At 41.0% G+C, this 71,943-nt stretch overlaps 5 protein-coding genes across 5 annotated transcripts; 3 read left to right on the forward strand and 2 right to left on the reverse strand.

The window, feature by feature from the left end:
* The first annotated feature begins 4,633 nt into the window (after positions 1–4,633).
* Positions 4,634–20,862, forward strand: LOC137197024 (metal transporter CNNM1). The gene is made up of 10 exons (XM_067610086.1): positions 4,634–6,251; positions 10,434–10,577; positions 11,740–11,880; positions 12,075–12,244; positions 12,537–12,636; positions 14,195–14,340; positions 14,835–15,078; positions 16,977–17,081; positions 17,718–17,819; positions 18,262–20,862. Exons 1-10 carry the CDS (start codon positions 4,781–4,783, stop codon positions 18,339–18,341), a joined length of 2,703 nt encoding a protein of 900 aa, XP_067466187.1. The 5' UTR covers positions 4,634–4,780; the 3' UTR covers positions 18,342–20,862.
* Positions 20,863–21,003: 141 nt separating this feature from the next.
* On the reverse strand, positions 21,004–27,382 carry got1 (glutamic-oxaloacetic transaminase 1, soluble). Its single transcript, XM_067610087.1, has 9 exons — positions 27,157–27,382; positions 25,221–25,402; positions 24,986–25,109; positions 24,547–24,659; positions 24,367–24,471; positions 24,061–24,211; positions 22,934–23,099; positions 22,697–22,839; positions 21,004–22,314 (listed from the first exon to the last, which is right to left on the reverse strand). The coding sequence occupies exons 1-9, from the start codon at positions 27,263–27,265 to the stop codon at positions 22,175–22,177; spliced, it is 1,233 nt and encodes a 410-aa protein (XP_067466188.1). The 5' UTR covers positions 27,266–27,382; the 3' UTR covers positions 21,004–22,174.
* A 143-nt stretch (positions 27,383–27,525) lies between these two features.
* Positions 27,526–39,143, forward strand: nkx2.3 (NK2 homeobox 3). Its single transcript, XM_067610088.1, has 3 exons — positions 27,526–28,092; positions 29,368–36,378; positions 37,589–39,143. The coding sequence occupies exons 2-3, from the start codon at positions 35,994–35,996 to the stop codon at positions 38,230–38,232; spliced, it is 1,029 nt and encodes a 342-aa protein (XP_067466189.1). The 5' UTR covers positions 27,526–28,092; positions 29,368–35,993; the 3' UTR covers positions 38,233–39,143.
* Positions 39,144–41,682: 2,539 nt separating this feature from the next.
* nkx3.3 (NK3 homeobox 3) lies at positions 41,683–43,985 on the forward strand. Its single transcript, XM_067610090.1, has 2 exons — positions 41,683–42,198; positions 42,895–43,985. Exons 1-2 carry the CDS (start codon positions 41,910–41,912, stop codon positions 43,413–43,415), a joined length of 810 nt encoding a protein of 269 aa, XP_067466191.1. The 5' UTR covers positions 41,683–41,909; the 3' UTR covers positions 43,416–43,985.
* Positions 43,986–61,972: 17,987 nt separating this feature from the next.
* On the reverse strand, positions 61,973–68,637 carry slc25a28 (solute carrier family 25 member 28). Its single transcript, XM_067610091.1, has 4 exons — positions 68,128–68,637; positions 65,366–65,594; positions 64,432–64,488; positions 61,973–63,987 (listed from the first exon to the last, which is right to left on the reverse strand). Exons 1-4 carry the CDS (start codon positions 68,467–68,469, stop codon positions 63,413–63,415), a joined length of 1,203 nt encoding a protein of 400 aa, XP_067466192.1. The 5' UTR covers positions 68,470–68,637; the 3' UTR covers positions 61,973–63,412.
* Positions 68,638–71,943: the final 3,306 nt, after the last annotated feature.

Genomic DNA, 71,943 nt, shown 5'->3' on the forward strand with positions numbered 1-71,943 from the left:
ATAGAGGTAATTTAAAAAATCTAAAAAGTAAGAATCTTTCAGACAGCATCAGGGATGTTCGGTGGCTGATATCTGTGGGACGATGTCCCCATAGAGCTGTTGTGTCATAGAGCTGTTGTGTTACTACAAAAAAAAATGTCCAGTCATTTTCTGCAATGATGATAAGATACAGCAGCATCTTTTAATGGACAGTTACAGAGCTCAGGAAGCCTGGGATAAACTGACAACTCACTAATTTATGTTACAATTCTGTCATGTTTATTATTATTTATGATAAATTGCCATCTAAACATACATAACTGATAAAACCTCATTTTCACCAAAACGAGCCGCCCTCCGAGCTGGACAAATAACACCGGTGTCTATATACAGTCGGCTGTGAGACGAGTACGCAGGGACCGTCTAAAAAGTGCAACACTGAAAAGAGATACTACAAAAATATTCAATAACTTCACTTATACACTTATACAGTGCAGTGCCCCCATCGTTGCTGGTCACTCCTGACATGCACCTGCTGTCAACATCAAACTGAAACATGTGCTTTCTCTCTAAATGGACTTAAATGCACTGTGCTGCTGTTTGTTTCTCTTAGGATCTATGTTTTTATCATTTTTAAGGGGATTTTTAGACACATATCTTCATCCTTTCTGTTGTTCTTGCACTACTGTGGGCTGGAAGAAACCGAATTTTTATATACACACACACATATATATATATATATATATGTGTGTGTATGTATATATATATATATATATATATATATATATATATATATATATATATATATATATATATATATACACACACACACACAAGTAAACAAGAAAATGACAGACTATATGTTCTTAAATTTGCATAATTTGGGGGGACATTTATTGGGAAAAATAATCAATAGAATATTCATTGAATATTTTGGTGACACTGCACTTTATAAGAATGAAGTTATTTAATATTTTTCAAAAGAAAAAATCCCCCAAATTATGCAAAAGCACATTTTTCCAAACTATGTTCTCACTCCCAACTCGTCACTTTGTCATGCCCCTTAGCATCAATTTTTAAAACACTGGGTACCCATTAGAGTAATTTTTCATCATGCAGGATATTCCAATAGACTTCTACACAACTAGCATAATGTCTGAAATAGATGCCATGACACAGACAACCTCTATTTAAGATGACATATGTCCTTTTTCAGAGGTGGCACGTTGGGTGGATGCCTAGAAAAATAAGTGGACTTAGCTGAACTTTGCTGCAGGAGACCACTGTTTGCTTCCTGCTTCCAACCATGTTTCAAGTGATCATTTTATAACCCAAACCATGTTCTTTTCTTAACCCTAACCATGTGGTTTTTGTGCCTAAACTTAACCAGACCTTAACCACAGTGCTGCCACACCATAAAACATAATTATGTTTTAACAGTGATTTATAACAGCTGGTACAGGCACGAAAGATACTTCCAATTGAAATACATTATATAGACTAAATTTCATGAACTGCTGTGATACTGCACGTTGAAACATAATAATGAGGCAGATGGGTTCACATTGGAGTGAGTTGAAAGCCCTGTGTGTCTCGTGGTGCAATCACACCGAATCCGTTGACGGATGTCAAGTCGACGGATCCCATTCATTTTCTATGGAGAGCAGGCACGGTGAGTTGACGGACCAACCGTTGTATCTGAATATGCAAAATCATGACTCAACCTCAACCCTGTGCAAATGAAGTCTGTCCAGTGTAAGGTGGCCAGCTCATGAAACTCAGATTAAACTGTCAAACCAGGTCATGCTGATCAAATATGAATCAATATTCTGTTACTGCATCACCTAAATCTTACCTCAAATGTTTTCAGAAACATACTTTAGTGTACTGTTCAGCTGCAAAATGAGATCATTCATAACATGGCCGCCATGTTGAAAACGGCAGAGCAAAAACCTACCGCCCAACTCACAGTACATCATCCAGCATGTCACCCACCCCCAGCCGGAGCACTCAGTGGTCTGGTGTGTCCGGATCCGTTGTTGCCGGAGTCTGTGTGTCTGCACCCTCATACAGATGTTGAAGGATGCCTTGTGGGGCATCACAAAGCATCTGTATTTGATGACCTGTGAATGAGAACAGGTTAAGTTTACCCAGCAGGATGTGTGAAGTGATTTTGGTGACACTACACTGTAACAGTATAAGAGTGAAGTTATTGAATATTTTTCAACAAAAAAAAAATCCTCAAAATTATGCAAAAGCACATTTTTCCAAATTAAGTGTTGTAGTATAACCAACAGGAGACCACTGATGTGTGAAGTGATTTTGGGGACACTGCACTGTATAAGAGTGTTGCACTTTTTAGACGGTCCCTGCACACTCAGCCGGCTGTGCATAGAGACCAGTGTTGTCTGTCCAGCTCTGAGGACGGCTCGTTTTGGTGAAAATTAAGTTGTCTACTTTGCTACAAGCGGCGTGTTGTTGATGTCCAATTATGAATTATGAGTTATTGATCCCGGAAGTTCGAATCTTTGAATATATTTCCAACTTTAAGCCTACCGAACTGGATATTTTAATTGTTTACATAGAAAAATGTTTTCCAATAAGAACTTTTTAAACTTAAAACTGTGGCTTACAGGAATGTTTTACTTCACTGGCATTTTTTAAAGACTACAAAAATCATCGATTTAACGAAAATCTTTCTTTAACTGCTCATTGGGAGAACAATCAGGTACTAAATCCAATGGTCTTAATAAACTAGTTCTTCTAACAAGCACAATGAGACACATTTAAATTTACAGGTTAATTTGAGGGTTGAACAGACATCGATCAATAACTATTGAATCTATAAGTGAACTTTTGGGCCCATTGCTTGTAGGTAAAATTCAAAAATATTTTGTTTATTAAAAGATGATTGTTGCAATTTCGGTAGGCCTATACCTGCGTTTTTTATTGATTTATTTTTATATCTGGATATTATATATGCTGCCTATAATAATTACAGGCTACCAACATGAACAGATTGTATTTGGGAAAATTCATTAATTGGCTTACAAATATTGATCAACTAGCGATAAGAGAAGATGAGCTCGAGCTGTGAATAATATGTAATTAATTTTAAAAGTTACTTACTTGGTCATAGAAATTCAAATCCTGAAGAGTTTTTTTAATAATAAAAAAACAACAACAACAACTCCCTGAACAGAAATAAGTTTCACCAGACACATAGAAATGTTCTAGAGAGCATCTTGGACTGTAGTGATTTTTGTTGGGAAATCACTTTTTCTTTAAATAAGTTTTACGAGCCCATTGTCTATGTGTTTCTGTTAATGTTATTATTATTATTATATCGAGACAGTATTTGCCATCGAAAAAGTTCCTATGTTGACAGAAAGAACAGCCTATTAAAATACGAAATAAAGTGCAGATTTTATAAGAATAAAGTTGGATTCTCGGGCGAAATATTTTAAAAATTGGATTTCTTAAACATTTCCACAAGATTGACAACCAGGTTTATTAGGACATAATGTATTTCGCCCGAATTAAATTGAGCTAAGAAGTTAAAGCCCGATGACAGCGACGTGGTGGGGAGGTATTATCACTGATTATCTGCTGATTAGCGGACAAATACGGGAGAGGTTGAACAGATTTAGATTCATCTTGATTTCACTGGTGGCCCTCAGACTCCAGTCTGGGAGCCAATATTGCATGTAACACACTTTTTTTGTGCGTGCAAAGTATTTTTTCTCTAAAGGTCGTGGTGTATGTGTGACTGATGAAGAGCAGAGAGAGTGTTCAAGTGTTTAAGATTTGGCGAGACGCTGTTATCACCTTCAGTTAATTCCTGCCTCCTAAATCCGACACTGATCATCACATTTATCATGTAGGAAGTTTTCACTGTACATTCCATAGCAGCTGATCAATTTACGACAAATACGATTAAAAAATCATAATTATTCTAATTAATAATTGTTGTCTTTATACATATTATATTATTTATGATTCGATTTCAGCCAGGGATTGTTGAATGTCGTCTCTCTCCCCTTATTTCCTGCTGCTACGACACTGCTGACTGTCTAATAAAAGACGAAAATGCCAATAAAAAATCTTTTTAAAAAAAAACAAACCCAAAAATAGTTATTTTGTTTAGGGATACAAGTTCTGGAAACAACGCTGTTTTCTGTAGGCCTATAACAGAAAAACAAAATCCTCGCACATTATCCTGTCTATGGCTTTCAAAATATACTGTACTTTTCAGAGAACGGTGTACTGAAATAGGTGATAATACTGCCATCTGGTGGATATTCAAAACAACGACGAGGACTCAATTTAGCTGTGTAATATTTATGACTCCCTAACATAGACACGCACACTGACGAAGACGTTGTGCCCTAAAACACGACAATGTCAAATTATGCTTAAAGAGAGCCTCCAAATAGTGCACGTGTATGTATTTTTGTACCTGTCTAAAATTATGCCTATGTAAGGTTTTCTACAGTTGTAAGTGTTGTATGATCCCGTGTGTATCACATTAATCATTCATGATTGGGCATTTCCTGCCTTCTATTTTTAGAAAGTGGCAGAAAGCAAATAAGACAGGCCTACGTCACGGTGTGTCATTAAGGACTCTGGTGCCCCCTCCTCTCTCTCTCACACACACACACACACACATACCCTCACACTCTCTCTGTCCTCCTGAAATTTTCTTTCACCCTAACATATCCTACCCATCCTCGTCTTCATGGATATGGCCATCCAGCTGCTCCATCCATCCCATCCGCAAACCACGTGACCCAGTTCTCCCATGTCCTTCAGTAGTTCATTCAGCATGATGGCTGCGGATGCTGCGGATGCTCTCTGCTGCATCCTGCATCCGCGCCGACTCTCTCTACTCTTTCTGACCGTCACCCTCTCCTCTCTGCCGGCCCCGACAGCAGCGCTGCTCGGCGTCCGGCCAGAGGACACGCAGAGCGGAGAGCTGTCCGTTCAGGACGGCATACTGAGGGCGACCGAGGGGACCCGCTTCATGCTGCGGGTTTACTACTCCGCATCTCCAGCTACGGAGCATCCAAACAACCTGAACATCAGCGGCAGACCTGACGCTGCTCCCGCCGCCCCATGGATCGCGTTCATAGAGGAAACAGGAGGGGACAGCGGGGACTCAGATAGGTGGCTCCGGTCCACAGGGAACCCATGTGAAGAGGAGAATGCCCGGAGCTCTGACATCGAGCTGCTGGGCTCTTTCAAATCCACCTCAAGTCACAACTCAGTTTTGGTGGAGCTGCTTGCCAAAGACCTGCGCAGAGGCGAGGTGATCAAATACTACTCCATGTGCGCTTTTGATGGAGTGAAATGGGAGCATTTCAGCACCAGAGACTTTTGGTTGGCAGTGGTGGAGAGACCTCCAGAGGCAGACGTTTGGCTCCAGGCGGGGGTCTCCGTGTTGCTGTTGGGGCTGTCGGCGCTGTGCAGCGGTCTAAACATCAGCATGTTGGCCCTGGACCCCGTGGAGCTCCGGGTCCTGCAGAACAGTGGCACAGAGAAGGAGCAGAAATACGCACGGAAAATAGAGTCTGTGCGTAAACATGGAAACTACATCCTTTGCACCGTGGTGCTGGGCAACGTGCTCACTAACACATGCTTTGTGGTCTGGATGTGCCAGATTTTAGGGATGACTGCTCTCTCAACTGCCTCTTGTACTTTGGGGATATTCTTTATTGGCGAGATCTTACCTCACTCCGTGGCGTCCAGGCACAGTCTCGCCATCGCCTCCAAGACCCTCTGCGCGACCCGCCTCCTGATGCTGGTGTTTTTCCCCATCGCCTACCCAGTCTCCAAAATTTTGGACATCATGCTACACCAAGAGATCAGCAACTTTTACACCAGGGAGAAGCTGGTAGCCATGCTGCGCGTCACAGACCCGTACCACGACCTGGTCAAAGAGGAGCTCAATATTATCCAGGGAGCCCTGGAGCTGAGGACCAAGACCGTGGAGGACGTGCTGACACCGCTGTCCGACTGCTACATGCTGTCGTCGGATGCCGTGCTGGACTTCTGCACCATGTCCGACGTGATGCAGAGCGGCTTCACCCGAATCCCGGTCTACGAGAACGAGAGATCCAACATCGTGGACATCCTGTTTGTCAAAGACTTGGCCTTCGTGGATCCTGACGACTGCACTCCGCTGAAGACAATTACTCAGTTTTACAAGCATCCCATGCACTGCGTGTTCAATGACACCAAGCTGGATGTGATGTTGGAGGAATTTAAGAGAGGTAAATCCACTTTAAATCATATCAGAAGTCACGTCCGATATATCCCGAAGGAAGAAGGTTTATCTTCTGTTTTTACATGTCCAGAACTTATAGTGACTTATGAGCAGCCTATATGAAGTCAGTGTTGAGTGTATGGGGCCCACATGTTTTGGAGCAGAAAGCTGCTTCCTGCCACCTAGGAGTTAAATGGCCTTTGATGTGACTGTGGACTTAAAACCAAGTTTTCAGAGCAGAAGTCAGTGTATATATCAGTCCATTGGCTCACAGTGGGCCTGCCAGTAAAGCCCTTTGATCCCCAGACCAGTGAGAGCCATATGTGAAATCTGATACAGTGTCACACAGTGAGTGTGGTTCAACCAGAGGTGAGAGGCTACCAAGGACCAGAATGGGATTATCTTAAGAGTTTATGCAGTAAAAGTCATTTTCCCATGACAACAACCCCTTGAGCTTTATCTGCCCCTGAAACCCCCTGTTTCCTCTTTCTATATTATGCCATGCATCAGTTGTACACTGTACTGTAATGTGGAACTGTATTTTTTGCGCCATCAAAAAGCAATTTATCAAGAGGCATTTGCCCACACTTTAATGGCTGTAGAGTCAATGAATATTATCCCTCTTTCTCTCTCTCTCTGCCTCACACATTCATTGTCTGATAAGCATCTTTGCTGATAAGTGAGTTCACAGTATTACTGCACTCAGTCTCTCATACAGCTCAGATAGCATCTGTTCACTACCAAGAAAAAGTGTGTCGCCTCTCTCCAGGGACCCCATTCAGTCTTGATGATAACATTGAGTATGATTCTGAATCGATGCTCTGCAGTGTACAGCTCAAACTGTTCCCCTGACAGCGTCATACGATAAAATGGAGACATATGAGAGGCAACTGGAATGACTGTTATGTAAGGATTTCATTGACATTGGTTGTGGGGATTAAGATGTTTCATTGACAAAAGGGGCTCAATAGATGTCAGTCAGAGGTTGCGGTTGTCCAATCAGACTGTGAAAGGAGACTCAGCGGTGACCTTGGGAGGGTTATAAATTAGACGTACACATCCCGCTTACAGGTCAAGAGGTCTACTGCTTCATCATGCTCAGGATTATAAAAGATGGCTTTGGTCTGTTACAAGTGATCCGTGAGCTCAGGTCTGACCCTGTGTTTGTGTGTGTGTGTGTGCGCAATTTATAAATAAGGTGGAAAGGTGAGGTCAGGCTTCACCTTTCCGCTGTTTGTGTGCACCTAATTGTCAGCCTGTGGTGACTTTGAAGCTTCTTCCACTCAGTAGGCCATCGCCATCCAAGCCTGCAGAGAAACCATGAAAAATTCAGATCCAACCTTTCCCTTCCCCTCTCACCTCCTTCCAACTTTGCTCTCATGGATTGAAAGACTCCCGCTGTTCAGGAGGCCTGGCTGGAAGCTGTGAAGATGTCTATTTGAGAAGGGTAATGGGCAGGAGGGAGGCCTGTGTCAGGGGAGGGGATGGAAATGTCAAAACCAATGTAATTTTTATTATATGCCAAGCCATGCTCTTTACTCAATGCAAAGGGATGCTTTCATGGCACTGAAGGTTTATGGACAACACAAAATCTGCTATAAATATTTTGATTGATTGGGTTGAGACACTTCATCCTATGAAAGCAACTACTATGTAGTAAACACATGACAAATCATAGAAGTTTGTTCTGTGTTCATGCATGTAAAACCGAAGGTTAAAAAATTACAAAAAAAAATAGACTGCTGCAGAGATATAAACAATGCATTATTTCCTTCCTCGTTCTGTAGTGCTGTATGAATGTTATGTTTGCAGAAAACACAGACAGCAAATATTCATATAATGCATAGTCATATGAAAACATATGCATAATATAAAACAGTACACATAGTTGAAATATAGACTGGAGGAGCCTGGGAAACTGGCGGAGCAGAAACATTTGCAAAAGGGACATCCATGTTAGACCTAGTTTTGCCCCGGGCATGTGTGTCTGCGTGTGTGAGTCTGGTGAGTGTGTGTCGTTCTGCAAGGGTATTATGTAACATACGAATGATGTAATGCAGTTCCCTGGCACATCAGCAGCTGAGGGCAAATCCAACTCTGACTCACCTGAGCTCTTCAGACAAACTGGTCACCTGATCATCTCGTCATCTCAATACAATCGCCTGTATGCAGCCAGAGATATGTTTGGAGATGTCAGTCAATCAGCATTTTTTTTTTCTGCAGTGGATTAAAGCATTTGATCCATTTTATCCCCTGGCAGTGATCTCCTAAACCGTTCCAACTCATATGAGCCACTGATTTTGTTCGAAGTCAGTTCATCAGGAATTTGGTTAGATAACTTCCTTGGTCACCAAATATACTTGCGCGTTGATGTAAGCAGAACCATGACAGTGAATAATGGCAAAGCAAAGAATTGCACTGAATTAGCATAAAAATATCTGTTTTTAGTGACAATTAAACCTGTTTTTTGAGCTACTGAAAATGAAAAAAAATCTTTACATAACAACTAGTTAGCCTTAAATAGTGCAATAATATATTTTTAATTACATTATTATGGCAAGTTTTCCTGCTCTTCTCTCCTTGCGATGCTTGAGTTTGGTGGCAACGTTGACTTCTTGTCACATTTGCTTTATCAACTCGCTCCAGAGATGCTGTTGGCGAGCTGTATAATTGTATCTGGCAGGCTTGTCGTGTTCAGCCAAACTCTTACTGAGTAGGAGTGCTGGGTCTGCTCACAGATGTGTAAAGTTGTGGTTGTGTTTGTGTGTATATGTGCAGTAGGTGATTTGTTAATTTCTGACAGGGGGGATGGCCCAATGGGAAGGTTAAGGTTAAGGTTAGTTCTAGTCTTAGGGTTAAGGTTAGGGTAACCTAACTTTATAGTAACCTGGGGTTAGGGTAATCTTGGACTGCAGGATTATCATATAGGCCTAGCCTAATTCTTGATATTATAATTGCGTTTATAATTTTGATTTAACCGAACTGCTAATAGGCTAAATACATATTTTGTGTAGGCCTATTTTCTTCTAGATGTGCACATTAAGCATTTTAAAGATGCACACTTTTCAAAACACACTGTAGTTTTGACAGTATAAACATTATCTCAAATTATGTAACTGTAGCAGAGCATGGTACGGTCAGTGCAGGTTAATTTTCTCAGTCACATTACACCAAACACCTATCGTAAAAACTGTAGGAAAGAAATATTATAGAAATACTACAGGCAGCAGTGTGACTCTATGACTCTCTCACTCTTCTGTGACTACACGTTGCTTCTTGTCACTTGATCATGACGGTGACACTACTCTATAGAGTACATAGGCTACAATTAAGTATAGAAATGAGTATTTATAGTATATAGTTTAGAGAATATTGTAGATCCAAGACGAAACTGACAGAAGGGTGGGACTGAGAGAAAAAGGCACAATTACAAATCCGTCTGCTACTTCAGCACCACAGACAGCGCCATGGATTTATCAATACACAGCACAGTTAGGCTACTGATATTTCAGAGCCATGGTCAGGGCCATAGATTCTAACTTGTACAAACCTCAGTCAGATAAAGGTCAATGAATCAGGCAGACTAGACTAACATATTCAATTAAACAATCCCTCTGCCCCTGCACTCTCTCTGCTACTAGGGATGGACAGGGGGGATGGCGGGTTAACAAGGGGGATGCATTTTGGTCATTTTGCTAACAAGGAGGATAGCATCCCTCCTCAAATTGCCTGCTGCATATGTGTGTTTACACAGAGGTGGCAGCCGCAATGGGCAGTTTAGTCGGCAGATGCAGGCGTCACCCGACTGATTGCATAACCATAGTGTTTATATAAGGACCAAGTCTTCCAAACTGTCAAAGTGTCTCCAGAATAACCCCCCAATGTCCACTTACTTCTCATCTGAGTCATACACATACAAGAGAGCAGTCCTGACATTGCAAGGATGTGTGTAGAATATGTGTGACTGTGATTTTGTGTACAAGAATATATATACAGATCTCTCCTGTATTTATGGTCGCTCAGCTCCAGTTGGTGTATTAATGCTGATTTTTCATCTTGAGTGCACAGATCCAGTTGGAGGCTGTTGACTCGTGTTATTTTTATCCGGTGACGTTGACTCTCAACTCATTGCATGTGCAGTTTTTGGCATGAACTCACATTTATAATCTCTCTTTTCTGATGAGTGCAGGTAAGTCCCACCTGGCTGTGGTGCAGAGGGTGAACAGTGAGGGGGAGGGAGATCCCTTCTACGAGGTGATGGGCATCGTCACCCTGGAGGATGTCATAGAGGAGATCATCAAGTCCGAGATTGTGGATGAGACAGATCTGTATAGTACGTATGACAAATAAACACACTGATTATGAAGGTCTAAATTTTCAAAGTCACTGTTGCATTAGCTGTGAATCAATTTTATCATGTTTCCAGCTCCCATACTGAATAGATTTTCTCAGTTTGCTTCCGCAGCTGACAGATTGTTCAGCCCTGTGGTCCTAAACATCACTGGAAAATGCTCAATTCAGCAACGTACAATATTTAGGGATGCTAGCAGCTGGATTTTTGTGTGAATAGTACATCGTAACATTCTCTCTTCCTTCACCTCCTTTTCTGTTTTCCAATTAAACTATTGATCCCACATTCTCTCCCCTGTTGTTCCCAGCTCCTTGCTGATGCATAATTAAATAATGTGGATAAATGCCCCAGTCTCCCAGATAATCACCATAATCCGCTCATCTTTAATTGGCTGGGAAAGCTCTCCACAGAGAGGATGTCAAATGCCAAACTCCTTTTGTTTCATATCTAATTTGGTCTCTTCTTTTCACTCACTGATTTCCTTACTATCTACAAGCCACAATTGGGAAAAAAACTTTTTATTGTATATTTTCACAAAAACTCCAGCAGCCTGGAACATTACATTTTGAAGCATGTTACAATTTTAATTACATGCAGAGTGTGTGAAGCAGCCTCTATCATGGGTGCACTTGCGTGGGTGTTCTTACTCACTGGGTCTTTTTTGTGTGTCTGCGTGCGCATAATTATGTGTGTGTATATAAAGCACAGGGGAGCTAATCTCTCCAGACTGTGCACTGCAGGCATTTATAGCACCAGCTGTTTCTGCTGCAGCCATGATGTATTTATACGGATATAATAAGTTTAATACTCCTCGCATATGCAGAGGATAAATCCATTTATCAATCAGAAGTATGTTGACGTAGCATTGGATAATCTACTGCAATCTGCGGATGCAAATAAACTAACTATGCATGGCAGAGAAATTGTGAATAGAAATCCATCTCTAGTATTTGTTAGCATGAAGTAAAGATGCATCAACTAACGAGGTCAGTGGCACCTCAGAGTAGTTGCTATATCCTGGTAGCGTGTATAAGAATACTGTATTTATGTGGCAAATCTAATAAGCCAAACCTAAGCTTTCCCTCCATCAGCTATTATCAGTGTATGAAGGTGAAATATGCTGTCTGTTTTTGTGTGTTTCCAGCTGATAATCGGACCAAAAGGCGAGTGTCCAACCATGAGAGGAAACAGCAGGATTTTTCTATATTCAAACTGGCAGAAAATGAGCTGAAGGTGAAGATCTCACCCCAGCTGTTGCTCGCAACACATCGCTTCTTGGCTACAGGTAGAGCTGTATGTGTGTTTATCCCTGTGTGTATGTATGCCGTGTCCATGCGTGCACACAGGCAATTGCACAATAAAATGAGGATGAGGACATGTGACAGGGAATGTAGAGTTCTTTCTTTGATTCTTTCTTTGGTTCTTCCGATGTGTTCTTGTCCTTGTGTGTCTGCATGTCTACATGCATCTATCTTGTAGAGGTTGAACCGTTCCGGCCGTGTCACCTGTCAGAGAAGATCTTGCTGCGTCTCATCAAACATCCCAGTGTTGTGCAGGAACTCAAGTTCAACCCCAAGAAGAAACACACTCCTCAACACTACCTCTTCCAGAGAAACAAACCTGTCGACTACTTTGTCCTCATTCTGCAGGTGAATCCCAAACTCTGCTGCTGCTTTTTGATTACAAGGGTTAAGTTACGTTAAACTGGATGCTTTGTGCAAACAACGCTGCATGACAAAAAGAATGACAAAAAGGCTGTGGCGGATGAACCATGAAACCCAAGTGATAGTCATGTCTGTGCTTGAAATTATTATAATTACAGTGCTTTTCTGTTTATGTCCTGTGTGGGTGGCTCCATTAGATGAGTAATCAATGCAGTAGTCACACCATAAGTGTAGAGCTGAAACCTTGTGCATGTAAATGGATGTGTTGATGTTGCAGGGACGGGTGGAGGTAGAGATAGGAAAGGAGGCTCTTCGCTTTGAAAATGGAGCATTTTCCTACTATGGCATGCCAGCACTCATCCCACCCCTGCCTATCGGTAAGTATACACATGAAAAGATATAGATCGATATTTCTGGGGGACACACAGTGAGGATGATGGTGATGTTGACGACAACGGCAGTAATAATCATAAAACTAATGCTTTGCTGGTGGCGGAAGTGTTTTTTATTGGCTAAATCCCACTCAGTATCTGTGTAGCATCAGCCTGCAGGAGCAGCAGCAGCCGTGGGAAGTAAGTAATTAAAAGACGTGATTTCAGAGAATTTCCCAGTGGAAGGACATGACCTGCACAGGATTATATGAAAGACAGCAGAGCGCGCAGAAAGACTGTCTCTCTCCCTCGCTCTCTCTCCCTTTCTCTTTCTGTCTTGAAGTGGTTGTGTGCATGTTTTGCATGTGTGGTAAGCTTAAAGCAATTTGGAAGACTCCATGAAGTATTTCTAAATCCCTGCTTTGGACATTACCGAATCCAGAATTTCTCTTAAGCAGCTGCAGAAGTGTCACATCTCAAAAGAGCCAGTGCAGTTTCCTTCTCTCTCTCTCTCTCTCTCTCTCTCTCTCTCTCTCTCTCTCTCTCTCTCTCTCTCTCTCTCTCTCTCGCTGGAGTTGACAAGAGCAGCACTTTATGCCACCCAGTTAAGAGGAGCTCAAATGCATGCAGGACACGGCAGAGAGGGGACCTAAAAACTAAATATACACATAAAATGCTTCTGTGTCCAACACTGTCAATCATCTTTTAAAAGCTGCTGACATTATTTCATCTGCCTCTTTTATACCTTTAATTGTAAAGCATTAAAATATAAAACATCTTTATAGGTATGACACCATGCAGAATTAAATGACATTATACAGTTATAGTTAGAAGTGTAAGTAGCTGCTCTATGACACACTATGCCACTTATATTCTAAATCAAATGAAGCAAGTAGTGGCAACTTCAACTACCTCGAGTGAGCAGGCTGACACTCATTCACATGAAATCCCACACTATCAAGCAACACATTTCTCAATGATTTTTAAAAAAATGTTATGACTTGTGGGCTTTTACATCATGTTCAGTCTCATTTTGTGAACTCAAAAATACTTTCTTATCCTGAGTACACACACAGCGGAGTGCAGACTACTGTGAGCTGTGATACAAGTCCATCCACATTAATAAACCATTGTATATTTGAGAAGAGTCATGCAATTTGTATAGAATTCAAAAATACAACAACAAGGCTGTTTTCGATTGTTCCTGAAACTTAGGCAGTTACAACAAATAACAAATTTCAAAGGTAGAATAAAAAATATTTCACTCAACAAAATACAAAAAGAGTGTACAGTGTACTGGGTACAGTCAAAGTCCCAAGAAGTACAAAATTAGTTTGCAATAACACACAATGAAGAAGGTATACTGAAAAAACATGAGTGCAGTTGACTATTTTAATTTTCTGTGCCAAACACAGAAACTGAAAAATTAGAATTAAAATAGCGTCTTGATAGATTTGAGTGTGTGAACTCTTTTTGTACTTGCTGCTAATTGATTTCAACCCAACAGCGATGAATGTATGAATTATGCTACCAAACCTGTGTTTTCTTGTTCTTCTCTATGCAGGTCACAGGTATAATTCACGAGGCAGTGGTCTGAACCAATCAGATTCATTACTGAGTGGAGGCAGCGTGGGTCAGCTCACAACAGGAGGAGGGGTCTACTTACCAGACTACTCAGTCCGACAGCTCACAGACCTGCAGATCATCAAGGTTTCATACAAAAATGCAAGCACACAACGCAGAAACAGCAAAAATAAATTAACATTAACCACTGTTATTATGAGCTAAATTAAATACTATAATTTCCTGCATACTGGGGGAAAAGCTTTGGAGCACAAGCGAGCAACTGCAGTTTTAAGCTCCATTTAATCTTCAAAATTCCCGAAAACGCAAACTCTTCCTCTACCGCAGCATGCCTTTGATATGTCCTAATCCCTGATTCTGACTGAACACAGACATCCTGTCTCTCGCTCTCCCCTCCATGCACCCTTATTGCTTTAATCACTGGGGATAATTGAGCTCCATTTCAACCATGAATATTTTAGTCTTAAATGATGAATGTGCCCTCTCGCTTTACCTCTCCTCCCCCTTCTCCAGTCCAGTCCATGTTTCCTCCTGTCCACATGTGTCAGATATAGCAGCCATTTCAAACACAGATCCTATACTGATGATAACACTTATTACACATTTGACGTTCCCTTTAGATTTCCAGGAACCACTACCAGAATGCTCTGACTGCCACAAGGATGGACAGCTCCCCTCAGACACCAGACCCGGTGGACCCTGACGCTAAAGGGAGGCCTCCAGTTCCAGAGGCCCGCTCACACAGCATCGCCCTCCCCCTCACACACACACACACTCGGCTGGGACTGGCACGCCTCGCACACCTCCATCCCCATGGTGGCCTTTGCAACACCTCCCAGCTCAATGAAAGAAACCGTATCGTTCGTAAGTATTTGAAACTCATTTTAATATGTTGACTAAGAGTCTTTACTTACTTTACTTAGGTGGGTTAGTTTTAGTGCTGAATCAATCGATTAGGCAATTAACAGAAGTTGATTGATAATAAGTTTAGTCATTTATCAAATAAAAGTTCAACAGGTTCCAGCTTCTCAAATGTGAGGATTTGCTGCTTTTTTTCTCTTTTATGTCATTGAAAATAAAGTATATTCAGGTTTTTGAAGAAATCACGTTGAACTCTGACAAATTATGAAGGACAATTTCCCAGTTTTCTCACATTTTATATAATAATTGATTGGAAAAATAAAAGACAGATTGATCAAGGTTTTGTAGGCTTTGTACCACCCTCAACGGCTACTGCTAACCCTGAAATTACATCACCTCTATAAATCACACTGAGTAAGAGTTTCAAGGTCTCTCTGAGGCATTTTCCAATGTCCAATACTTAAGTTCTGAAGGAAAGAATAAAAACTACCAGCAGCCTCAGTCCAGTTATAACTATTGACATAAGCCTTCAAAAAGACATTTCTGTCCTCACTCAATGATTCCTTCTTGCCTCCTTTCCCTCTGCCTACCTACCTCCCTTTATTTCCCTTCTTAGCTTTAATTTTTACTTTCTTCTCTAAGCCCCTCACTCTGACAGACGACTGACAGAGGTCTGACTACATCATGTCTCCAGCTCTCTGTTACATCTAACCGCTTTTGCATTCACTGTTAGTCTCAATAGATAAGAGCAACACAAAATCCATGATCAAGCTCCGTGTAGCTGAATTTGAATTTTATGACTCGCTTGATTGGCAGAGGTTTCTTTTGAAGGGGAAGAAAGAGAGGGTTCAAAGGATCAAACACACTGATCAGAGTGCTTTGTGGGCTACAGGCCCAAAACCTGTCTGACTGCATAGATACGACCTCAAAACATGATGATATGATAACTGGCAGATTCAGTGATGATAAATTCTGTAACCCCCCGCCCCCCAGGACATTCATACCAGCACTGTGAATAACAGAATTGAAAATGCAGTGTGTGTAGTTAATTAGAAAACCAAAATAAGTTTGAAAAGGTAATGGAGCTGCAGACAGTATAATTTCCCCAAGGCTGCTGTTGGAAAATAAGCTATTGTGTAAAAATAATAATGGAATAATAGAGACATTAATTGAAATAACTCAGGGTGTTTTAGAAATTATAATCTGAAAAAAGCCCCAAACTGAATATTACGTTATCCTAACTGTAAGTGTGCATGTTTGAGAACAAAAGGCAAATATAGCACAAGTCACAAATGTGTTTTATTTTAATATTAAAACATAGTTTCATATATTTTATTAAAAATATTTTTTTAAATATATTTACAGCATCAGTAAAGAGTGAATCCAATGAAGCCAACCACCTAGAATGACTCACTCATACATACACTCAGAAACCTCATGCAAACATGGCATCAACCAATCTGTACTGGTTTCAAGGCTTAAAGGATTTCCCACATGCCATCTGTCTTATGTTGTGTGTAACACGCCACCCAGTTTGTGTGTGTGTACGTGTCAATAAGAAAAATCGGGAGACAGATGGTTCTGTTGGTTGTCAATAAAAGTGTAGTGTCCAGTTATGCACCACTCAGCTACAAGTCAGCAGCTTTAAGACTAATTAAAACACTACTGATTTAATAATTATGTCCTCTCTGACTTGTTGCTAATCTTAAAATTGACATTTAAATTCTATACTCTTCACCCTTAATCGGTGACCGCTGCAGTGTCTAACCTCATACTGGATTTTGAAAACTATTAATTGATAAATAGCATGTTCCCTACCTCCCTCTACAGGCAGAGATGCAAAGCAGCTGCTGTTTTGCAGCAACTTGCGGTTGGATTGGTGTAATTATTTCTCTCTACAGGCAGTAAGTCTGATGGCCAGAGGAGTCCAAATGATACTGTGTTCCTCCGCATGGATGAGATTCCCTACATCAACGAGGACCGACCAGAAAATTATGGGGAGAATGGTGAGTACAGAGAAGAGAGCAGGCTCATGCATCATAGACTCTTACATCAGTTAAAAAGTTAAAAGTAAATAATTAAAGGCATTTATGTTTTGTTCCATAAGATTTTAATCATAAGTACTTAAGATATTAAGAACCATATTGTCTGACAAAAACACACACTTGCTTAATTTAATACACTCAGGGGTTTTGCTGCTACAGCCTTACTTTGTCTGGTATGACCAGTAGCTTACAGTGGCTAATGTCAGCTAACTTTATATAGGTATCGATGTGTAACTGACATCACTGAGTCTGTTTGCTAACTCCTCTCTACTTGTCGTTCTCTTATTCCACTCACTCTCACTCAAGTTTCCTAATGATGATGACGTCTTTAAAGCAACTGACAATCTGGAAAATTAAATGTTAACAGTCATTTGAGGCCACTTTGCAGCAAAAGTTACATGGTCTTGCTTTTAAAACTCTATAAAAGTGACAGTTTAAGATTAACAAAAGTCCTCTACGGAAGATTTTATCTTGTAGGCAGCATATCAACACATCACTGTAAGTGGGGTGGTTATTTCCCTTCATCTATTCTGCCTGTCATTTCTGCTGTTACCCCATCTATCTCACTCTCTAACTTCTTTGAACTTTCTCTTTCAGATGTGCCTACAGAGTCTCAGCCATCCACCTCTCCCTTGATCAGCTCTCTGTCTCTATCCAGCTCTGAGGAGAACATTGGAAAGAAGCTATTGCGTAAATTGAGTGAGTGAGCCATTTGTCTCGAACATCGATGCAACAGCACGCCCACACATACTGTCAGATGTGCCCAAACTTTTTCTGTCAGGCATAGCAACAGTGCCGGGTGTATCTTAGCAACAGGTGATGTGTCGTATCCCTCTCTGTATCCTACTCTTTCCTGTTGAGCAGATTCTCCAGATACTACTGTCCTTGTTGGCTCAGATACAATATGACTCAGTTATTTTTATTTATTCATTTGAGTTGGTGTCTGTGCTGCGTAGTACAGCTGACATTCTTGCATTTAATGGCAAATGTGAGGTACAAAACCTAAAGTCATTTGTTTTTGTTCACTTGTAAGGATGAGAAAAGCAAGAGAAAGCTGATGCAGCCACAGTTTCAGTGTTTTTTCATGCAGGTATTTATCTGGTAATTACCTAAATCCCAGCATGTTCTTCTCTGTTTCTAGGTAACAAGAGGAGGAAAAAGTCTCGGGAAGGAGATAAGAGTTTGGAGGAAGGTTCAGAGCAACCACCAGTGACGAGCTAGCACAGTGACACTGAGGAAGAGGGATGACGCAGACGCCTTCTTCTTCTTTATCATTTGCTAGTTTTCCTCACTTAACAACCGCCCCTTCATAGACTCCCTCAATGATCCGACAACTTTCACAGGAGACTGAGCCATCCTATCTGCTGTAGCCACCAGTAATACTCAGGTCCCCACTGACACAGTCTGTCCCACTTCTGCCTGACTTCACACCCTTAGTGATTGCTGATCGTAAGAGGGACAGATCAAGATTGGAAAGTTGATTGGAAAAATCTAAATAACATAGTATTGGATTTATCCAGCCTTACACTGGACTGTTTGGATCTCAGCAGGTTTTCATTACGTTTTGTAGAATATTGGGCCAATTCATGTCCATGTTACCTTTTTCTGGTAGCTTTACCCATAATGTTAATATCTAAATCATCTCATTTAAGCCATAATGTGTCAATCAAGTGGCAGAATAGTCCGGAATTTAATAACCGGCTACCTGTTCATTAGCTGCAATCACTTTATCTAAACTCTGAGATCTGTCAATATGGAGGAACTCAGCAAAGTTCTTCAATAATATCTGAGCCATTTTTGACCTTTTCCATAGTCAAAAAAACAGTATTAATTATTTATGTGTTATTATGAAGCAGTTCCCACATACTGAAAATGCTGTTTGCACAGGGAACTGTCCTATTGTTGCCATAACGGTGCCACCTACTGCCAACATAATCCACCACAGAAGAAAAAGCCACGAGACCACAGCACAATTTTTACACCAGAGTAAAAAAAAAGCGCAACTGTATTTTTAAAAAAATTCATAAATTATCCTCAGCATGAATGACTAATTTTACAAACTGGCCTCTATACAGTTTAGAGGGGTGCGCACAATTTTGAAAATATCTGTGCTAGAAACAACACAATTTCTTACCTGATTTTTATATGAAAGTGTCAGAATTACCAAATGTAATTTAAAGATAGCAATATCAATCATCTTATATAAATGGCTTGAATTTATCACTAGACAACCACATACATGCGCACCTTCAGTAAATGCATCTGTCCTACAGAAATGCATGTTTTCTACACACGGTCTGTTTTGTATATGTTTTCCCATTACAACACATTTCAGTGTCTCTATTAAACACACACCTTCATTTATTGACCTTTTCTCTTGACCACCTTTTAAAAAATCATTAGCCTGTCACACTGAAGACACAAAAGACACACTAGTGTGGAATTCTTCAACTTCATAACATCATATTAGCCACTTTTCTGTGCACAGTTAATCTCTCACAAGGTCGTTAACTAAAGCTGCATACACCAATTAACAATAAGCTAGGGGTTTGAGGGGTTTCTTTGAGTGAAGGGGTTCAATGGATTTTGAGTATTCTTGAGGGAGAGTAGTTGCTAATTGCATGTTTGTTTATGCTGCTTTTACTGTAGAATTATCCCCTGTAGAAAGTCCTGCTGTCCATATGCATGCTTAGGCAAAGGGATGCATGAATAGGATTATGCCAATCTGCAGTAACTTCTTCCCGCAGAAATGCAGTGTGCGATTTACTGAAATCTTGTGCCACTGTCGATCCTATGTGAACCTCACAAAGAGAGGAGCCACTGCAAGCGCTGAGGAGAAACGATAGCTACGCTTTTCTGCGGGATAACAGGGAAACACAAAACAAAGCTGCATTTTCATAAAAGGCAGTTTTTTTAAATAAATGTTTCAGCTGTTGCTAAAATGAAATAAGGGGGGTGGGGACTTCAGGGAGATCAGAGGTCACTGATGTACTGAGGAGGGTGTGGTAGGCCAGAGAATGCTGCTCACTTTTAAGCCATTGTTCTAAAGATTATCTAGTACTGTAGTTATGAAATGATCCTTTTTCAAATGTGAGCGACAGCTGCAAGCTCAGTTTCGACTAAGCTGGTCTGCGTTGTGAAATCTTGGCAGGTACACTGCTAAACAGAACAGAGAGAGAGAAAGAGATATGACAGGAAAGCAATGTGACGCACACATGACGTCAAGCCACCACCTCTCTTTTAAACGCACATCACACACACCCACACACACACACACACACACATAGGTGATGTTTGGGGACACTCAGTGATGATTCTGCCTGGTAAGGTTATGGAAGTACAAAGGATACTGCACTGCTAAGCTATTCACATTGACCCCTCTATATACACAGACTGCGCAAGGGGAAGTCTTTTGATCTGACAACTGACAGGGTGAGAGGATTTGTGTGAATCAGAAAGGTCTCTCAGCAAAATGCTTTCAGAGATTTTGCAGTTGGTTTTGTGCTTATTTATATTTTTGAGGATTGATACAGAAATGCAAAGTTACATTTTGTATTTCAGATGATTCTATAAGTTACCCAAAGATATCGATATCTAGAAACAGACCGTATGTTCTACATAAGGGATAATGAAATTAATAATAAATTGACTGAAGTACTACTATGTCTGCTTTCTTGTTTCCACCATTTATATTTGTCCAATATTTAAACTATTATAATAGTGTAAAGATCACTAAATCTTTTTTTTTCTATAGTCACTCACTTGAGTTTCTCCCCATTTCACATAATTTGTTGCAGTGCCTTGTAATAGCTGTTGTATGAATACAAACCTTGTCATTTAACCCAAAATCAACTCCAGCATGAATGACAACTGTACAAACATACTATTTATAGTCATTTATTAGAGTAGTTCATTCATCTCATCGGCTTGCATTCATTTGCAACACAGTAAGACTGCTTTATTGCTGTGAGCAGTGATATGATAGCCAACTGGTTGATCATTAGTGTGTTTGTGCCACTGACATGAGTGTCTTGCATAATAGTGCGCAAGTGCTTCGAACAGACAATCACTGTGCAAACTCAACATTAACTTGGCAGGTGCCGGACAGAACCAGAAGTACCAGAACATTAGTCTGGCAGCAGAAAACACTGAGGTTGCTCTTGAGTCATGGAAGCTGTGAGAACAGTTGAGCAGCGTTTGTGCTCACAGAATGAAAAACAGTCCACAAATAGAGATTAAAAGTGAGGTAATTAATATAACCCCCATGGGCAGAAGACATTATCATTAATAAATTACATAGTTCAAGTTAAAAATATCTTCCTGAGAACACTCTGTTTTACATTGCATCAAGAAAATGATGTAATACTACTACTTAATTCATGATAGAGGTGGTTCTTCACCCTTTAATACGACAGTGTACACTAAATAAAGCTACATACAATGAATTTGGTCATGGTAAATGCAAGTTCTATTTTTCAAGTGTTCTTAAAACTGTTAATCATAACATGCTAATTACTGCAGGCTAATTAAAACTGGAAATGTGTCATCAACACTTGGAATGGATGAATAATAACAGTGGAGGATCACAGAGTCAGCACTGCTGAGGTAATTGTAACACAGTCACAGACATACTTAACCCTCTCAAAGGTCCGAGTAATGACACACAACAGCAAACTAATAATACATGACATTTAAAAAATAAGTGATGTCATACTCTTAAGTACACACTACAAGTAAGAGACCAACACAGAAAAAACAGAGACAAATTATAAACAATTACTTAAGGGAATAATTCCCATATTTTGGGAAATGAATTTGCTGTCTTATGGTGGTTAGGTGAGAAGATGAATATCTACACTAGTCTTGTGCGTTCATTAGAGAAACAGGTCCAGAATGTGTTTAGCCTAGCTTAGCACAAACACTCAAAGCAGGGGAAATGGGGCCAGGGGGCTTAAGAGTGTTTGCCCCAGAAACTCTGTTGGATACAAACACTGTCCCTGGGATCAGGGTGGCTCAGGGCTGGGCGGGAGGAACTGTGGATATAGTGCAGTCTTCTACTGGACCTTAGTGACAGCCTCATGAATGGACTCGGCCACGTAGTCGATGTTCTTGGTGGTCAAACCGCACATGTTGATACGACCACTGGCCATTAAGTAGATGTGTTTCTCCTTCACCATATATTCCACTTGTTTGGCTGCAATAAATAAAACAGAATCGGGTTTAATTAATCAGTATGTGTAATATTATGAACAAATGTTTAAATTCCTGCAGTAACTAGATACATCCAGGATTGGTTGCTACATCTTTATGTGTTTAGTCTAGGATGTGTATATTTGAGTCATGACATTATAGCACATTTGTAAGTTTCTGAAAACATTTTAACTTCCATGAGAAGTCAAACAATGTTTACAGACACCAGAATATTTTCCCCCCCAAGAGATACAGTTAAGTCATGAATTTTTGTGTAACTGTAGCAACTTATGGTGCTAAATATAATCATTTCTGTGTGTGTGTGTGTGTGTGGTAATTATGTCCACAGTATATGTGTGCTTTCTGTGCATGGTCTGTGCACTTACTGTTGAGGCCTGTGAAGCTGAACATGCCAATCTGCTCTGTGATGTGGTCCCAGGTCCCCGGTGTCCCCTGAGCCTGCAGCTTAGCTTTCAGCTGAGCCCTCATCAACAAGACCCTGTCAGCCATGGTCTTCACGTTTGCCTTCCTGAAGTCAAAGAAAAAGAAGAAGAGTGACTCTACATTAGAAAATACATTATTTCGATGACTGACACACTTTACATAGTGCTTTGAATGCTGACCATTCAGCAAAGAGTTCAGGTGAGTTAAGGGTGACGGCGACAATGCGAGCTCCCTGTGACGGTGGGTTGGACCAGGTCGTCCTGACAATCTTCTCCATCTGGGACAGAATTCGCTTCAGGTTGTCTGCATCACGAGCCACAACGGTCAGGTTGCCCACACGCTCATCTGATGGGACAAACACATGTCACATGTGAAACGATATTGCCGCTGTTGCTCTTTTTCCTGCAGGTGGCATAATTGACATATCTGCATCGACTGCAGGTCTAAACTGCTGCTACCATTAGGTCCAGACACTCAAGGCAGGTTTGAAACACCCTGAAGAAGGCGCAAGCCGAGACGCGTTGGTTTGTTTTTAATGACTCTAACCCACTGAAATAAAGGCCTTTTATTTTTCAAACCTACTTTGAGTGCCTGGACCTGGATTTTTTATGCCATTTTTTTGGTCATAATTCTTCCGCTCTTTTTGAATATTATTCCCCTCCATGAGCACCAGTGGTTCGAGGGACACCAGCAGCACTCCCGATACTTCTCTTTTTCGCTGATACTATTACTTTTCTTCCCCACGGATGGCACAAGTTTGCATGTGTAGAACAAACCGCTGTCTCCTGTTGAGAATCTGCAGCTTGCTGAACGTAAGTTTGTGAGTGAATTACAAGCCTGTTTTTATTTTTTCATGGTAGCACAGTTTCAACAATATGCTATATTGAGCATACAGTTAATCATGTTTTCAAATATCCAAGTAAACCAGATTCTGATTTCCTTTCACCTATTCAGCAAGAACATGTGCATCTGGTTGAAACTTGCTTTGCTAAATATATATTGTAGTTGCACTGCAATCCAAGCTCAACCATTTAAATAATTAATCGCTAGCTTGTGAGCTTTTCACTGCACTTAACAAGACTCTAAGGATGATGCTTATCCTTTACTTAATGTTCAAATGTGGCCATATAAAGCATTTTGTCACTGCGATTAGTATAAAAAATGAATTTTACTCTGGACAATTAGTCACTCTCTTGCACAGCAACTGGATATTGGCTGGTAATATTTGCCCAGCCTATTATTATTTATCGGTCTGGTACTACGATCCATGTAAGTGAGTGCGTTAGTGTACCCAGGGGTCACTCACTGTAGAGGCCAAAGTTCTTGGAGAACGACTGAGCACAGAACATCTCAAAGCCCATGGAGACAAAGTAGCGGACCGCCCAGGCATCTTTCTCCAGACTGCCTGAGGCGAATCCCTGATAAGCCGAGTCAAAGAACACAAACAGCTTCCTCCTCTGGCAAAGAACAGGATAAAAAGATCAAACAATCACCACACTGCGATAAACATTAAGTATGCAAAACATGTCCCTGTTTAAACTGACGCCTCTTTCTTGTGGTTGAAACAAAAGTACAGACATCGTGTCTCTGTGTGAATGTATGTTTACAGTACCATCATAACTTCAGCAATCTTCTTCCATTGCTCCTGTGTGGGGTCTGTGCCAGTTGGATTATGGGCACAGGCATGCAGGACAAAGATGGAGTGCTCCGGACAACTCTGGGGGAAAGAAGAAGCGGTATTGTAAATTAAGTCGTTTACAATTAACTAGAGTCTGTATCGCACACTGCTTACCTCCAAGTCACCAAGGAAACCAGCCAAATCAAGGCCCCTCTTCTGTGCATCCCAGTACTTGTATGGACGGACATCCTCAAAGCCCGCATTGGCAAATACAGCATTGTGATTTTCTGGAACAAACAGATACCAGCGTGCTTATTTTATTGTTTATATTTCCTCTGGACACACAGGTGAATACTGCTTTATTACTGCTCATATCCTAACAAAAGATAACAAAAGAATATTTCTGATAAGATGTTACAGTCACATACAGTACATGTATTAACTGAACACTCTACTGACACCCTAACTCTTTAAGACTTATCTGGAAAGGTTCCAAAGATCAAAGTCCTTAAATGAGGAGGCAATTTCTAACCAGCATGTTCATTTTAACTTTGTGTGTGTGTGTGTGTGTGTGTGTGTGTGTGTGTGTGTGTGTCTGTGTGTGTGTGTGTACCCCAGGTAGGTGCGGACACATAGACAGGCGTCTTGGTGTTGTTGGTTCCGTTGTAGAAACGTCTGAGGAACTCTGCCCCCATCTTCAGAGCACCTGTGCCACCTAGACACTGAACGGCTCCCACCTGACAATGACAGAGACAGAAAGTTATTCTAAATGTAAACAAATCAAAGCTGAAACATAGTATAGCACTACACTACTGCACCAACCCAGTTCTTCTGTTATCCGTACACACCCTGTTCTCCTGGATGGCAGGGCTGTCGTCTCCCAGTGCGATCTTGGAGGCCGATGATCTGAAATCAGGCAGGCCCAGGATGGGCAGGTACTCATGGTTCAGCCTGTCATCGTGCACAATGATCTTTTCCACCTTTTTCACCACTGGTAAAACCCATGGTTGGCCTTCATCTGTCCGGTAGGCTGATCAGGACAATTTAAGAAAACAAATATTATACAAAAGTGTTAAAAGAAAAGTGAAGGTAACTGGCTGTTGATTTTTGATATCATCAAGTATCCGTTTTAAGCCAGTAGCCACATTAGCAAAGTAGGTGGAGTTTATAAACCAATGATCATTTAAAAAATGGCCTTAGAGGCACATAGTCAGGTACATGTGTAATATTTATGATAATATCAATATTCACATCGAAATAACTATTCATGACTTTTTTTCTCATTTTAAGAAGCTGGATGCACGAGGACCTTGGTAAAATCACAGGAATGCAAAACCAACCCTCAAAGTATCACTTCAAAGATAATGTAACAGACATGTACTTTCATATGTTGTGTGTTCCTGATAAGGACTAAAGTATACAAAAGCCCTTTCACCCTCAGAGCAGAGACAATCAACTTTGCTTTCCAACTCACTACCATGCCCCAGGCTAAATATAATCCAACGTGAGTATTTCTATTTCTTCCATGGGCTTGAAAGCTACAGATCCTCTACAAAACAAATCATCAATCTCAAGTTCATGTGAAATTTAACAGATGTAGCAGTAGACATTGTGTGGCCTACATTTGCCAGCTGCTCAGTATCTGATGGCCATCTGCGGCGCTGTGTATCTTGCAGAGAGAAGGGGATTATGAGGCCTCAGTCGAGTACTAATCATGGGACTCAGGTAGCCTCGTCCTGCCACAGCAGAGCCGAGCAATCTTTCTCACACTGGTCCTTTGCAATGTAAGCAGCAAGGATTACTACTTTTAATAAGATTACCACTGAAAACTGTTGTACTGAGGACTAAAATGTACCATTTGCTTGCATATTTAAACTCCTAAGAATGGCTTGTTCTTGTAACAAGAGGGTGAAGTAATCCAATCATCTCCCTTGTCCTCAGAGTGAGAGGTTATTATGCAGAGTTGCAGCAAGTGAGAGAGAAAGACGAAACCAAAGATGACAGGGGCAGATATTGTTCCACTGGCAGTGGTACACTGTTGCATAACAATGATATATTATCAACAAAGCTGCAATCAGTAGTGTGGAATGACATGTCAGCAAATAACATGGTCAGAGAAATCGACCAGTTACTACTGTGTATGACCTCTGCAGATAGTGAGGTTCTATCATTTCTAAATATATTAAACGTCATCTTCACAATCTCCAGATTATTCAGAAAGTAAACAATAAATGAACGACTGTAACGTTACACCAAACAAGACATTTTGATACCCTGGTAGTCTATTTCCATAGTAAATAATGCTTCTGTCTATGTTACAGGTGTTACAACGAAATCTGTAACCCGTCAGATTCTGTGACGCTCACTATTGGCCATATGTTTCTGCTGCCAGTTACCGATTTTTTGACCGCATCTATATACTATGTGTTTTAAAAAATATATATGTTAACAGACATCAAAATTTATTACCCTCTCTGAATATTATGGGGTCACAATTTTGGGTTAACGGCTATCAAAATTTGTGTCCCTATCTGCATACTATGAAATCACCATATTTAGCATCTGCTATGTGACCACCATCATAATAACATGTTAATTATAAAATAGGTTAAATTCCTAATAAGGTCACATAATAGTAAGGGTCTCGGAATTCGTCGTAACACCGGCTGCAGCTAAAATCTTCAAGCTAGCTCTGGTAGCTAGCACTCAGATTGACTGGTTGCTCTGGGATACCGTTACCATGGCTAACGCGGAGTTAAATGACGTTCAGACTTCAAAACTTACCTCCCACACCGAGGTTCACCTTCTTGGGAAATTCGTCGTTATTGAAATCCTGGGTCAGCTTAAAGACAGCCACAGGAGCTGCTTGGGGAACTTCAGCAAACACCGACATAGTTGCAGCAGTTTGTAGCGACAACGAGCGACAAGCAGTTAACGGGACAGTTAACGGGAGGAAAGAGGACTTTCACCTTCAACTTGGATTTGGGGAATGTAGAGGAGGCGTGAGCGGATTTACCAATAGAAATGTAGCTGTGTGTGCCAAGCCAATCCCGGCAGTGATCCCGGTTAGGTTAAAGTTCAGGAAAACACAGGCATAGAGGGTGTTGACCAATGAATACCTCTGCAGGATAACTGACAAATGTCACAACAAATGTCTGGCGTTGATGTAAGGGGGTGGTTCATAATTGCACTGCAATACAGGATTTAGCCACAAGATGGTGCCACAACCCAGTAAAAGATTATATTAGGATCCCTTTACTAGCCACTGATCATATCCACTGGTGGTGGGATTTGCTCTGCACAGTGTTTTGTCTTCTATTTATAGATAAAAATAACTCATATAAAGGGCAAATGGCTCACAGGCAATAGCTCAGTCTCACGTTGCTTAATCCTCATCAGTGCAAGCACTGTTTCAGATGGGAGGCCATACATCCCATCATAAATGTCAATTTGAACTCTAACTGAATAGACAGCTATTACGCTCAGGCTCGACACTGAGTAAGTGCATGTAAGGCTGTGTAAATGAGTGTGTGCAGGGATCTTCATCTGTTCTGTCCTGAGGGCCTCGGCTGAGCTATGGTGTAAACACGCCGGCTCCTCTGTGCTCTCCCCGCAGCTGTCTGCAGGAGCTGAAGTGGATGATAAATGAAAGCCACTCCAAGCCTGCTCCCCTCTACCAGGAGCTTCACTTTGTTGGAAAGTTTTTCAGCCACACTAGAGGTAGGACTGTCTGTCTGGTACAAATGAAGTTGCTGGATTGTCCAACCTAGTTAATCTCAGTAATAATGGAATACATTGAGCCAGTCCCATGTTCAAATAAAGCATAACTTAGTAGAAGCCATACTGTAGTTAAAAGTTAGATTGGGATTTTACACACAAAATATATGATCCGAAAAATGTGATGCATAGTTATACATTGAACTCTGGAACCATTTATACTGTAAAATAGCTAAAATTAGCCTCACATCTACCAGCTACAGCATTAAAATGGTGCTCACATGTTTATGCTTCAGTAATAATAATAATCCTCTAATATAATATAACAATAACAAAATAATAGAATTCTCTGAACGAGGCAGGTCTGCATAGCAAGCACTTTGATACTTTAAAGAACATTTTGCTGCCGACACTTCCATACTTTTGTAAATGTAAGTAAAAGTTCTTCATAGTTATTCTCCTGTATCACTGATTGGTTTATTAATGGTTAATAAATTATTATTAATGCTTTATAGAAAAAAGTCATAATTCATAAGTCTTTGCTTGCTCTTAATGTTACTGTCGATAGAGGGGCTATTATATGGTCCAACCTAGTTTGTGTAGTTAAACTCACTGATGACGCTTAACACATTAAGCCAGTATCACTTTCTGATAAGGCATGCTTTATAGGAGTTTATAATTTGCAACTAATGGCTTTATTAATGGTTACTGAACCATTAATTAATGCTATTTTGCTCAGTAATACAGTATTTGTAAGGACACATTTGAGGTTGCAGGAAATCTGTATGGCTAAATCTGCAGTTCTACATGTTATAATGTAAAATAAGTAAATGCATGAATTAATGTGTAAGAGAACTGTCTTATAATATTAACTATTAATAAGGATAACTTTTGGGTTTAGGCTGCAAAAATATAAATCTGGCTGGTAAATCTGGAGTTGTAAATATTGACAAGTAAAACAAGTGAACTGATTTGCAGCTCTTTTCCAGAAGGTAAGTGGTCTAACAAGTCACTGTTATCTTCCTGATAAATTACAGAGCAACCTGAAAAGACAAAGCAAGTAAGGTGTTCTTCACAACCTGGCAGCCCCAAAGTTTTCTTACTTAATCATAGGTTATAAATCATCCAAAAACCATTACAATAAGTTATCAACATTAAATCATCAGTTACGCCCTATAAACCCCTCATAAATTATACTTTACTAGAAAGTGGTTCAGTTATTCCTGATAGCTATCACAGAACATTGAGTTATTCTTTTCCCCTTCTGTTTCGTCCCAGATGTTACTCACTTTCCCCATACCTGGTACCACCCCCAGTCATCTCCTCGCTTCACTTTGACAGTAGATGTTTTCATTCTTTCCGACCAGGTGAGGGTGTCTCGTATGTTAGCTATCACTGTCAGCCCTGCAATTATGGGATTTGAGCTCCCAGAACAAGGCTTGGGGGCCCAGGGCAGGGTTTGGTGTGTACGTACTAGGGAGGCCCCGGGGCCACGGTGTGGGCTGTGATGTGAAGTGTGAGTCAGAGCAAGGAGTGACAGGAGTAGCCGCTGGCAAGACAGTGCCCATAGGGAGAGTGTGTCACATCCAGATCAATGCGTTAGTCAGCCAAACATTCACAGGCAATGTCTCTGCATTTCCCTGACAGTGATATGTGGAACATTTATTTTGGCATCTACCTGTGTAATGCAAATATGACAAAAAAAGAGTAGTGCCAACAAGGTTTCTTTTATCACAGTGTTTTCATTTTGCATGCAGGTTATCACTGCTCCTGTGGTACGCTGACACTAAAACACACAAAGGCACACATTCAGGCACAAGACAGACACATTCCAGCGGCGGTATCACAGAAACACAAACAGGAGTGTGTGTGCACATATACTGCAGCACATTCCAAGGGGGACGTTGCAGCGTTGCACACATGTAGCGATGGCCTCTGTGTCTCTGGGTCAGGGAGCTGTGGTGAGTGACCACCTTTTTAGCTCCCCGCCTTGTTTGTTTTCCAAAGACAGTGTCATCAATTCTCTAACAAGGGACTAGACACAGCAACAACACGGAGCGCAGGACCTCCCTGTTGCTCCCTGTGTAGTCCAATGACTGATGGAGCATGCATGCAGTAACAGACATCAGTGCTCTGTGTGCCTGACTACATTCCAACAAGTGTGTTTGTGTGTAGGTCTGCGCAAGTTTGTGTATGTGCGCCTTTGTGTGCTCCGTTTGATATTGTGACAATCTGTGTTTTGTTTTTTTTTTTCTTACAGTAATGATCATAAGATATTGTGCATGCAAACACGCTCACATTGTGCACCCGACAAAGGACCAAGAATACCGGATCCAACTATTAATACCTCTACGATCAAAGAAAACCGTTTGATTGAACAGAAGCTGCTTGGATTAGTGTATTCAAATGAAATTCAAATTTAATTTTTCAGATAATACAATAATTACTCTGGAAAATGCAAATTCTCAGACATCCCATCGCTAACACACCCTTGGCTATCTATATTTTTGAAGTGCAAATACAGGAATCCCACACTGGCAACCACATTGTTTCCACAGTTAAACTAGTGTGTTAATACATACATACATACATACAAAGTCATACATGCTACTCACACAAAATTAAATTAACTTAGAGTAGTTTTGGGAAACATTTTAGGAAATACAGCTGTTTTCTTTTTGCCAGCAGTTAGATGAGAAGGTTGGTATCAGTCATCTCACCTAAATAATGGCAAATAATTGTAATTCCTAAAATGTTGAACTAATCCTTTAAATTTATATCGCTTGTTTCTAAATAAAAGTACAAAATTTTAATGTATTTTATGTATAAATGGATACTGTCCATATATTTGATCCAAGATTTGACTTTTGGCAAGTATTGTAATATCTATAAAGTCTGCTAATATGCTTGTCACTCACGGCTTCGCTCTGATCTGGCCTTTACCCTGCAAGGCTGAAATGGGTGGAACCTCAAACACAAGGTCTACAGTATGCTATTCTAATTGATTGATGTTGTCTTTTGGCCAGCTCAGCCTCTCCAGACCTCAGCTTTACACAAATATGCATGCTAAGAAACAAAGACAGGAAGTGGAAGACTCATGACTGAATTTTCACCCTCACTGCTCATTTTTGTCTGCATAAATAGTTAAAGCGAACTGCTATGAAGAAAAAAAGAGAGAGAGGTCACAAGAACCCTGACTGCATGTACTGGGATGTGTAATGATGTAATATTTGATCAATGCTAATAGGGATATTAACTTTTTGCACCCTGCCATCTACAGAGAGGTCAGAGTTCAGGGTCAGCTACAAACCAGGGATTCAGGAGGGCGGATGCCTGCAAACACTGGAGCTTGAACCAAAGTCCTTCAGTTGAAGGACAGTCTCCTTGTTCGTTATGATAGCATGCAGCTTGAACTTGGTAATGCGTATTAGCGGAGATAAAGCACACTGGAACAATATTGCTTGGTATTTCTAATAGTAATTATTTACAAAAATTGAACTTTATATGTAGGGAGTCAGAGCTTTGCCAAAACAAGCTGTCACTGTGATAAAGATACCACTCTGGTTGCTATAGAGACGGCAGCATTTTCTCACAAGGATGTTTACCTCATGAAGCCAGGATACATGCATGCTTTTATTTCACAGCAACATTGTCTCTCCCAGGAGAGCCATTACAGCCGTGAGCAAGCAAGAGAACATCCCTCCAGTAGCAAGCTGAACTTGATCCAACCTCTTGATATTTTTAAAATGATTTTACCCAGCACTGGCCAAGTACGACAGCATACAAGCAGCTAATGAGAGTACTAAAGGCCCACGCATCCTATTCAGTGAGAATCTGTTTTCCCTGCAGCGTCTTTATCTACATGGCCTGTGTGGCAGCGGAGAGGATAAGCATATTTAGGTTGCATGTTTCCTCCCAAACTACATTCCCAACACCGTAGATCACAGACATCACAGCCCTTACATCCCTCTTTTAGCACTTATATATACAAACACACACCTGCTGGGGCAAGGCTGTCTGAAAGAGAATTACAGCAGGCTAATTTATGAGACCCAAGCGAGGGCAAAGGGCAGGGGACCCAGACGGACCTGACCTCACTTCCTCCTCTCATGGCCCTCATGGCCCATGCTGATACACAGATCAGGGGTTTCTCAAACGCTCACAGTGTTTCAAACAAACTACCTAACTTGGATATCTTTTTCTAACCTGGTGAGCCCTGAGGAACTGCTGCACCATACAAGTTACCTATCACTTAGTGGAATATTTGGCACTTTCAGAGCCAAAGGTGAGCGGGAGAGAACAGGGTTTTGCTAAAAATCTGGCCCCAGGCTCGCCTCTGGCCTCCTCATTTCCTCCAGTGAGAAGGCGCTGTCATCCGTCACTCGGGCCCAGGCAGGGGTACAATAGCACAGTCTAGGTCCTGGCTACTGACACCATCACATGGGCTGCTGATAAGACTCACCTTCCGGGACCCAGAACATAGCCATTAGTGACAACACAACAGTTTGGTCCTTTGCCATTATTACTGATGACCATGAAATAAAAGGGGAAAAGGAAAGCACATTATGAGCCACATGAGGCATGCATACAGTCTGCGTATAATTCTGCTCTCTTCTCTATATTTTCAAGGTCTAATTTTCCCCTCATCACTTCCACATTGCAACATGCCGGAGAAAAGCTATCACACCCAATCTTGGACTCGCACACAACATGGAAAACAAATCATGCGGACACACTTAAGCTAATCTATTTTCCTAATCCTGATGCCACAATCTAGTGTTGTTATTGGCTAAGACAAATGGACAGTCATACTTCAGTTCCTCATCACACATCTAGGCTGTTATAGTAACACCTGTAAACAACCAGCTCCTTTGTAGAAAGATGTTAAGTGCTCCTCTACAAAGCTCTGTCAAGTCATAATAACAGACATCCTTTCTTTCAATACACACACATGCATGAGGCCTGTACAGTGCACCCACAGACACTGTGAGGTGTTGATGCTTTCTTTACGCAGAGTTTACCACTGCGGTAAAACCATCAGATACCACTCGCCTCTCGGGTTTACATGCAGACCACAGGGGAAAGATAATTACAGTCATTACCAGGTCATCAAACTTCCATACTGTGTTCAGGGATCTGCTGTCTTTAGAGAACATTCAAGCCTACATCCCCAAAGTGGATTGGTTTTTCTGGGTTTGCAAACCTCTGATATGAATATACACCTGCCACTCTGCACTGCAGAAGACACTGCTTCAACAGGTTTGCCTGCCAGAGATATGGAGAGAAGAGGGAGAACAAGAAGAAACTTGTTCAGCACTGCCTGGCAAGCCACCAGTTTTAAAGAACTCACCAGAGAGTGAATTAAGAGGATGATTGAAACGTGAATATGTGGATAGTATCAATATCCAACAAATTAAACTTCTTGTATTTATCTTGTTCTGTGTTCTGCAGACTATCCGTGCTGACCTCTCCGTAGGTCTGACCTTACCCAGCTTATCGAGATGATTCTGAAATTAAGATGATGTATTGGAGAGTCGCATTCATCACCGAGCAGCTCCTTGACACTCTCGGGGAGTCTGGGTTTTGTTACAGGCAGGAAACAGACTCTTCCGCTCCGTAAACACGGTTCTCTGCTTGGCCACTTTTTGGGCTGGCGGTGGCACGCGAGGACCACTGATGATGATGGTCAGTTAAGGAGTCGAGCCAGCCATATGAGCGCGCGTGCGTGTTTTGGGGTTATGGCTAATTAGGCCGTTAGTGCGTAACCGGAGTCTCTGGCCCATGACGTTTTGAATTCTCATGAATACGGCCGCTAGTGACCTTTAAAGACTGTAATAACACTTTGCAGTTAAACACATACTAATCTAAATTTCTTTATTTTCTTTTCTTCTTCTTTGTTTCTGTTTTGCCATTATATAACGTACATTGTTTGGTTGTCTCTTTGAATAATTGCACTCAATAAACAGGACAGAGTAAATATTTGGGAAATACACTGGCTCGGTGTACTGCTTTTGGGGGGCATTTATGAGTCAATACATTCCAGTAAAGTCCTTCAATAAATTCCACCTAACACGCGCAAAATCACACTCAACAGCCCCAAAAATAACCAGTGGTTGTCCTTAGAAGTAAATTCTAAGGAGGACTGTAATGTAAGATGTTTTCAGCAGTATCCCAGCAGGGCGCAAACTCAAATGACCATCCAAAATCTCCTTTTATTTTTACGGGGCTACATTTGGAAATGTTAAATCCTTGTATACACTCATGCCTATTTTCTCCGCAGACCTAATTCCTTTCTGTGCTTTTCCACTCCACTTAAATGGCCCGTTTTAAAGACATGGATCTTTAGAAGAGGGGAAGACGCTGCCCTAATCTAAACAGCGCCTTGTTGATGGTGAGCGGATGAGATTATGTCGGCGTACCTCCTTTTCTTTCCACACAGTTTAGGAGCAATGGGCCTTCGGAGCCTGGCGCCTGCACTTGGCCACTGATAGGCGACCGGTAGAGAGGTGTCCCGTTTCAGGATATTTGCCCTCTGACACTCAGGTAAAATTAAGCAGAAATTTAAGACATTTTTCTTTTGTTAAGTATCTCTTAAATATGACCAAACCTGTTGGGAATACTGTGAATCTGCAAACAAGTCGTACTTGAGCCAAACGTTAAGGGCATTTTCTGTCTAAACTAAACATAACGTATCTTTTTGAAGCAGGTGACATTATTATAATAATTGTTATTATTATTACTATTATTGCAGCAGTTTATCGAATTAAACTATTTTGTGGCGACACTCAATCTCTCAAATGATTCAAAAGACTTTTTCTGTATCCCATTAATTACCGTATATGATACAGATATTTTGCATTGAGCAAGCTGTCTTAATATTTTATCCAAGGTTGGGTTTTTTTTCGGAGATACTGGCGTAATTTCAAGGGAAAGTATCATGGCTATATTTTTTGAAATAATTAAAAAAAAAAAAAAAAAACTCTAACAACTTTCTCAAAATAAGGAGACATAAATACACGACATGGTCCTAAAATATATACTTCATGCCTCTTTTGGTTGCCAATTTTATCTCATTTCCCACAGTCGCGGCATATTATCTTATCCATGTATTGCCGAGACAGGAAACGAAGATATGCCTAATCTGAAAAACCACCGTAGTGATGATGGGAAGAGCTGTGGTGCCGTGGGACCATCCAACAGATAATAAGTGGTTTTCAAGTTTAGATAAACTCAACCAATTACTTAGATGCCCAACCATATTAAGGCTTATGCTATATAGGCTATACTTTCTTATCATATAGATTAAAAGGCACGTGTGCTATTTTCATTTTTGGTGGTGTTGTTTTCTTTTGGGAAAACAACATTTCGTGTGATCAAATCTTTATCTTTATCACATTTAACAGTCTTAGAAAAGTTGATGGTGTTGATATTATTTCATAAATTAGGTCTATAGGTCTTCCTGACACAGAGAGAGAGAGAGGGAGAGAGAGAGAGGGAGAGAGAGAGAGAGAGAGAGAGAGAGAGAGCGAGCTCTGTCAATCCCTCCCCCGCTTCAGGACGTCACTGAAAGGGAGAGGACAGCATCTTGGCTGACCCAGCTCTTTCTCTAGATAACTGAATTCAGCCAACCAAACAGGATCGACCTCTCGCTCGCTCTCTCTCTTTCTTTCTCTCTCTCTCTCTCTCTGCCCTCCAGCCGTAAACACACAGCCAAAGGAGAGGGATGTCACAGCTGAAAGAAAGCCAGTCCCTCTCGATCTGCATGAAAAACAAGCAGTGCGCGACCATTCTTCACGCTTACGCACGGGGTATTTATTTCTTTTACGCGCGCGGCGAAGACAAACTGGTCCAGTTTTGGGCCTGTTGACCATTTACTGTCTGTCACCTCGCTGTTGGTGGTAATAATGCTTCCAAGTCCGGTCATAACTTCTTCCACCACGCCTTTTTCTGTGAAGGACATTCTGAAGTTAGAGCTGCAGCAGCAATCTCAGCAACACCAGCTCCAGTTGATCTCCTGCTTCGGTCTCTCTGGTGCGCTCTCACAACCGGGACCTTTCCCAAACAAATCGTTTCGCTCCCATTCACCGCCTTCCTGCATGCTGGCCGGCAGGGACAGCCCAAGTCCCATCAGCTCCGGCCTCTCGGAGAACGAGGAGAGGATGTCGTACCTCAACGCGCTGACTGTACATGACCGACTGGCGGAGTCTGGTCTGCCGGTGGAGATGTTCAGCAACCCGGCGCAGAACCACTCTGCAGACCTCCGGCTGGAGACCGAGCAGGAGGACACCAGTGAGTACACAGTCTAATAATAAAGGTGTTCGTTCAGAAGTCAGTGAGGATGGTGATGATGGTAGCTGTATTTATTATTGATAGCTGTATAAAAAATAGCAGAGACCCAGATTATAGATGATACTCGCATTAAACACTGAAAAATCTGACAGTTTCGCGGAAATGGACGGCAAATTTTCCAAACAAACTTTAATCGACATTTCTGGAGAAAAAATATGAGAAGATACGATATAGCACGTGTTGATTCATGTATGAATTACGATAAAATTATCATTAACTGCACAGACTGTATAACATAAGAATATAGAACTATAGGTCCTCAATTCCTCAATGGTGGGATTTTTTTTTTGTTTTCTATGGATAAAATAAATACATGTATACGTTTTGGCTTCATTTTTGCTCTGGAATGATACTACCACTAAAATTTAGATTAAAATATATTTCTATATATATATATACACACACATAAGGAGTGCCACACCTTGCACATTTGATGAAATTACACCAAAGTGTAATTCCAGGCTATACATTTACCGCCAACTATTTCAATTACTGTTCATAAAGTTTGCAGGCATTTAAGTCTTGTTTACACCTGTACTGATTTATCTCCTTTTAAAAATCCGCTAAAGTCACTAAACCAAATTATATTCTAAACTACTAAAACTAAACGTATTTTTAATACTTGTCTTACAATTTCCCATATTTACCCTGAATTTAATCGTCAGAGAAATCTCAGTGTGAAGCATGTAGCCTTCTTACACTTATTGACAACTATTTCATCAAAATTTCTTCCGAATTCACTTTCAATTAAATATACTTTGTAATCACATAAACACATCTGGATGTATATACTCACATATTCAGTTATTATTTTAAAAAGCTGGCGTGATAATTTCTTATCTAGTGCACTTTCATTTTTTCTGGTAATGTTTGAAGAATGATTAAATTAAATTAAAGGTCAATACTATGAAAAAAAACATCTAAATCATATGCAGGACAATTTTCAATTTTTAAAGAACTGCCACAAAATTATTTGCTAAAGAAAAAATGTTTTCCCTCAAACTTTTAAGACGACACAGACTGAAATAAATAATCTGATGTAGATATCAGTGTTAGTAGATAAGGACATCGTAGATTGTGCGATAAATGTTGCCAAAATGGATCATGCATAATTAGCAGTTATAAATGTTTCCCTCTCGTCTCCATGCAGAGAGCTGCGGTGCGTTGCGGGCTGAGTGTGAGGACGCAGACTCGGAGAAGACCGCTAATAAACAGCAAAGGACCAGGAGGAAACCTCGCGTCCTTTTCTCCCAGGCTCAGGTGTTCGAGCTGGAGCGGCGGTTCAAGCAGCAGCGCTACTTGTCCGCCCCGGAGAGAGAGCACCTGGCCAGCTCGCTGAAACTCACCTCCACCCAGGTCAAGATCTGGTTCCAGAACAGGAGGTACAAATGCAAGAGGCAGCGGCAGGACAAGACTCTGGAGATGGCAGGCCATCACCATCACCACCACCATCCACCTCCGCCGCCCAGGAGGGTGGCTGTGCCGGTGCTGGTCCGGGACGGGAGGCCTTGTCTGACTGGATCCCAAAACTATAACACCTCTTACACAGTCGGAGCTCCAAACCCGTACAGCTACAATGGCTATCCGGCCTACAGCTACAACAACTCGGTGTATACCAACACTTACTCTTGTACTTATTCTAGTCTACCTGCTCTGCCGCCCAGTAACACCACTGCAAATGCGTTGATGAACATGAATTTGGGGAATCTTGGAGCACAGACGCAAAGCCAGGCTCACCAAGGACCAGTGGTCACACCCTGTCAAGGAACTCTGCAGGGCATCCGGGCATGGTAGCGCAGTTTTTACGCACAATCACAGCTAGAGGAGACCTCTCTGGGATAGCTGAATGGACTCAAGTCAACTAATGCAATGAAAGCACATTTTAAAACTCTAAAGAAAATACATGGCTTCCAGGCGGGCCTTCAAGGAAACTCTAACCCGCTACAGTTGACTGAGATACAAACCATATACAGATTTTTTTTTTTTTCCTCTCTGAGCCTCAATGTTTATAAAACGTATTAAAACCGCTGTTGGATATTTGATTGTTGGACTGAATGTTTCCGATAAGACTGTGCGTAATTTGGCATATTGAGGATCAAAAAGTAATGTATTAACATTTCCATAAAAACACACACATGCTTTTATCAATAGCCTACAGAATTAGAGTAATTATTGATCCAAGTGGACCCATTCAATCGCCTTCCTCATGCAGTTTTATAAAGTATTATGTTGTTTTTCATTTTTTAACATGCAGACTGACTTGTGTTTGGCCAGTAGCCTTTTCTATGAAACAAAGTGCGTGACATGGAGTGGTATATTACCTGATTAAAACGGACGCTTGTTTACCAGGACTGTTTTTTATGCGCATAATGAAATGACGATGATAATTAACATTATACAACAAACATAATGGCACAATTTTTTTTTTATGTTGTCCTTTGGTGTGTATGTGTGTGCGTGTATGTGATTGTGTTTGTGTGTGTGCGCGTGTGCCAGATTTTTTCATTCACTTTTATTAATAACAGGCTTATTAAGATATATAAAATATATATAAATAAAACATATAGAGAAAAAAAAGCACAGAATATAAATATGTGATGATGCATTTCTTTATGCCAATGCGACGTTCCCGATGCGTTATTACGTTTTAACATTTAGATTATATGAATATGGATTTGGAAATTCAAATAAATAAATAAATATTGCCTTGGGTTTATTTTTCAAGCATACGTAGCTTTAGGTCGTTTCTAAAGCCAGGCAAACGTTTTCTTTTCCTGTGAGAAAGCTTGTCGCAGACCTTGGTCTGAGACAAGAACCAGAAACAGTGAGAATGTAGAGGCGAGCTAATGTCCGGTCAGGATTCAGAGATGGACATTAACCAGACAGCCGCATCCTCAAGACCCACAGAGCACATACACTCACAAAGCTTTGGATAATAAATATGGTTGGATTTATTTTATCTTTGTTAATGCCTGACGCTGAAATATATCGTTCTCCAGTTAAAACAAGATAAGCTACTTATATAATACTAATATTAATCATCACCATGTGTTTGGCAAGAATTGACAATAAATCTAGAATAATTACTCTTTTTTTTCATTCACACACACACGCCATTAATTAGTAACAGTGTTAAACAAACACCATCACCTCCCAGGCATGGTCGAATACGCAGACACTAAGATGTAAAGGAGATGAATGACAACGTAAACAGAGTGTTTGTCTCCTCTGATAGCCTCACTGGCCACTTCCCCTGGCTACTGCACTGCCGGTAGGACATACCTGGTGTCAGTCCTAAGTGCTGCAGAGTCACTAGTGTAAATAGAGCTGGCGACAGGGCGGCGATGCCTGAGGACGCGGCCTGGCCACGGCTGCCCTGACAGGCGCTGCGATCGCTATCTCCTGCTTCCAAAGATAGCAGCTCGGCTCATCGCAGAGCGAGGCGTGGAGTTTCCCAAAACAAAGTCTCCAATGGCAACCACTAAGCAGCTCACAAAAGAACCAGGGCCCAAATATAGAGAGGGAAAAGTGCGTGGAGAAGCAGGAGTAAATTAAGGCTTAGTCATTAGGTGTTTGTCAGGACTATAACCTTCTGGGAGAATTTAAAATCAGTTTGGAATGGCCCAATGATTAAGGGTGTGGATGTGGTACACTAAAAAAAATAAGCTCTGAGATAAAGTTGTAGTTTTGCTCTATATAAATAAACCTTACTGTGAAAGCCACTTGATGCATCACATGCACCACAAGATTTAAACATATTTTTCTAGCGTTTGTGCGTTTTTCCGCATGATCCAAACCATGATCATGTAGAGAAGAAATACAGACAGAAATTATTTTCTACACACAGAAATTATTTTCAGTAATTGCAGAGTATCCAGTTTTAGATAAGAAACATGCATGTTGAATATAGTCCACTAATCCAGAGGAAAATAGCAAGCAAAGGAAAGGGAGATTGAAATTATGAGTGTATTTGGATGCGGATTATAAAGCATAAAGGTGCTTATAGCTATGAGTGAGTGTGTGAGTGAAGGATACGCTGCATTCAGAAATGATAATCAACACTATTTTATATTAGCAAGAAAAACCTCTCATGGTTTTGCTGAATTCAAACGTTACATTTTTTTATTATGGTGATGACATTTCGTGGTTTGAACACATGTAAGTTTGCTTCAATGTTTCCCATCCAGACATGTTTTGACACCCGTGAGCTGAATTGCGCACTGCGGCAAACAGAGAGAGATTTCTCTGTTTAGTCAGAGGAAGAAAACAAAATAACAGAGGAGGCAGATCACTGCATCTGTCATCACGTCTTCTCAATAGGCCTGCTGATTGTGTAATGTGTGTGCGCGAGAGAGAGAGGAAGAGGCGTGGGGGGGGGGAGTTGCCATGCATCTTTTCTTTTTACGCACCCCCTGTAACTTTGGAAATCACTTATCATCACCACACGGCGGCGCTACTCACCTGTTTCAGCAGCAACCTTCAAACGGATCAAACATCTAATGACAATCTCAGTTCGGTGACTTTTCTGTCATGAATCTTATAAACAAGTATTATGGGTTATTGGCATCATGGAATCAAAACTCTGAGGCTCCCTCAGTAAACACTTCACAATGTGACAACTAAAAATGACCAATTTTGTGGATAAAATGCTAAAATGCCCAATTATGAAGAATAAAAGGTTTGATTTTTGCAAAGATGAGATGAAACAAGTTTATTAACTGAAGTGGGAGTTAAAAAAAAATGAGTCATAACTCCTTTTTACGTTCTTGTTCTGCAGCAATGTGGAAGGATTTAAAACCACAATTCACAAGTGAAAGCTTGCATTTAGCCACGTTTTACGCACGCCTAGGGAACTTTACGCATCAGGTTTTCTTACTGCAATTTACATGTAAGTCATGTAACATATTACATATGAGCTACATTTTGCAGGAACGGTTGACAACATCCACTCTGAGTCTCTGACTATTGTCTAATATAAATGTTACATTTTGATTTTGCCAATAAGGTCTACTGTATTTACAGTCCTCTCCTCGTGCGCACATACTTGAACAGGCTCTGCAGAACGCTATTAACGTTTTTTACTCTCATAAGTGGATTAAAAAAATCACACCCCCTAAGTTAAAGAAGTTCAACTGCAAAATCAGCCTTCCTCGTCCTCAATTAGAGCGCAGGGCACAGAGACCGACATGGAGCTGGGCGGTACGAAGGAGGTACCAGACAGAGAAACAGCCAATCAATGGTTAACTAGAACTCCTGCTGCTGCTGAGAATATTGTAATAGACTTGACAGCTCCTGCTATAAGCTGTTCATTAGCAGACCGGACTTACTTCACCACAATTAAATTAGAGCAATTAACGGAGGCGGTTAAGATAGAATCAGTACGGGCTTTTGCTTTCAGGTGGCCGATCTCTTAATGCCTACATATAAACCACATGTGGGAGTAAGGAAACATCCGTGCTCTTATTTTAATCATGACATTAAGCTTTTCGTCCTTCTCCATCAAAGACATCCTCACCACAGGACGCGGTGACCGGGGGAAACCCGGTGGCACCTGGAGTACAGAGGAGCTCTGCGCGCCAACGCGCAACATCTACACCGGGCATGGAGGTACAAGAATCCCTGATTTGTCTCACCAAGACGTGGATGAGAACCGCATCCACCCTCAGACACCTTTTCCTGAACTCAGTGTGTCTGTTGGGAACCTCAAATGTGATACCTACAGCGAAGAGTCCACAGGAGAGGAGACTGAGCACAGAGAAGGTCGGCTATTTTCTTCTATTTAACAGTGAGGAAATAAAAACTCGATGCGTTTACACTGCAGCAGGAGAGACAAGTTTACGCATTTTATTGCATTTACTTACTTTTACTTCTCAAGATAAAAAAAAATAATAATAATAAAATTGAAATTTTACATTGGAAATATGATGAATTGTCTTTTCTTGGTTTTACCATCTTTTTGAGATAAAACATGATTTTAACTGACGGCAGAAAATATGATGAATTATTAATAATCGTCAACACTATGTCCAGGGGTTTTCCCCCATGGTGAGAGTGCTTCGAGAGTGTTTCTTTAGGCCTTACATTTTGCATAGAGATACATTAAGGGCCGATATACCATAAAAAAACGCCTTTAATAGCTCAATAATCGAAAGAAAGGTACCAGGTTAATGTGGTTGTTAAGTTGTAAATACACTGGAAAACCATCCTCCAGGTCGTGTTGTGAGTTTTTACTGAGGGGGGGTTGCTTGTAAAAAATGTTCACATTAACTAATTTCATTTTCATACAATTTCGTTGTATCTCCCAACTGTCATAACCGTGTGACAGGATAAGAAAGAAAAGCCTCATAGTGGCCAACATCAGCAAATTCCTGTAGTGACTTTTTGACCCTCTTGAGAGAGAATGACAGTTTGCTAAATGTGACCATCGTCATTGCAAATCCGTGTTGTCTTTCCTAGATGGTGCAGACAAGCAACCACATTGTGTGCAGCGGGATAAACTGCAGGATAAAGGGGTGGATGAGGAGGGATATCACAGCAGGGAGATGGTCAGCTGCTCCCCAGAAGAGCGACAGTCTAGGTCCGGCACCAAGAAGCGCTCCAGAGCGGCCTTCTCTCACGCTCAAGTCTACGAGCTGGAGCGCCGTTTCAACACGCAGCGGTACCTCTCAGGTCCTGAACGGGCCGATCTGGCAGGGACCCTGAAACTCACAGAGACCCAGGTGAAAATCTGGTTTCAGAACAGGAGATATAAAACCAAACGGCGCCAGATGGCTGCAGAGTTGGCGGCGTGCAGCTCACCAAAGAAGGTAGCAGTCAAAGTGCTGGTGAGGGACGATCAAAAGCAGTACCAGCAGGCGAATGGAGTACACATCCCCATGACTGTACCGCTGTACCAGGCCTACCAGTGCTACCCCTACCTGCACTGCTGCTGCCAGCCCTGGAGCATGAGTAGCATGTCCCATGGAGGAATGCTCTGAAGCGCTCTCTGAACTTACTGCAACTTTGGAGAGTAAATGACTTCAACGAGTGTCACCAAAAATACAAAGTGTGTGACTGTTTTATAAGTTAGCAGCTCTCCGATGGTGCATCTCAAGGGACGTTTCTGTACGGAATACTCGAAAACTGATTGAGATTGTTGTTGTTTTTCAGAAAGTATAACAGTTTCTCTTTATGGCTCTTGTTTGTCATATAAGACAGTTAAGCCTTTTTTTGTTTGTTTTTAAGTCAAACAATATGAGAACTTGACCTGCAGTTTAAGGTTCATAAAATGCAAATGATTTGCTGAATTTAAAGATTTTGGAAGTTGTTATAAATAGGGAAATTAAAAGAAAGAAATAATACAAATCTGTTATGCGAGGCCTGTGCTAATATATATTTTATATATATTTTAGTTTTTTTGAAACTATTTACAAAACAACAGCGTAATTTAATGTCTAAATTACTTTTGTGAGCTCAAAAAACATTACTTCAAATTGTTCAAATTTTCACCTTAATATTTTTTCCTCAGTTTTAAGACAAAAATGTTAAATATCGTAATATTCAGAAAATCAAATATAGTTTAAATGCAGCATTTAGTGGTTTGTCTAAATAATATCCTACAGTTAAACACAATTTAACAATAGAAAAAAGTCTAACACAAATGACCAACTTATATATTTATGTTATAAAAAATAACACAGTGGATCTGAAATGATGCAGCTGTTTATTTACCAATTTTATTTAAATATAACCTATAATCAGTATTAATTCAGGCCATCCCAGATCCCAGTGCCAGCTCCTGGGATCAGGACTGGGTGTCTGCAGAGTCCACAGGATGATCTATACATCGCTTTTTTCCCTCCTTAATGACTGCCAGTAACAGTCCATTTAGACAGTCCATTCCAGACTGAGCAGAAAGGAATCTACAATTTATACAAACCCAACGAGAGAAAGTGGCTTATTTCAGCATGCGAGACGCATGACCGCACTCTGACATTTTTAGTAGGTATTTATTTTACTTATGGGACATTTTTATTGATCATGAAACTCAGCATAACACCTGCAGGAACACATTCTTTACATGGAGTTTATGGACCTTTAGGAGTCTTGTGTGTTTATGTATCTTGGATGGGGTTTTTTTCACTAAAGCAACAGATTAAGAGGCAGGCTGGGCTCTGACTTTGGTACAAATAGCATGAATATAAAACTTTATGATGTCTTTAAAAAGTGTGTGTAGAAAGGGATATGTACTGTAACGCCAATCTAGTTTCCTATCCATACAAAGACATGCAGACAACAAAAAAAGTTTACTGTAATACTAAAGTTTACTTTAGCACTACACGAATATGTCAAATTGTACTGACTCAGCCAAATGATATTCAGTAGGTGAATGTTTTTTTAAGTGTGTTTTGTATGTGTGTAAAAAAAGTCCGCCATAGGCCTACTCTGCTCTACTGTGTGCTGCATGAGTCAGAGAGGGTCAATAGACCGTGGAGATGTTGCACCATCCAGCCGGGCAGCACAAGACAGCACACATTAATCATATCTAACAGAAAAGACTACACCCTCATCCTAAAGGAATATGCACAATAGCTACACTCCATAGGAAAGTAAAAACATTATTCCTAAATTAGATGACTAATGGTTTGGTTTTGTTCTTAACTGATTGTGCTTATACCAGCAAGTTGGTGTTAACTTCCAAAGTTTTAAGGCTGGGGCCTGCAGGCTGCTGGGGAGGGCACCGTGAGCTCTACTGTATTGACCAGATAAGATCTGTTCCTTATGTGGCTAGAAATACAACATGTATGTATATATTTGTCCAACGTGTCCAGTGACTTGACAAGATAAATTGTGTGCTTATTTACACAATGTTGGCATGTATTTGCCTAAAGCAAGGTAGTGTTCTGTCTAGCAAATATCTTAGCTAATGTTATTACAATATTACAACATTGAAGAGGCTGCAACATCAAAGAAATGTAATATAAAATAGGTACTTCAGTTCCCCTTTTCCTACAACAAGCTGCTTTGGCACAAAGAGTCACCTTGTGCCGTATTCTGGCACCAGCCCAAACCTCATTTATCTCTTGTATCAAAACACCACTTCAAGTTATCGTAAGTGGTTGGCATTGTGCACACAGCAGGTTTCTGTGAAGGAGAAATAACATCTCTTTTTGAATGTCCAACTGTTAAGTCTAATTAACATTAAGTCTAATTAAATTCATTTGCACGGGGTGTATTTGTATTTTCTATTCAGGACTTAGACTATGCAACAGAAAAGGTCATGGCGTTGCGTTGTGGCTGTGAGGTATGCTACGTCCTGTGTGCTCTGATTATTCACATTGTGCTGGTGAATAGTTGCTTTAGTCATTCCTGTCTACCGTGACTAGATAAGATTTTCTTTTCCTGCACCCAGTCTGTGACGTCATATTGATGTAAATTTCCATTGAGAAGTTGGAGACACTGAAAAGGTGACACAACACAGAATTATTTTTTGATGACTATGGGGCTCATCCTTAAAAGAGGTTTAGCATTAGACATTAAAAGAGCTTTCCTTGTCTTCACTTCAGGTTTATTACAACTTGGGTCTTATTTTTGTAGTTCTGGCCACCATTTTTTACCAGTGGTGATGACATTGTACTCACCAAGTCATTGCTGAGATCTGGAAATACAGCAACATCTTGCCAACAGTCTGAACGGGAAACACGCATGAGCGAGAAAGACAATCAGACAAGTTAGAAAGCTAACCAGCATTTCAACCAGATTATTTAAACAATTATTTTATTAGGAGGTAAAACCAAAAATGAGCCATAGTCATGTAAACATTCCTCTTTGCACAAACTGTGAAGCAATTCTACAGTAAGCTCAAAATCTTCTAGCCATGTTAGCAGTTTGGATCTTGCAATGGCAATGTCAGACTGAAATATCTCAACAACCATTGGATGGACTGCCATGAAATATCATATAGACATTTGTGGTCCCCAGAGGAGGAATCCTAATCACTTTGGTGCCACCATGAGGTTGACATTTTTTTAAAAAGTAAACTGTCTCTCTACAACTTTTGGATAAAATTTGCTACAGTCAAGTAATGTCTTCCTTAGGATGAGTTTGTGATCCCACTTCATCTAGAATCATCATTGGGTCAAAATACTTTTGTTTATGACCAAATATCTGCGCATTTCCTGCTACATTCCACAACTACATTCCCATAAACACAGATCTACTTTGAGTTGTCTGGTAATTAGCAATGTTAGAACTGTAACATGCTATACTAATATGGTGCACATGGTAAACATTATACCTGCTTAATATCCTGCATGTTGGCATCGTCATTGGGAGCAAGTTGTTGACGTTGACATTAGCTTTTAGCTTGTAGTGCCATGTAAAGTATAGCCTTACAGAGCTTCAAGCATGGCTGTAGACTCCTAGAATGTGTCCGAAATCCCTCCATAGTGTGCACTATATTTACTGTACACCATTGTATCCAGGTGTCTGAATTCTGACTGTGAAATTTATGCTCAGTTTACTGCTCACCATAGGGTAAACTATTGAGTGTCTGTTATATAGGGAGTGGTGAATACTCTATGTGAATGATTTCAGACAAAGCCTTAGTCTTGAAACCCTTATTCTCTTTCCATTACTGAAATATCACTAAATCATTCTCAGGTTGCAGCCACGTCAACTGCTTTTCTGGCATGTGCTCCAGCCTGTAGGCCACTGAGCCATGAAGCATTACTGTATCTATAAATGTAATACTCAAGTATGTAAACATTCAGCGTTGTGCTTTATTTGTGCGTCTCTCTGTGAATAGGCTCATAAAGCTGAGAGGGGGAGAGAGAGTTAAACGAGTCGGACAGCAGTGCAGAAACACATGTTCTTCTGCCTCTTTGAACAATCAACTGCACCAGCTTCCACAACTTAAAGCATTAAAGGGTGGATTTAAATAGAACTTATTAATACCAGTGGAAACAGATAATTTCCTGTTGTCTTTTATGTCGCTGCAGATTTCTCAGCTGAGAGGAATGCACTGAGGGTGGGGCTGAGCTACAGTGCACAACACAGGAATGACAGTAGGCTTCTCACCTAATCCACGCTCAGCTGCACTTTTAAAGATACAGATCTATTGACGGAGAATTCTCACATGGCTCCTGAGCTGTAATTACACATGCATTTCCGATGCGCCTATTGTAACTGGATTCATTTTCTTAAGGGCCTTGTTGATTTAAACAATATCACCTTCACATAACGGCTGCTGGCACCGAGACACTGCCGGGTGATATGAATGGATTTAGAGCTCACACGACACAGACACTGGGTGAGGCTGTGCTCTCGTGATTATTCACACCCTGCCTTTACTTTTGATTGTTCTGACTGAAACAATCACTGTTTTGCTTTTGGGGAAAGTGGCTGTATAGAGCAGCAGTGTGTTTTAATGCGTTAGCCCTCAGCAGGCACAGGGCAGGATTCAGGAAGGAGAGGGGTCATGGTTAATGCCTCTGTTTAAAGACAGATCTGCTTCCCTTTGACCTGGTCTCTCTTTCAACACACACACACACACACACACACACACACACACACACACACACACACACAAGCAGACGCGCATGCACACACACACACACACACACACACACACACACACACAAAGCAAATAATCCCACCCAGAGGACTCTTCAGGCTTGTTCCAGAAACTATTAGCAGATAGCATCAGCGCATGTAGGAATGTAAACATTTACAGTAAAGCAATAAGACATCAACTCCCCCTGGGGAAGACACATCCATCACAGGCCAACCACATCAGCACTCATAAGCACCCCTGGTTTCAAAAGGAATTAGACATCACACCTTTGCGCACAATTTGAACCGATTCTGTACAATCATTCCACATTGTTCTGTTTGGCATGCTGATAGATTACTGAAGCAGTTGTGTGACCAGGCATACAGATTTATGATTACCGGTAACCAAACTGAGATAATTTTATGGAAAGTCTTGACAAAAACATCAGAAATGTTCCTGTTACATTGTTTCAGGAGTTATTCAAACTGGGCAGGGTGTAACATCCAGTGGATATTGTGGCCGAGTGGTCATAGCGTTGTGCATGTAAAGAAACGCAGCGATCCCAGCTCTGTGTTTGTCAGAGCAGGAGCAGGGGTCATGGAGAGGATTAGAAAAGACAGAGAGATGAGCCCACCCAGAACCTACAAAGAACAGGCTCAGTTTTAGGAAGAAGCACAGGTCTAGTCTGTGTGTGTGTTTAAGTGTGTGTGTTGTGTGTGTGTCGATTAGGAGCAGATACAGGATGTTCGGGGCTGAGAATGTGAGTGTATTTGGGGGCAGATTAAGGCAAGGGAGTAGAAAGTAAGACAAAAAGCACCTTATTTTCCAAAAATGAATATGGGATTTAAAAAAAGAAATACAGGAAACAAAACTGCTAACATAAAAAGTTTATATAAAGGGTATTGTGTCTGTATAGAAGCAGCCTGTCTATCAGTTGTTAGGGGTGAGAATTTTCTGAGCTCCTTTGGCCATAGATGGACAGAAGATCCTCCAAGCTGCTACATTTCCTTCCTCTGACTCCTCTCCGCTCTCATGTCTCCCACACACATCCTCAGACAGACACACACTCCTCCAGAGCAGGCCGGAGGAATCCAAATGTTTTAATTAGCGGTGATAAGCGGAGACAAGGAGAGCATTGAGCAGCTCTGACACACAGAGAGACGTCTCCTATCAGTGGGCTGATAAAGGAACTACTCAGGCCCCACTTACGGCCTCTCAAGCCGCCCTCCTCTCCCTCCTCATCCTGGTCTACACCTCCAGTGAGGGATACTCTCATCTCTGCTGTGTGAAACAGAGAGTATCTTAAACTTTAACAAAGCCATTTATCATCTCTTAGTCTTTCTTGTCTTTCATGAGCGCTATTAATGGTGACACATCATTCACATTTCCAGGCCTATGTTTACATTCTGGAGCTCTACTGGTATATCTTTACATGATTTATAGTTCAAAAAACTTCTTATTTATCTTATACTGGCCTTTTATGCAGGCCCTCAGTTCACCCTGTCTTGAGCAAGCCGTTTTAGCTCCTGTCTCTTTAAGGCCCCCCTCCCAATGAGCCCACTCTGTTCTGATTGGCCAGCTCCCAGAAGCCGCCTCTCTGCAGAGACTACGTAGACAAACAGTGGTAGTCGGATTTTGCTTCTCTTTCCTCATTCTTTACTTGAAATATAAACTTCTCAAATACATCAAAGACATACAAATACATGTTTGAGCCCAAATCCAATCAGAAACTTGAGAGTGGACAACATGAACAACCTTAGCAACAAAGACTATGTAACGGGCTGTCATTTGTGGGCATGCGCGAACAAGCAAGGAAGTAGAGGTCACATTGTAAATGAAGCGTTCAGAGCAGGCTGTAGCCTGGGCTTTTGACTTACATATGTTCACCTCAAGTTTTGAACCTTTGACCATGTTTAACATAGACAACCAACATCATAGCAGTATAAAAAAATAGAAAATCACAATTCCCCTTTAAAGCTTCACTTTTTATATTCTAGATTAGATTAAACCTTGCTTGGAGCTGTTTTATTTTCTCCCTCGCATCTCTATGTTTTATTCCCCAATTTATAGCCCTCTGTGCCACTGCCCCCCCCCCCCCCCCCCCCCCCCCCCCCACCCCCCCCCCCCCTGTCTTGTTGGTCTTTCAGGTCCCATATTCTGTTCTGTAAACCACATCATTAACTGAATTGCAAGAGAGGTATTCCACAAGGATACAGGAGCAGAACACAAATTCAAAAAACATGTCCTAACCTTGAACCAGTGCTGTATTTCTGGACGTCTGGACACACACACACACACACACACACACACACACACACACACACACACACACACACAAGCCTTGAGTCCACCTGTCACACTGAGGGATACAATATAAATTGGGCAAATCCTCCCTGATGCTGTTTGGCAGACAGAAACACATATTTGAACATGTGTTGATAAGAAATTTACAATCTTCACCTGGACTGTCACAATAAGGTTGCAGTTCTCTTTTGGAGCAAAAATAAAATAGATTAAAATAAAACAGATATGAAAACAAAGTACAAAAAAAAAGGGCTTCAGTATAAATGACTGCTGATGATATATACATGTCACTGAAGATATTTCCAACAAGTGTGTAGTGAAAACTTTTGAATTGGAGTGAATACCGTCTGTGAATAAATGAACGGCGTAAGCTTTTTCACCAGACCAGTTAGCGCTCACTAGAGCTCGAAGGCATAGCAGTTAAGCTTGTTTGACAGAAAGGAAAGACAGCTTTCTTTTCAAGATCAAGTTCAAAGGGCAGGAGGCCTGTTTCTTTCTTCTTCAGTGTCCCTGACTGCACCTGTGTTGCTTTAGCATACACACACACACACACACACACGCAGAGAATCTTGTCCACACTGCTTCCACACTACTGACAGACAGCTGTACTTTTGGTTTTGTGTGTGAACCATGTGTGCGTGTATCTTTGAACTTGCACATGTGCTGGGCATGCACACAAGGTGTGTGTGTTTCTGTGTTAAGTTGCGGTCGCGGCTCTCCGAAGTGTTTCTAAGAAGATTTTATGACCTTGCTTACCTTTTAAAGGAATTTGTCACAACATTTGAGACAGAAGGAAGGGCAAGGAGGAGAAAGTGCTGGACACCTGCATTCATCCGTAACAATGCTGTAGTTCATCAGACTCTGCCAAGGCTTCACTCCCGAAGGCCCGAGGGATGATAAGTGTGTGTGTTTGTGTGCGCGCATATGAGTATGTTTTGCTTTGATCATGATTGTGGCATGTCAGAGTAAGTTAGCATTTGGGGATCCTTCCTCAGCCAACAATAGCAATTGAAATATGCCTGCTGCACTCACACTCCAAACTATGACACAAGCCCACTCTATTTAAACTCCCATTTTTTTCATCATCATCATACATTGGTTTTGTCTGCTGATATGAGAATATCAGTTTCCCTGCTTTAAGAGCTTTATTCCCCCTTCTCTCCCCTTCTCCCTATTCTGGCCCATTAGCAATGGCATTTTACTATAAACACTTGGATTTATCGAGGAGCTTTCTATTCACTGTAAGTCTTGTGTGATATTCTTTTATTGCACGAAAAGTGAGGGAGATCCCGTTTCTCACACACACACACACACATACATCACCATGGTGCCCTGCACACTCTGCATACTCTGCTAAATGCTCATAATCAAAGCAGCTGTTTTCTCTTCTGTTTCAGCTTTTTCTCCCACAGAGAAATTGCTGTGTGTGCGCATATTCATGTATTTGTGTGTGTGTATGTGTGTGTTAATGATCATCATGTATCTTTGGGGGTGGTGGGAAGAATCTTTCCTCCCCAACTTGTTCTCTTAAGTGATGACAGGAACCGTATCTCCCCCGCATCCTAATTCTCCACAGCACAGCACTATGGGAGATGTTCAAGCCACAACTGGCTAGGTTGATAATCTTTCTGTTATTTTTGTAGACTGGCCCTCATCCAGATCTTACATTTTGCTATGCTTCATAATTCAGTCTGATACTGCCATCGTTGGAGTCAATGTCTGAGTTAAAGATGGATAAACACATCACCGGATCTAGCCAGGAAACATTTTTCACTTGTCTCATAATCTAAAGATTCCCATCAGATATCTTTTGAGACACGTGAAAATGCTGTCTTAAATAAAAAAAAATAGAGTATGTTTTTCCTCAAATGGTTCATTTATCTTGTTAAGTTTGATTACATCTATAAATTCTCTAAAATCTAAAATCTATAAATATGCAAATACTTGAATTTGTTTCAAAAGTTTACCTGCTGCACACAAGAAGTCTCCTACTACATTAGAAGTCCATTCATACTATATGTGCACTTGATGTTTCAACTTCTCTCACCACACTTGTGCAAGTTGCATACTGAACCATGATTGACTTCCAAGCTAGGTATGATGTCACAAAATCATCTTGCACGTACACGCCTTTAACTCAGGTTTAAGGTGAGTACAGAGGAACTTTCGTCCTAAATAAAGATGAAAGTGAAAAACAGCCTCCTATTGTCAAACTATACATATATCATTCTGCACAGTGAAAGTCAAAAATCCAAGTGATGTAACAATAAGCAAAACACACTCATGAATAGAGGAGGACTTTATGTTTCTTTACTACAAGAAAGATGACTATTAAAGGGAGGTGGAGGTCATGCGCAAAAATCCAATATACTAAAATACTTTTTATATACCAGTTGATATTATGTGTATATAGTGCATATACTTAAATACATTTGCATTTGATCAAATTATTGCAAAATTAAGTGGGGGAACCCTGAGTGTTGAGGGCCCTGAGCCTCTTGTGTGAGAGATAAGATAATATTTCAGCAGCACTTGAGCAAAAGTCCACTTTTCTCAGAAATACGATTCATATCAGATTGCATAAATCCAATTAGCACGTTGCCTGTGCTAAATAATGGAAATGAAACATGATCAAAATCAGAGATAACATCTCAAATCATAGTTATCTTGTCTGCAGATTTTTATATGGGATCCGGTTTTGCTAAATGTATGTACCAACAAGCTTGTTGGCTCTACTCTCTGGTCTCTTCTCTGCTCTCCTCTCCTCCCCTCAAAGCTGCTCTATTTGGCCAGAGTGGGAGAGACTGCAACAGCCAAAGTGATTACGACAACAGCTCCTTTATCCAGCAGCACTCCCGAGGAGCGTGAGATCACAACCTGTATGTGTCTGTGTGTATCCCAGTGAGTAAGACGAAGAGCCTGTAATCACACCTCATCCATTAGACGCTGACAAGGACGGAATAAAGTGGACATTATGGCGTAATTCTGTATCACTTTGTAATTCATGCTGAGTGGTCCAGTCATGATTTGGCTTAATATATGGAGAGAGATCTGACAAGAGAAGCAACAAAAGGGCCATAAATATGTAGAGAAGGGGAGAAGGCAAGCGACTGAGTGAGAGTTGGTGTACAGGTCCTTAGTCCTTCAGGCGTTCACATTCCTAAGTACCGTTGGAGTGTGTGTTTGTGAGCATTAGTGTATGTGTGTGTGTATATGTGTGTGTGTGTGCGTGCATGAGTGTGTTAAATACACCCTTCCACAGGTGCTTGCTGTAAGGGGCTTTGACCGGAGGCTTGAGTTTCCAAAACATGGGCTTACACCAATACACAAGGGAGTGTATGTATGTGTTTGTGAGCCCTTTATCAACTTGTAAGGGTCTTTTCCACCAGTAAAGATGTATGCTGTGTGTGTGTGTGTGTGTGTGTGTGTGTGTGATTATCCAAATAAAGTCAGACATGATGGTCTTGATATAGTCATAATCTTCAGTAGATTCAAAGAGGAGAGACAGTGTTACATGTAGGTTCAGGTGACAGCAGATACTGGTCCACACACTCACACACATGCATATACAGTATATACACATACTCACATGTGATGACGCATTCACACATGCACATACTGGTTTTCTCCTGCGGTGAGCACACGTAGTAGCATATTATCACACACCCACTGGTTAAACACCTCTAGGTAATTGTGATTGACAGTGTAAACTGTGCCACTCTGAGAACATTAAATCTTTGTTCTCATGTGTATATCAATTTAAAATGCTCAATTGTAAATGTAATAGTTTCATTTGCCTTAAGGGTGTAATTGCTGTGATAAGATCAATTAATGGTCGACCTTATTACCATAATACTTCCATTAAAAGACACAAGGGTTAAAGTGGGTCATGTTTGATGTTTGAATGAATCATCAAACAAGTCAAGGTCTGTTAAGTTCAGGTTCATGCATTTACTGTACATACAGTAGCTCTTCACAAGTAAGTCTCTCTGTGTTAAGGAGAAGGTAGTGACAAAAATAAGTTACCTTGAGCTTACTAATCAACAATTTCTCACAAAAAGGTATACAACAGGGTGTCGCAGTGGCCTAATGGTTACCAAATATTCGCAACATCAATGGTTCTACCCCGAGCCTGGGGATCCTTTTTGCATGTCATACCCCTCTCTTTCCCCATGTTTCCTGTATCTCTGCACTGACTCTCAAATAAAGGCAAAAGGCCAAAAATTAGTGCTGATATAAAAATAAATGCCAGGTGAAAGAACATCACTGCCTATATGACCTAGCTGATCTGGCCGCTACCACCTTCCATCACCAACTTTAACATGCAGTACATTAATAGTTCTCAATGCACATAATTAAATGTGTCAAAAGTTGGATGACCATGCCTGTGGAAGCCCAGTATTAATGTTAAATTTTGTTTTGACTCAACGTTACGGCCTGCAGTGAGTATCAGGCTGTGCTGTCCAAGATCTATTGAGCCGTGGTACTGGCGACTCCATTCTCTTAGATGCTGACCTAATGTACCTTAAACTGTCTTAAATCCTACTCTCACTTTAGCAAAGAGCAGATATTCTGCAGCTAGACCCAAACTTATATCTACATTGTACCTGCTTATATTAACCTACATTGGCTGGCCCACTAGCTCGATAGGCAGTTTCATCTGAATGCCATGGCACGCTCAGTAGTCAAGAGATCGTTCCTGCTTATCTAGATCCACTATAGATTTGCAAATAGTCACTAGTTATATCAGAAACTTCTACCATAGCCCAAGCAAACAGTACATACTCAGCTGCTTCATAAGACCTTATAAATTGTAGGTGCTTAGGTTAAGCTACAATGACTGGCTCATCTGGCTTGATAAGCAGTTTCATTTGAAGGCTATCAGTTGCCCAGCTACCATCACTGTTTATCTAAAGTTACACAACCTTCACAACTAGTCACCAATGAGCAACCTCTCGGATATGATAAACTATTCCATGCATGGATCATGTCTCTTGACCTGACTTAACAAAGACAAAAAGGAAATGGTTTCTATATGAAGTTGTATTTGGGTGTAAGAGTGCAAGCAAGTCTACAGGGTCATCTATCACCAACATAGATATATCCACCTGTACATATGTTTATCTGACTCATTCTACTGTACATACGGTTTAGTCTACCCTATATCTATAGGCACTTGCTACTGTTTGCACTAGCTGGATGCTAACTGCATTTTGTTTTACTTGAATCGAATCTGTGTGGGCACCATCTCAAAATGATGTTTCATTGAGTTGGTGTGTTCCAGCTTCCCAGAGCCATCCCTCTCTCTACCAGCACCAAGAAACTCAACACAATCCTCCAAAGCAAGCTATATTCACTTCATCTATAACATCACCAACTAGCACCATCAGCTAACACCCACCAAACAGCAAACCAAACAATCTTCCTCAGCTACTTCACCTTAGCAAGCAACAAAGTATACACTTATGTCCACCAGCTGAGCTAGCACCATCAGCTAACACCATGTTAAGCTAAGCAGCATGTTGCCACCAAACAAATCAACCGAGCCTTTTCTGCTACCTCATGCCAGAAAGCAACACTACATACACTTCAGTGTAGAACACCACTGGCAAACATTTTCAAGATCCTCCACTTACCTTTCTTTAATCCAGTCACTCACTTGTCTTCTAACCTACAGTCATTCACTAGAATCCAATGCAGTGTCGGCCATGTTTTTTTAGGGACAAAACTGATCTGCCAACAAAACCCCTAGAGCCAACCTCCACTGGGCACACCCTAGGTTTCCAACCACGCCTCTCTGCCTGCTTGCATCCTCCCATGGTACAATGGACAAAACATGCTGTGTTTCTGATGGCAACACAAGATCTGGTCTTACATTAGTGGTGTCTATCTCTTAAAGAACTATGAGCCTGCCCCATCTCATGCCTGGCCTTTCGCTCTCACAAATAAACAAAATCCTGTCTTGTTTCCTTTTTGTATCCAGTGAGTTAACTTCTAAGAGCTCTCAATAGCTGTTGCTAGGCACTTCAGCAATTTGTTACCTCTTCAGGTATATCGCCCTTGAGACCCTTAAGGCCTTTTGTTTTACCCCTCGATAGATCGTGCTGAATTGAAGCTATACATGAACATGAAAACAGTTTGGGTCCTCACCTATCCATTTACAGTATGCACTGTGATGGCCCTTCCCACCAGCTGTTTATGTTTGGTTTTAACATTGGTAGGGACATTTTTTGCCAAATAATTGTGCATTTGTACTTGCTCTCTATCAATCTTTTCTCTTTTTTTAGGCACATGTACGCAAACATGTACACACATAAATTTAGCTTATAAATAATGTTCATGTCTTAGTGACACATTTGCAATAATAACCCTGCTCTTGATCCACTCACGGAAAAGGGGAGAGATTAAATTACATAGAGACATTAAATATTAAATATATCCTGCTCTTCACTCTTCATCAGAAAAGCACACATTTTGCAGAAAACACACAAACCTAGCAACTCTGCTTACCATCATCAACCAATCTTACCATTAAGATAAAATGGAGTTAAAGCGGCAAGATCATTTGAGTTTGTTAAAAATATTGGTAGGGACAATCTGGCAACACCTTGATGTTGGACATGTCCCTACCATCCCTACCCAAATCAACTTCCATCTTATCTCTGACTCCATGCTTCCACACTTCCCTGTTTCTTCTTTTCTACACTTTCCCATATCATCTGTTGGTACTGCTTTGCCTAAGTGACTCTTGCACATCTAGCAGCCTCTTCTTGTCTCTGAATCTCCTCTACAACCTGCATCCTCCTGCCTACCGCTGTTGCTGTTGCCCCATGAGGGCTGTGCTGAGCCCATGCTGTTCGTGCCCTACAATATCTCTATGTCTCGGTGCTGCCTGAGCTTGTAAAACTGCCTATCACGGGGTCCACTTCCTCCATGTTGGCCGTGCTATATCTCCAGCCTTGTCTGAACAATAAAATGTACAGTAACATGGACAGTGAAAATGTTATGTAAAAACCTAACGAGACAGGACTGACAGACATTTAAAATGATATTTTGTGCATGTTTTTGTGATTGTTCTGGTATCTATTTGGGATCAAGTGTTTTTATGTACATGTACTGTATTTTTGTTTACTGTTTACTTGTCTTTGCACCACAAATATAGCAGGAAAAGCACAGGTGTTAATAATACCGTTAATGGTGGCTCTGTTCCAATGAAGTGTCCCAGTCAACTTGTACAATAGCACGGCTCAGGAGCTGGCATACTTCACCTTTAACGATTGCCATGTAGAAACTGTGGTGGCATCCACAGAAACTAAGGTAAAAGCTGTATCCTATAATGGCCTCTACCCTACCTGACATCTCATACCAGTACAAGGACAACAGTTTCAAACTTTTTTTTCAAACTGCTCTGTTCCAACACTGACAGCTTCACCCATCACATCTATAACATCAACCCACACAGCAAGTTCACTAGCGAACAGGAAGAGGATAGTAAGCTGTCGTTGTTAGACACCTGCATTCATGTGAAGGGCTTATGAGAGCATAAAGACCGCAGTATACAGGAAACCCACTCCACATACCAATATCTCAATTTTAACTCTAACCACCACTTACAACATAAAAGATCAGTGGTGAAGGCTCTTGCTCATAGAGCAGAACATCTTGTCAGTCTTGTCTTGTGAGAAACAGGATAAAGAGAGGGAAGTGCAGCAGATTACCAATAGATACAAGAAATCTACCCAGCCAGGACCACAGTTTTCAAGTCACGAGGAGGCAGCACTTACCTTCAACACCTTCAGATCCCTGCTGGTACACTCTGAAGACAAAACCTCCAGAGAAGAAGATTAAAGACGTCACAGAAAGTCACAGCTTTGACTGGGAAGAAGTCATCAACCAGGAGTCATTGGACAGAAAGATGAAGGAGGCCATTTGCATCCAATCCTGAGGACGATCACTAAATAAATACTCCATATACGGCCATTTGTTATCATATGAGCAGGTGATGACACCTGCCAGCTCCATTTGCTGATAAGACTGTCAGATGTAGTTGAAAGCCCTGGAAAAAGCTAGATCTTCCATCCCTGTAATTCTGAATCTTGAAAGAAAGTTAAAAAAAAAACAAACATGCACCTGAGTATTTCTGTCCTTCATGACAACTCTTGCCTCTGCATAATATTCAGGCTAGTAATGGATACTCATTTCTGAAGTACACACACACTATAAAAAGTGTGAGAAAGAGAAAGAAAGGGGCAAATGAACAGACTACATAGTTCACTCCTCTCAGATTGATCAGTCACACTCTCCCACACTGACAGGGAAGTGCAAAGTGAGAGTAGTAGGGTAGACAAAACTGACATGTGAATAACAGTTTCTACTGTATTATGTCATTCTCTTTGTATTTTTATCAAAATATTTCTAAACACGTTTGCCATTTCAATTCATTTTTCCCACCCATGTAAAACCTTTCATTCAGTCTCTCATGCACAGTGTCACGAGAGTCGCTGTGGGCAAGCTTGAGCTGGCTGAGCAGTAGTAGGAAAGAAAGGAGCATGTGTGCGCACACACACACACACCATTATAACAGCATAAACTATGACAGGCCACACATACTGTATACTGTACATGCACGCAGAGATAGAGAGATATTGGGAGAGAGAGAGAGAGACAGAAACGGTTCATTAACACTCCCTGTTTGAACAGGTGTCTGTCTGACAAGCATGCGTATGTGAGTGTGCGTGTGTGTGTGTGTAGAGGCTGGGGTGGGGGAGCTGTCACTCCTCACCACGATGAAACTGATGTGTCCACAAATGCTACCCAAAAGATTTTGGTGTTTGTGTAGAGTCTGTTTCATATTTTTCCCAAAAAGAGAAATAGGGTGAACATGTCAAATGATGCGACATCAAAAAACTGTCTGGCATTTTTCAATCCATAAGAGGACATTAAGTACAGACAAGTGGACCACAAACTTTCCAGTTAACCAGTTCTCAACTTTTACCTTGTGCAGGAGCCCAACCCTGTCAAATCCAGTTAAATTAATTTACAAACACTGCAGGAGTGTCATTATGTAATGTCATTTTGTGCACAGATCAAAATGATAATAAAACCATTTGACATACTTGTGTTGATCACAACTAAGATATGGGCTGTCTCTGATGTTTACTGCAAGAATGGCTAAACAGGATTTGATTATTCATTCCTGCTTGATTATATTCTAAAGATGAGTCATTGAAACTGATTTACATCTCACCAGTTGTCACAAGTCTTAAAATGTTTTTCCCACATTCTAAATTATGGTGTTTTGGACTCAATTAAAGGCCAGTTGTGTAGGGAATTTTATGAATCACACTTTCCATAATCTTCATACCTTTTTAACTTAAATTCAATTCTGGAGGTATATTCTTGTCCCCAGGCATATTGTGGCATCTGTGAACTAGCTCTGTCCTCACTGCAACTCTATTATTGCCTCTGGTGTCTCTCCAATCTCACAGATCTCTATACTTAAAGGTTCTATATGTAGAATTGTGAAGCAATTTACATGTGTTAATCTTTATTTTTTTGATAATGAGTGAATAGGTAGTAATGTAATGTAAAAAATGAGACCTTACCCAACTTTCTTGGTTGTCTGTAACAGCCTGTGGACTGATTTCTATGTGAAGGACCCAGGCTGGATTTTCTGTGAAAATTTTTGTTTTTGCCTCTCTCTCGCTAACATCAACAAACGACTGGCATAATGACACCATACCACAACAAAAATGGTGCTATCTGATTAGAAACATCCTGCAGATATTAGCTCTCCAGCTACTGAGATGATTAGCTGCCTCAGTCAACCACAACACATTTCACAACAAAACACCCCTGCAATGACAAGTCATCCACTCCTGAGCACACACAACTAAAACAACATTATTTCTTCAACAAAGGAGCAGAAAATAAGCTCCAGAGCAATAGCAGAACATAGTTTACCCCTTTTGTTTTTCCTGTCGGTAGTCCAAAGGTCGTAGCACACATTTCACAACAAAACCGCAGTGCATTGCTCCCCAACCACAGCATGTTGCTGCCTGGCCACAATCTGTTGCTCCCTGACCACAACGCGTTGCTGCCCAGCCACACCCTGTTGCTCCTCGACCACAGTGCATTGCTGCCCAGCCACACCCTGTTGCTCCTCAACCACAGCGCATTGCGGCCCAGCCACAGCGTGTTGAATGTAACTATGAGAAGAGTAAGCGAGGAAAAAGACATGGCCTGCAATAGTCTCGCGCTGTGAGCATGTGAGCGTGAGCACCAGGATGTTGACTGCAGTTCATTTTACGGCCACAGATGTCACTAATGAAAAGGAATTTCTGATTCCGATATATAGAACCTTTAAATGTACGGAAATGCATGTTTTCTGGATCCTCTGTAGAACTGGCAAAGGGCTAGACTGTTTTAAGATGACAATTCAAGTGTATCGAATCTCCTTTCCATTGGAGAAAGATATTGTCCTACAATTTTGACCAAGAACACAGTCACTTATCCTCAAGATATAGAGGCCTCGCATAAACAGTTACCACCGCATTTCATCTGTGTGCTTGGTAACATGCAAAAACAGGACCAAGCCAGGCTGCAGTGACAAATCAGGACAGCGGGAAAAATCATAGCCATTGACCAAGAAACAGCCACACTACACCAAACTCATCTTCCAAAAACTAGAAAGATTTTACAGGATAGTACCCATCCCCGTCACTCCAAATTCAGTCGCAGCAACAACTTGAAAGGAGAAAGAGACTTCTACAAAGAAAACTCAAAACAAGTAGATACAAGTCTTTTATTCCTCTAGCCATCAGCCTGTATAACATGTTCACCTGCACGTTTGCACTTTTATATCAAATTTGATTTTATTGATTTTGGATTGACTTGTTTTTGATTTGTTTTTACTTTGTCTCAGTGTGATCAAAAGTGTTTTATGATTATGCTGAGTTCTTATTGGTTATTCTATTGTTTTTACCGTGGATTCTCGGGTGCTTTTATGTCTGAAGCATTGGACCAAACGAATTTCCGTGTGGGATAATAAAGTTGATCTGATCTGATGAAGCAAAATGATGAAAAGCCAGGAAAACTTAATTCTCATTTAAATTGCCAATTCTATATTCTCTAACATTCAATATTGTTCTACATTTGTATTGATTTGTTGTGTTAAGAAATCTTCATCACTTTGTATGGCTTACTGCAAAAGTTCCATCATTTCAGGCACTAATATTGTACTTTTTCTCATTGCAATCTGCTTTTCTATTTCTACATGAACTAACATTTGCTGTCATTTTTGCTGAATTCCAATGCTTCACTCTCCTAGCTGTTTGTACGCAGAGTATGTGTCCACTAGTTCAAATAGTGTTTTCAGTCTTGAGGGTCAAAGTTGAGATCTGCACCTGCGTTCAAGACTAAACAACTGTACCTGCCTCAAACTAAAAATAAATGAAACCTGAAAACACACACAAACTCACCAATGTGTTTCTGGTTGTACAGATGTGACTTTGGGTATTGCTTCCTTTTCATCCATCCTATTATTTAGTGACTTTTCACCAGGAAAACAAAGTACTATAGACTGTCCCTTTGCTGATGATCAGTAAATATGCAAGAACTCTCTTCTATTAAGTCATCTTCACATTATTAGCAAAGCATTCAACAACATTTAAAAGAAATACATCAAAGGGACTCCCATCATTTATGAGCAGTGAGTGGAGCCCCACTGCTCAGTCTTTATTCGAGTGCAATTCAGTGTCAGAAACAATCAGACTTCAATCAATAAGAATGACAGCTTCCATTTATGTGTACTCAACAGGGGTACGATTTAACTTCTTCTGGGATACTGAACTCCACATAAATTTTAGTAAAATTCATATTTTTGGAGCATGGTACATCTTATGCAGCCTTTGCTATCAAGCAGAGATATTGACACTCAGTAGTTCACAAGATGAAAACAGGCTGGTAGCTACAGTTAATGCACAGGAATGGCCATCATAACGCTGCTCTGCCAAACTGGTACACAAGGCAATAATGGTGAGTAGTTGAGTGGGTTGGTTAAATTCATAAATGGGAACATAAGAAAACAAAAGAAACCAATGTTTTTTCTGGAAATAAAATAACATTTGAGAAATCAACTTTAGTTAAAATAAACTAAACATACACTTCAGAAACTTCAACTGAAAGTTGATATTTCTCTTTCCAATTCTATCATGGGCAACAATCATGAACTTTGACATTTGATAAAGGGCAAAGAAAGTATTTAATTATTCAAATTCATTCTTTGAACCACCAATAGCCAAACAAAAAGGGAAACCCAATCTGATCCATGTTCTCTTTGTTCATTTGTGGAGTCAATATCATACTATTTGCATATAATATATATGTATATTTGGTGGTCTTCACTTTTGTTTGCAGGGTTCCATTACATTTCTATAAAAAAGGTATCTGGCCACTGATCAGTCAGTAGATTAATGTATTGAATTAACAACAAAATGTCCTCACCCATGTTCAATTTGCATTTAAATCAGAATGGAAGACTTAACAGATACTTTTAATAAGGGACTGAATGCCTTTGTGTACCCCCAACTAGACACCAAAACAAACAACTTGTCTGGTCTTGGATTACTGTGAGAATATTGTTATGAGATATACAAAAAAAATGAATGCATGAATCCAAAAAGGGCTCTGTATCAGGAGTCAGTTATCATTTTTATTCATTAAATCTGATCCTAGGACAGCAAAGCGTATGAAACTACCAGAAAGTTAACAAATTAACACTACTGCCCTCTGCTGACTACCTCTCTGACTCAAAACTTGTGCATTCTTCACATTTTCCTTAGCTTGTACTGGTCACTAGAATGGTTTTAAGAAAAAAAAAATCTCCAGATAAACTAGTTCTATAATACTGTGTAAATGCTTGTCTCCTAGTAGAGAGAAACAACATAACTCAAACCGTGCCTAGTCTTGAAATAGTGCTGCAGGAACATAACTACTCAAACTGTCTTCAAAGATGTCTTTCTTATCTGCTATGTCTGAGAGGGATGGGACAACTGAGGTGATTTTAGTCAGATTCTATGTGCGTATTGACTTCATCTTCTCCTCACAAGGAGGGCAAAGCAATGTGAGAAGAGGCATCTATGTCTCAGCCTCAATTTGCTGCGTTCGCCTCTTGTTGTGCTGATGCTTGGTGAGTCCATACTTAAAGAACTCATACACTGACCAGCTAATGGCTGTGGAGGGCATCTGGTAGATGACCCTCGCCTGGACTCCCTTGAAGAAGCCCTGCAGGCCGCCCAGCCTGTATACTGTCCGGAAGGCATGGGCTAGGCCTGAGATATGTCTGTGGGCTCCTTGGCCTTGGCCCTGGCCGGGGCCTTGGCCGGAAGACAGGGAACTGAGGGTTAGAGACTCCTGGGTGTTGAGCAGGGTCTTGCAGACGTCCAGAGGTGTGGTGGCCGCAGCCGCGATGGCCCCGGCCAAAGCTCCGGACAACATGTGGGATGAGGGATTGTACTGTCTGTGGGGGTTGAGCAGCTCCTGAAGGTACTCATAGGTCATGAAGTGGAGCGCCTGGAAGGGCACGTTCATGGTGAGCTGGGTGGTGTAGCTGCGGTAAAACGCTGCAGCGCCCTCTCTCTGCCACACAGCGCGTATACAGTCCAACACGCCACGGTAGGGCGAATTATACATCTGCATGCGCTGCTTCACAACTAAGGACGCATGGGTGGATGTTTTGATGGAGAAGGTCAAATGTGTCCACAGTTTGCAGAGATGAACAAAAAAAAGCACATAAAAAGAATGAAAGAAATTAGTGAGCTTTTACCTCTAGCTTCTGAACAAATAAACATACAGTAAGATGTAGTAAGTCATTTTAGTAGCAGCTTTTGCTCAGACAGCTGCACCCCATCCAACAGCTGCACACAATGACTCTGACCAGTGTCCTTCTACGGACATGTTTGGGCAGGTGGACTGGATGCAGCTGTGAAAGTCAATTTGTGAGACTGAGGGGTTAAGGCCACCATGTGCAGACGGTTGGCCCAGGCGTGGCACCTGTAAATTTCTTCACTAAAAAAATATCTTGACGCACATCCTAATTCTGTTCCCAAATTGTGGCCAAAGGCAAACAGTAGTATACAATAAAATGTTGCCCTTACCTTCAGCTGGGTTCATGACTGCGTCATGAAGCAGAGTGGCCACACACCCAGCTGCTCCTGAAACAAACACAACTCCAAAATTACTAGACAGTGAGATAATCAGGAAAAACGCACAAGGACGCACTGCAGTAAAGAGGCAGAGAATGAGTAAGAAAAAAAACAAAATTTCACTTGCACGATTAAGAACCCTTCCTTCCTCTTTCCTAAAGGCTTGTCATGCTAAAAAATACATATATATCATCTTAGCAGAATTGGTGCATACTTGATGGCAAGTTGCACAGGTTAAAACTAGAGATAACTCTTGACTGAGTTCAGTAGGCCAAACTTGAGCAAAGAGAGACACCTAGTGGACAAGACAGTTCATTGCTCCTTTGAGATTTATGAACCAAACCCAAAAGCTTGAAAAGACAGGACCAACAGAGGAGAGAGCAGATGAGATGGGAGAAAGAGGACTTACCCAGCCTCCCACTACACTGGAAAAGAGGGAAGAGAGAGAGTGGGCAGAACATGGAATAAGGAAAAGGTTGACACTGAGAGCACACAGAATTTCTGGTTGAATCTCCTATTTGGCAGTTGAGGTCACTTAGCTGAACCAAAATAAGAGTTTGTTGAACTCCCAACTGTCCCTGTTACTTCCTCACAGTGCACAACTGTAGCTATGAAAAGGCTCTATCCAATTTGACATCCTGTCAGGGTTTTTTTTAGGACTGGCCAGGCCGTGTCTGCTCTATTTACGGATTAGGCTGACTCAGCAGTTCCACAGATTTCACTGAGGGCGCGTGGTATTGAGCTTGAAGTTGGTCAAGTTAGGCCTGTAGTCCTACATATCAACAGACTTAGATTGATCTCAAAGTTAAGATGACTATAAAGCATCTGCACAGTATGTGTCATTATATGTCACTGCTTGTGTGTGCATATGTATGTTTTATGGTACCATTAGCCAAATGACTGTTAGCCCCTGGGTGAATGACATCACTTAGAGTCTTTTTGAGTTTCTCATAGCTGGCAAAATAGAGGGCATGGGCAGGCCCCGCCCCAACAGCTGTCACATTCAGCCCTCTCATTGGCCGCCAGATGCCCTCTGTGGCTATAATTCGGCGGAGAGCATCCATCACGTTCCTGTAGCGGGCTGCGGGGTCGGGCTGGAGGCTCTGCATTCTTGTCTGGAAAAGAGGAAAAGGTGGAATGTAGCAATGGTCAAAGTCGAAACAGTGCTCACGTCCCACCCACAAAAGTTTTGTAAAGTCAAACATGGACAAAGAATAAGTTTAGTGCGCAAAGTTGAATGAATTTGAAATCAAAATTTTGGACATAACGCAAAAATACCATACGTCTCCCTATTACAGCAAAGAATAGCATGGCAATGAAAAGAGGTCTGAATAGACTGTGGTGTGAATAGGGGGGCAAATAAGGGAAATGAGGAGTCGGACATTGTGTGTTGTGTGTGTTGGTGTACATGCATAATTGAATAGAAGGAAGTATGGCGTTACAAGCTCCAAGGTCACAGGGGGACATAGCTGATTTCCTGTAAGCCTCTTTTCCCACTGACCCTAAAGCACACCTTTCTCTCTTCCGCTTAACACACACATGCATGCCCACATACTGAAATAAATCAATATTGTTTAAGAGGACAAGTGCAAGGAATCACTGTTTCAGTCACCTGCTATTTGGTGTTTAGCGAGGGTTGCAAGGGGACTGGGTGAGTGCGTCTGTCCTTGAGGAACTAGCAGCGACATAATCCCTAAATACCAAACTTCCAGCTGAATGGACAAACTTACACCCCACTGTGTGTCTGTGTATGTGTGTGCATGTGGTGCTGTAGCAAAGTATAAACATGGCCTCATGTCACTCCATACTACAGCTGAGGAATGCAGGGCCCAAAGAGGGCTGGCTAACAGTGGTACAGGTGTATGCACCGAGTGAGCAGAGGCTGTAATTTCAGTACTCATTCGATCATGGCTGTCCTTAGAAACACATGCACGAAGGTCAGCTGTGCACAGTGCTGTGTTTATCTATAGTATGTTTACATATCTAAAAGGCAACGACCTTTGTGCTCAATGTTAACACAATGTCCATCAATCCTTGTAGAAAACTCTGAAGACCTTCTTGGTTTCTTTTAATGACTGGAAATTCCATTCATGTGCGCTGTGCAGTATTCACTGCAAATGCAGCAAGCTTTTTTTTAAATCCACAATTAATTACTGGGATTTAGGATACATTAAGGTAGAATACAAGCCTACTCAAAACTATAATTACACAACAAGTGCAGTGAAGAAGCTTATCGTGCAGGAGAAGCCTTGATTTGGGAAGAGGGAAACCTCTGTTTACTGTATGCAAAATAAAGGAATATGTTAGATGCCTCTTAAATATTTCTCAATTTTCTGAAATATCTGTTTCTCTGCATAATATGTCTGGTTGATTATGGGCCGTAGATGTCATTTTGCTGAGTCACAATGCCCCAAAATTCCTGTGGCTTGCACGGAGAGAGGCTGAGATCCATTAGCAGTGTAGCAAACACGCCAGAAGGCTCTGTAAACATTGGCCTTGTCCAGGTTTAGGGCTCTGCAGGCTGCAACGGAGGTAGACTACAGGTGGAAGAGACATGGATGAAGCACAGGTGTAGGAACAGCTTTTCAGTCTGACATGGACAGCTGACTGTACTAAGCTCATTGTCACTTGTCCCATCTCCTCTGGCCCTGTGCCTGCGTTATACAATCATCACTACTTCATGGCCACAACTGACCTCAGGGGGTAATAGGCCATGCCTCTTTACCTTTTTATTCCTAAGACAACTAGTTCATACATAACAAACAGGGCCGCATGATGAGAACTGGCCCAGAGTAATTGCATGACTCACATGTGACCAGAAGACTTTTTGAAAACAATGACTTACGGTGTGTGGAGCAGTGGGCCTACTTCTCAACAAAACTACGAGCAGTGGGCCTACTTCTCTATAAAACGACCGTGTACTGTGTTTTGGGAGGAGGGGAGGGGTCAACACATGCACCACCGGGGACTGGAAGAGCCAAATTGCCTCCCGACTCCACCATTTTTATGTTCCTTGAGATAATAGTGGCAGACAGGGCGTAAGTTCCTAGCAACAACAACATTCAACTAGTGGCCTTTGCTTTTAGTAAACAACGACCATAGCGTTGGTCTCCCTGAAATGTTGTTGCAGTTAAACAACCGTTTCCTCATTAAATTACTCAACCTGGCGGTTACTTTCAGATTTTCTTACATTTTACACATGTAAACATCAGTTAAGTAACATTATAGCCGTTAAGGCTTTGACAGTAAATTAATTTGTTGTTTAACTTTGTATGTTTTCAACCAAGTAGCCAACTGGGCTCCTGTGTTTGACCGAGCTTTAAGGTTGTTATAATAATTAGCCACTAGCTAACGTTAGTCGCGGTTAACTTCACTTTGAGATTCACTGCGAATGAAAATTACAGTATAAATTAAATGCATTGTTATTGTTGTTGTTATTATAGCATGCTAACAAGTTAGCTAGGAGGGGTGTGAGACGCTAGCTGACCTTGTCCTCACAGCCGTCAGCTCTGCAGCGTGTTTAGCTAATGAGCTATGCTAACAAACATGTTAGCTAACCTTCCAAGAATAACATCCACAGTCTGTGAAAGCACAGAGAACAAACACACAAACTCGTGGATCAGCTGGTCAGCCACCAAGCTAAGCTACCTTGACACAGTCGATGGGGAACATGAGGCAGTGCTCCATGATCCCGGCCACGGCTCCAGCCAACATGTGGGTGCTGGTGGAGGCTCCCTGTGGTAAACCCTCATAGTCTGGTTCAGAGTCCTCTGTTTGATCTTGTGCAGTACGAATAAAATCAACAGTCTGTAGTTCTGTCTCGCTTCCGATACGAGGTGTCAGGCTTCCCACAATACTTTCCGAAACTACCCAGAATCTTCCTCCCAGCCATCGAACTTCTGCCCCGGCAGATGCGCCCGCAACTCCGGGATCATTGCCTGCAGTCTCCGCTGTCATCCGACGCCTCCTCACAAACCCATCTGCTTCCATGAGAAACCAGGTAATGTGTTAATAAGTCTTCAGGCACGCAGGCACGGCGTCTTGTGGTCAATTTCAGCCTGAAAGTTTTGCATTCCCTTGGGGTAGTTTTGCAGCTGCTTGCCCGCTAAACCATTCCCTCACCCCGCTCCTTTCCTTCCCAGCCAGAGCCAAGCAAGGGAGGCCGAGGCGGACAAATACACATCGAGCCACACCGCAGGCCGCAACGCGGAAATGGACTCTGATTGGTTACAGTAGCCAAGTCCTACTCACGCTATTGGTTAATACACATGTCACTCTTGGTTGCATTTTGGTGAAGACTTCAAACCCTGTCATGAGGCACTTGACATGGGTATTAAGGCCTTTACCACACAGTCAGTGCATTTTCGAGGGCTATTAAAAGACACACCTATAGGTCAATCAAAAATACATTTCTTAAATTGTCGAGAAGAAAATAAAGTGTACAAGATTTTTGTATTAGTATGGATTATGTTTACACTTAAGCAGCTTTTGTAGTCCAATTTGTTGTGTTTTACTCACTCACACAAATCTGAAACTTACAGCTTGGAGTCCAAGATTGTATCTCCCCATATGAAGAGTGGGTTTTTTTCATTAGCATGTTTAACTTTATTTAAGTTATGTGAGAGACCACAGACAGCGATTTGATACATCCAGTTTGCTATTTTCTTGACAGGTAGAAGCCTCTTGATCAATTGTTAATTCATGAACTCATCAAGCGATTATTCCATCAGTAAAGATAGTCAACAATGACCACATCTGGCAACGTAAATAGCTGCATAACTAACAGCTGTGTTGCTACTATGATGTAAATTTTCACCAGTGATACAGTCCACTGACTTTCACACCAACAATCTCCTCTCTTCTTTGTAAACAGTCACACAGACACACAGATACACAGACACACACACACACACACACACACACACACACACACACACAGTGGTGTTTCCATCACTTGAGATGACATTATATTGACTTACAGGACTGTGCAAAAGTTTTCGGCACTTTTGATGTTTAGATTCTTATCTTTAATGTAATACCATCATGGAGGTGCCTGATTGGTCCCAAATTAATTCTGCAGCATGACAATGACTGCAAACATACAGCCAAAGTTATAAATAGGGTGACCGTGTATTTGCTGTAGCTGCTCCAAAACTTTTTTAAGGCTAAACTTAAGACCCACATGTTCTCTCAGGCCTTTTGAGTGTTAAGCTTCATGTTTTACTATTATTTGTTTATTTTTGTTTGCATATGGGATAGTATTGTTATGTTATCTCTACTTCTTTTTTTGCTGTTACCTTGTAATCTTGTTTTAATTTACTTTTGTTATTTTATTGTACACCACTTTGGCCAGCTCTGGTTGTTTTAAAATGTGTAAATAAACTTGATTTGATTTGATTTGATAAATAGGTAACTCCAGCGGCAGGAAGAACAAGGAGTCCTGCAACAGAGGGGACAGCCCCCTCAGACTCCTGATCTCAACATCATGGAGTCAGTCTACAATTACAAGAAGAGATGGAAGCAGCAGCGATGCCTGAATCCACAGAAGAACTGTGACAACTTCTCCAAGATACAGAAACAACCAACCTGCCAAGTACCCAAAAAAAGATGGACTGGTGTTATTTTTAAAGGCAAAGTGTGGTCACACCAAATATTGTTTTCATTTAGGTTTCTTCTGTTTACTGAACTTTGTATGATGTTAAAGGCTAAATAAAAAAACACAATTTATAGCAATATTTTTGCAAGCATCCTCACTTTACTTTTAGTACATAAAATCTTTGCACAGTACTGTACGTTCATTTGCTGGAGACTTACCATAACCATAATCATAACCATAACCTTAACCTTAACTTCACCTAAAAACAAGTCTTCATTCTAAAATTTTATGATTTACATTATGGGACTTGCTTTTTGTCCCCAAAAGGAAGGCAAGTGCCCACAATGTGACTGTGTAATAGATTTATATCCCCACAACACAAGTAATACTTAGCAAACACACATGAACACATGTACAATTGCCATCACACTAACTTAATTAAACTTTATAATATAATTTAATTTTTAATTTATTTTATATATATATAGGCACTAAAAAACTTCAAATATGTGAATTTACAATTATACAATAATAATTTATTCAGAATATAAAGAATAATGTATTGTGCCAATGTTTGAGCTTCTACTGCAATTTTTTTTCATTCAAGTACATTTTATTAAAAGACATTTTTTTCAGAAGAAATAAACAGGGTACAACTAATTATTATTTCAATTAATTATGTAAAATTTAGACAATACATTTGAATTGCTTGTTTTGTCTGACCAAAGGAAATCAGTAATCTGATAAATGACTTAAGCAAGTTATCAATTCTCAAAAGTGCTGGTGATTAATCTTCAGTTGATCAACTAATTGAACACTATCTCAGTGTTCACAGTACATTAGATAGGCTGTCATTTCTCCACATCACGGTAAAAAAGATGTACATTTAACCAAGTGTTACGGTTCTATCTTGTGCTGCAGGGGCTCATTCGCCACAGAGCAAAGTATTATGCATTCAAGTACTACACATGGACCACACCTCAATTATTTTGTCTTTTTGATTTGACTTTTTATTTGGAAAACAAGACACAGTCTCCTTTTATATTGAAGATAATTTTGTTTTTGTTCATGTGACTTTCTTGACTTTACCTCTCATAAAGACTAAAAGTACCATAGATGTCTTAAATGTGGCAAAATGTTACAATGAGGAAAGAAGCTCTTAAGACACTCAAATGTTCATTCTGCAGCATAACACCTTTTAAGGGCTGCTGTGAGACTGTAGTCTATGATTTAATAATTATGAAGGCTGAGAGATGTCAGTTAAATGTCTCCAGGCTTAACATCTTCATTGAACCTCTCTGCCTGCAGGGAAAGGAGCACATTTTTTCCAGAAAATGAGGTAATTGTGTTTTGGTGTGGCACTGTTATATGCACATAATTGAATTTTCTCCTTTATTGCCTGGGAGAGCCTTCAAGGGCTGTAGTGTTGGATTTCTGCCGACAAAGGGGAATGAAGTGTTAATTTCTGCTTACAAGAACAAAATCTCCTCCTTCTGATCTAGTTATGGTTGATTGGCTGTTGTCCGCAGACGTTCCTTGAAGCAAAACCAAGCATACAGCATATCAGGATAATTTCTCTTCTCTGAAACTAATGCTACTCTAATACACCAAGGGAGAGGCATGTTAGGTCTAGCGGGAAACCCTAGATCACCATAACACCTCATTTCATTCCCTCAGCCAAGAGAGTGCATAGTCCATATAAGCCAGAGGAATTGTTTTACACTGTCTAAGCAAAACATAGTCAAAAATTCACATTATACAGACAAGATGAGAGGATAACTTGCTTATGCTCTGCTGTGTTTGGTTGTTTTTGTAGGAGTTAACACACTTCCATCCTAAGATCCCAGCAGACAATCTCCTTCTGGCTC

The sequence above is a fragment of the Thunnus thynnus genome, chromosome 14, assembly GCF_963924715.1.
Source record: "Thunnus thynnus chromosome 14, fThuThy2.1, whole genome shotgun sequence".
In the NCBI taxonomy this organism is placed as follows: domain Eukaryota; kingdom Metazoa; phylum Chordata; class Actinopteri; order Scombriformes; family Scombridae; genus Thunnus; species Thunnus thynnus.

Excerpts from the sequence above, each read along its gene's own strand:
- LOC137197024 (XM_067610086.1), top strand. The coding sequence starts at position 4,781 with ATGTCCTTCAGTAGTTCATTCAGCATGATGGCTGCGGATGCTGCGGAT. Across the intron at positions 10,578-11,739 it reads GGATGAGACAGATCTGTATA|CTGATAATCGGACCAAAAGG; the intron begins GTACGTATGACA and ends GTGTGTTTCCAG. Across the intron at positions 12,637-14,194 it reads CATCCCACCCCTGCCTATCG|GTCACAGGTATAATTCACGA; the intron begins GTAAGTATACAC and ends TTCTCTATGCAG.
- got1 (XM_067610087.1), bottom strand. The coding sequence starts at position 27,265 with ATGTCGGTGTTTGCTGAAGTTCCCCAAGCAGCTCCTGTGGCTGTCTTT. Across the intron at positions 25,110-25,220 it reads CTGCCATCCAGGAGAACAGG|GTGGGAGCCGTTCAGTGTCT; the intron begins GTGTGTACGGAT and ends TGTCATTGTCAG. Across the intron at positions 24,472-24,546 it reads GTTTCCTTGGTGACTTGGAG|AGTTGTCCGGAGCACTCCAT; the intron begins GTAAGCAGTGTG and ends TCTTTCCCCCAG.
- nkx2.3 (XM_067610088.1), top strand. The coding sequence starts at position 35,994 with ATGCTTCCAAGTCCGGTCATAACTTCTTCCACCACGCCTTTTTCTGTG. Across the intron at positions 36,379-37,588 it reads GACCGAGCAGGAGGACACCA|AGAGCTGCGGTGCGTTGCGG; the intron begins GTGAGTACACAG and ends GTCTCCATGCAG.
- nkx3.3 (XM_067610090.1), top strand. The coding sequence starts at position 41,910 with ATGACATTAAGCTTTTCGTCCTTCTCCATCAAAGACATCCTCACCACA. Across the intron at positions 42,199-42,894 it reads GGAGACTGAGCACAGAGAAG|ATGGTGCAGACAAGCAACCA; the intron begins GTCGGCTATTTT and ends TGTCTTTCCTAG.
- slc25a28 (XM_067610091.1), bottom strand. The coding sequence starts at position 68,469 with ATGGAAGCAGATGGGTTTGTGAGGAGGCGTCGGATGACAGCGGAGACT. Across the intron at positions 64,489-65,365 it reads TAACAGTCATTTGGCTAATG|GAGCAGCTGGGTGTGTGGCC; the intron begins GTACCATAAAAC and ends TGTTTGTTTCAG. Across the intron at positions 63,988-64,431 it reads AGTCATGAACCCAGCTGAAG|TTGTGAAGCAGCGCATGCAG; the intron begins GTAAGGGCAACA and ends ATGCGTCCTTAG.